Source organism: Crinia signifera, chromosome 1 (assembly GCF_055691185.1).
Source record: "Crinia signifera chromosome 1, ASM5569118v1, whole genome shotgun sequence".
NCBI lineage: Eukaryota > Metazoa > Chordata > Amphibia > Anura > Myobatrachidae > Crinia > Crinia signifera.
In genome coordinates this window covers 273,358,683-273,430,771 of record NC_139217.1, presented here as the reverse complement: position 1 = coordinate 273,430,771, position 72,089 = coordinate 273,358,683, and positions in this window count along the sequence as shown.

Here is a 72,089-nt window from a genome sequence, read left to right as displayed (position 1 = left end):
TGAGAGGTCATGCTGAGCCTGCTGTCAGCACAGCACATGCTGTAGAAGTGTGTGCTGCTGCTGCTGAGATTACAAATTTTACTGGGGCCCGGCATTCCTCTCGGCTGCCCTGTTTGTATTCAATCTCTCTGTACTGTGTGGTGGACATTAGAATGATCATTGAATTGCATTCCGTTATCAGTGCATCAGTACAAGGAGTTCTATATTGCATATCTATCATGAATGCCCGGTCAAATAACAAGTAAAGCAGCCTTTTAGAAATACTTATTATGCCAATAGCAAATTGATCTCACCTGGGTATGTCAGATTTGTGCCAGAAAGTCTTAAACCAGCAAGTGATATTTTTCATTAATGGAACTGTCTATTACCTATTTGTTGGATTTACAGCTTGGAGCAAGAACCTAAATTGAGTAAGACTTACTATTTTGCATATGTTATCATCTGGAACCTCTCAATAAAATGTATGGTTCGAGGTTTATATTTATTAAACACCTGTTTATTGTTATTATCTTTCATCTTAGAAACTGCAGATAAATTAATGGACCATATACAGTATTTACTATATGGGCTTGATGTTTTGACGCCCGAGATAGCCGGAGGTGCAGATTCCCAGCCTGAACTGACATTTTATTAAAGCAGCAATCATTTATAAGGCTAAAACATGCCTTGTAAATGATTGCTGATTTAAAAAAAATGTCCAAACTCGGTCGGGAAACCTTACCTCCCGCCAACTTATGAATAATTACATCCGGCGCTATATGCAAGGGTGTAACTACCATAGTTGCAGGGGGTGCAGCTGGTATGCGGCCCAGAGCTGAGAGGGGCCCACCTTGCCTGTCAAAGTATCATGTGCTATATACATTTTTCAGCATTAGGTGATGAATAGGGGCCCTTACAAACTTATGCTATGGGGCCCACATGTATATAGTTACGCCACTGGCTATATGTGTCTGACGCTAACCTTACTAAACTGTAGGAAGATTGGGGTAGATGTATTAACCATCATTAAGTACATATGCTGCACCTAAAGCTGGCTAACTGGGGGGGGGGGTAACATTTTATTAAAATGTACTATCAGTGCACCTAATGTGCGCTAAGGACAGTGCATCGATTAAAGCTTGGAGCAGCTGTCTCTTTCAATCCCCCCAGTCATTTATGGCTCCTTTGATGTATGACTGGCTGTCAGGCATACATGCCCGTTAGCTAGCCCTGCTGCTGACTTCAGGCTGCGCACAAGATCTTGTGATAATGGCGAGATCTTGCGCATGCCCATTACTGCCGGCCAGGGGAGAGAGGGTTATTTTTTTTAAAGTGCACATGCGCAGTGCTTCCAAGGGAGCCGACAAGGAGAGCCATGGACACAGGACATAATGGCTCTCCTTATCAACACAAGGGGGTTAATACATTAGATTGTACTAGGTGCCCACTTCTCCTCATTATGCAGGAGAAGTGGGACCTATTCTTTTTATGGTTGTAATAATACATCTGCCCCCGTGTGCTTTAATAGAAATGATATGAGCTGCTTTTTAACTGCTATTAACAAATGTTTGTAATACAAGTTGAGTATCCCTTATCCAAAATGGTCGGGACCAGATTAATTTTGGATAACGGATTATTCCGGATTTTGGAATAATTTCATATTTGAAGGAGGTATCTTTTGGTATATTGCATTTATGTTGTATAAGCACATCAAACACATGAAATACTGTACACACAAATATATTTTATTTGTGCATGAAACAAAGTTTTAAAACATGAAAGTTTGTGAACAATCCTAGACACTGAATTTTAATGCCAAGCAATAATTTCCTTGCACATATTTATTGCAGGTTATATGTTATTTCCCCAGTAGTGCAGTTACAGATGTAGCCAGTAGGTTTTTAGCAAAAAATGTAAAATAAAAGTACATTTTGGAGACTATAGCTTTCGGAATAAGTTGTATAATGGATATTTGGATAAGGGATTCTCAACCTGTAGTTCCTTTTTCCATTTGTTTATTTCTAAACATATGTTTATATGTTTCATGTTTTCGTTGTTTAATATTAAATCATTACTGATAAATATCTGTGTATCATTATAGAGATTGATGGATTTATTAATTTCTAACACAGTGATAGGGCATTTTGCACTACTTTTTTAATGATTTGGCTACAGAAGTGGTAAGGAAAGGACATTTCTTTGTCAAGGATGATAAACTGGACATGTCAGGCCAATAACTACTGTTGGCTGGTGGGAATATTAATAATTCTGTTTTAAAAAGATTGAGTTTGAGGTGCCAAGATGACATCCGAAAGGAAACGGCAGAAAGATATCCAGGAAATTGGGCTAACACAGATGGTGAGATCTAAACATGATATTGAAATCCAAAAGCGCATATTAGGTTTTAATGTGGTTTACGTTTTCATTTAGTTATGGTGCCATATTAATTTCTCAACCACCTGTAAATATATATATATATTTGGTACTTGTTTCCTAGCACGGCCACACCGATTTACATCGGGGTGGTCGTGTCGGAAAAATCGGGTCGATCGCATGCGATTTGGTCGCATGTGATGCGATCGACGCGACCGACCGATTTTGGACCCGATTTTTTTTTTTTAATGAAATGTAAATCGGGTCCCTGGGACTAGAATAGAATAGAATAGTGTGGCGAGCGCAGCGAGCCACCGAGCCCGAAGCGTGGCGAGCGCACGCGGATACCTTCACAGGTAAACGCGTCCCTTCGCGGACTTCACAGGTGTCCGCGTCGCCACGGACACCTGTGAAGCCCGCGAGGGGACGCGTATAACTGTGAAGGTATCCGCGTCCCCGCGCGGGGCTCGCTGCGCTCGCCACGCTTCGGGCTCGGTGGCTCGCTGCGCTCGCCACACTATTCTATTCTCACTCCACGCCGACGTGGATAGTAGGGGAATGAAAAGGTCGGAGGACGCGCACCGCCGCCCCTCGCGGGCTCGCTGCGCTCGCCACGCTTCGGGTTGGCGTCTATCGTGGGGTGACGACAGGGACATCTACAATGTGAAATGGGTCATATTGGCCCATTTCACATTTTTCACATTTTTTCAGGATTTCAGTGTTAAAAAATCTTTTAACATTGAAGCCTATGTAAAAATCGGGGGCATCGCGTCGGGACCTATGTTAATGGTCCCGACCGACGCGATGCCCCCGATATTTTACCTTTCCCGACACGATTTCAATGTTAAAATATTTTTTAACATTGAAGCCTATGGGGAAATCGCGGGCATCGCGTCGGTCGCGTCGGGACCATTGTTAACGGTCCCGACCGACGCGATGCCCCCGATATTTTGTCCTAGCCGGCCAAATGGACCTGATTTCAAAGGAAATCGGGTCCATCGTATGGATCGTGTACCTTAACTTAAAGGTACACGATCCATACGATTGTGGCCGTGCTAGGAAACAAGTACCATATATTTTTTACTATTATGCCATTTTATCTCCTCCACCCACTACATGCAGCATATTTCTTAATGATTTGATGCCATTTTCCCTCATGAACCATTCCCAGGTATTTTATTGAATTGCTCTTTACTGTATATCTCCTCCAAACCCTTCAAATATACAGTATACAGTATATATATATATATATATATACATATATATATATATATATATATTTTTTTTTTTTCAGAATGGGAATAAACGCTTTATTTTATTAGTAACTTGGAGATGAAAATGTAAAACAGCACCTGCAGTTAGTATATAGCCCTGACTGACAGTGCTCTTTAATATTTTCTCCTCCAAGTCACTAGCAAAGCGACATCTTACAAAAACCACTGCTTAGTAAAAGAACAACCTTCCTGTAATTTTCTCTTCTATGTCCCCCATGTTTTGCTAGAAAATTTGCTAGAATTTTCCCTTCCCCTGTTCATTTTTTTTACTAATAAGTAGCCATGAATATCTCCATGATTATTTAATAACTGTTAATAACATTAATAACTATTAATAATAAATTATATTTAATAACCCCATGAATATCTTGCATCATTTTTTAAAATAAACTTCCTTTATTATTTGATTTTATGTGATTTTGAGTAATTGTATTACAATGTATTACAAAGTTTAGGGTACGGAGAACTTTATAATACCTTTTTTTCTAAATCTATGTAATATTCTTCACAGATTTTCTCCCTGTAACAATATAATAATAGCAGCAATGTTATTTATGCTATAGGGTGTAAGTGCAACCTGTGGTACATAGGACGCACGTCTAGACCACTTAAGACTCGTATCAGCGAACACCTTAGGAACATAAGAAAAGGTGTGACGACGCATGCGCTGTCCGAGCACTTTAGGGTTAAACATAACAGTTGCCCTTCAGGAATAGTGCGTTTTTGTGGTTTAAGGCAGGTTAAGGAAAGTTGGAGGCAGCGGGGACTGGCTAAAAAATTGGCCAGAGCAGAAATGCAAACAATATATGATTTAAATACTTTGATCCCCGCTGGTCATAACTCTGATTTTGAGATGAAGTGTTTTTTGTAATTATCCGTCACCTGTCTATTGCCTAAGTGATGTTGGTAACTTTCTGCTCTTTTTGTTCATTTTATTTATAGATATATGGATATTATTGGTGAAGTCCTGCAGGCGTTCCCTAGCAACCAAACATATACAATATGCGGCCAGGAAGTGATGTTGCGTCAAGGATATCACTTCCATTACTATTGGAAGACAGCCAGGCCGGTAGTGACGTATCGACACCCCGTATCCAGTCACATCAAGGGCTGGAGACGCCGCATGTGTAAAGCTAGAAGAGACGCCGGGCCGGATATGATGTATCGGCACCCATCTCTCTGCTGCGTCAGTGGTTGGGGTTGCCGTGGATACCCTGGAAGTTGTGACTATGGCCAAACAGAAAGCCCACGCCGAAGCAGAGGACTATGGGACTGGTAGTCTTCTGCTTTGATTAGGAGTCCAGCTGCGGCACGGGAATCAGTTGGTATTTAAGGAGCCTATGTGCAACTAGTGGGACACCTTGAAAAAGTCCCCGTTAGAGGAAGAAATGCGTTGGTGATCTGCACATAAGCCACTTTGCAAGAAGGAGGAACCGGAGGAAATCCACATAGAAGTGCCCAGCAGTATTCGCACTGGTGTTGGAGTTTCATTCGATTCTGGAACTGCTTGACTGTCAGTTCATGGATATCCGGTAATTACCAGCCTCCATATGCTCAAGGATTGATTCGTTTTTAAGAACTACATGCACTTTATTCATTGTGCTTTTATACAGTTAAACACTGCATGTGTGTTTTATAAATTGTGATTAATGTGATTAAATGATGTTTTAAGACGTACTTCACTATTATATATCCTTTCTTATCCTTATATGTGACCTGTTGTATGGGAGGAATCCTGATTCCTACTGAGTTTCCAAGCGCCGTATAAGTCATATTCCATTTTTTTGTGTGTTGATATTACTGTAATGCTTCAAATGGAAAAGGTGATAATATGAAGAAAAAAAAATCATGTTTCTATTATCAGCCACTGCAGATCAGAACAAGTTATAAAAGAACATAGGAAACCTATCTTAAAAAAAAAAAAAATAGTCTGCAGTGTCAGATACATAGGGTGAGATTTAATAGGATGAGAGTTTCAGAAAGTGAGAGATTTGGGAAGAAATCTCCAGTTTTTTAAAGCAGCAATCATTTACACTGCACAATAAAACTGATTTTGCAGAGTAAGTGATTGCTGCTTTAAAAAAAACTGGAGATTTCTTCCCAAATCTCTCACTTTCTGAAACTCTCATCCTATTAAATCTCACCCATAATGTGTAGTGCATATATACAGTATGACAGGGGAATGATAACATTCACTAATCACTACCATGTTAAGTGGTGTGAAGTTATCTGAGCATACACTCATATTATATTTCAGTTGTTACAATGATTAATGCTTAAGTAAAAGAGCAGCAAATGGCTATATCTGACCGATTAGTAATAACACCCATCAGTCAAACTCTAATTGATTTTTTTCTTGTGTTCAACCAATTTTACTACAGAGCAATTTCATATTCTGTATAAGCTATATGTTCAGCAATATGCAGAACAGAAAATATATTTGTGTGAAATGCAACACAATGAATATTACAATGGCAGCAGTATCTGAAATGGTCACAAAATGCTGCATTGCAAATCCCATGGAATGAATTGTCCCTGCAGTCTCCAAGAGTTACTGCAGAATGAAAGCAATATGTGCTTGATTAAATTCCTGCAGACTTATATTTTGCCAACATACAGTACAGTAAATACAGTCAGACAGTCATAATATTATGATTCTTTTCTATATGCATCCTGCGTGTAGCATCTTTAGACATTAATAATTAATGTATTTTTAACTTTGTGCTTGTCAGTTTATTTATACTAGCACATTTTACATATTTAGAATATTTTAGAGTGAATATTCTATTCGTTTAGCAGTAGAGTTTTGGGTTAATGTTTTCATGAATAAAGCTTGTATGATTTCTGTAAAGGATTTATATTTACTTTCACAAAAAAAAAAAAAAATACTAGTACTAATTATGATACTCAAAAACACGAGAGATTTTTTTTAACAATGTAACTTACTTTAGTACTCATTATTAGAATCATATTTAAATAAAAATAATAGGGTTACTCTGCCTAGATCATTTTGCTGTGTGATGCTCCAGCATAGAAAATGTGCAAAATACAGTATGCCCTTTCACTCCTTGATTCGTTTTTTTTTTATCCCAATACACAAAAGTGCTTAATTAATTAATTGAATCCTGTGGTCCGCAAACCTTTTTGCCCTGGGACCACATCAGACAATAAAAATAGTTACAGGACCCCAGCAAGCAGGGCCGGTGTAAGGCTTCACAGCACCCTAGGCAAAACTTCAGCTTACTGCACCCCCCTCTCCCCCATACTGCCACCAACACCCACTTTTCAACCCCCTTAAGGCATACTTGACAAACATTCTGGAATAGCAGGGAGACTCTCAAAAAATTGAGTGGTCCTCCCAGCCCCACCTCGGGAAGGTGGGCAAGTCCCCTGCTTTCCCTTGAGGCCCCCCTTTGCCACCCACAACAGAGCACAAGGGTGAGGAGCAGCAAAGGGAAGTATGCCTCAAGGGAAAGTATGGAGGTGAGGTCTTACAAGTTCTGCAGCTGCCACCTGCATTAAGTACAACAAGAATCCTCATAGACATCCTTAATTTTGATAGGCAGACTTGGTGGTGCCCCCCTGAGCCTGGCGCCCTAGCTAGCTGCCTAAAGCTGCCTAATGGTAGAGCCGGCCCTGCCAGCAAGTTACTGCAGAAGGTCATCACATTACATGTGTAACATCATGGCTGACCATTGAAAGCTGACTGTAGATATTTTGTCAGATTTTAAAGTAGGATGATTTTTAGGTAGGGAGAAAACAGTTACATAGCTTAAGCCTGGACTTAGCCTGGAACAACTGTGATGTAACGCCTGTCTTCTTTTTATTCATCTCATTACAGGTATTTCAACTTTACATGCCATAGCCAGTATTGAGTCAGCATCACTCTGCCTTGTATACTGCATTATCATAGGTATTTAAACTTTAGGTATATAGAAGGAGGTTGGCATTCTCTGTATGGAATACGTATGTAGCTGCTGGTCTCCCAAGGAAGGGGGAGGCCGCCCTCTTCGAAGGGGTACAGTGGAGAGAATATAATAAGGAGACCTGCGCTATGGACTGAGTGTGTTTTGATAGCATTCGCTTCATGTATCAGCTAAATCGGTAATCGCCTATGAGTGTGATGCAGAGGATGAGAGTAAAGCACAAATTTATTGATAATCTACACTGACACACACCCTCCCGAACCCAACCTATCTATTTCTGTCATATACTTATTAAGCATTATCAATAAATTTGTGCTTTACTCTAATCTTCTGCATCACTCTCATTGACGATTACCGATTTAGCTTATACATACATCAAGCGAATGCTATCAAAACACACTCAGTCCATAGCGCAGGTCTCCTTATTATATTCTCTCCACTGTATTTAAAATTTACATGCCATAGCCAGTATTGAGTCAGCATCACTCTGCCTTGCATACTGCATTATCATAGGTATTTAATCTGTACATGCCATTGCCAGTATTGAGTCAGCATCACTCTGCCTTGCATACTGCATTATCATAGGTATTTTATCTGTACATGCCATTGCCAGTATTGAGTCAGCATCACTCTGCCTTGCATACTGCATTATCATAGGTAATTGTGCAATTGTATTAAGAATTAAAGTGAGTTAGAATGTATTAGTGGCTGGAATGGTATGTAGTCTCATCATTTGTTTATCTTAGTTTTATTGCTAGTGGGAGAGGGGCACTGGCTGGGTGGGGTCTCAATCAATTAACTTAGAAACAGCTTTTAGTATTTATTGAGGATACCAGGCTGACAATAGCCTGGCTGACGATTGAAAGCTTATTATAGATATTTTGGCAGATTTTAAAGTAGGAAGATTTTTAAGTAGGGAGAACTGGACTTAATTAAACTGGACAGAAACTGCCAACCAACTTGGTATCTTGGTATCAAAGTGAAACAGAAGGACAGAAAACAACAGCAACTCAGAAAACCAAGGGCCTGCTTTGAGTGAGCTCACTTCATTTTCACAACATACTACTCCTGGCTGCTTAATCTGGCTATTCATCCATAATAATACCATTTCTATAACTGCTAAAACTTTGAATATCACTCTTTATGCTTGTATTTGCACTGTCTTTTTTTTAAAATGCACAGCTGTACCTCTAGAAACTTCACCTCTCCTGCTCTTCCATTGATAGTAGGTGTCCCCCAACATTTTATTCTTGGCCCTCTTCTTCTCTATCTCTATACCTCTCTGGGTGAGCTTGTTTGCCCACTCGACTTCCATTATCACCGCTATGCTGATAATACTGAAATCTACCTCTACTTTCCTGATCTCCCTCCCTCTATCCTCACTCATATCTCCAACTGTCTCTCTGCTGTCTACTCTTGGATGACCCAATGCTTTTTTAGACTTAAAATATCAAAGACTAAGCTGACCTCTTCCCACCCTTCTGCATAAAACTTGCCCATCTCTCATCCTAACCTTCTGTTTATGCTCACCTCTTTCCCTTCTGTGTCCCCCTGACTGTCTAACCCTCCCCTTTAGAATGTAAGCTTTCACGAGCAGGGCCCTCTCTCCTCATGTGCCTTTCTTAAAATAATCAATCCTCTGCCACCCTGATAATTGCTTCATTGTCCTGTCCCCTGATGCAACTATACATATTAACCATGTACTTGTCCTAAACTGTCTTGTGCTGTAATTTGTTATGTGATTTTGATCATAACTATGCTCTGTAAAGCGCTGCAGAATATGTATGCGCTACATAAAAACCTGCTAATAAATAAATATGTAGTCAGCAGAGAGTACATGCATGGCAGCATTGTGGAGGCACTAAGTGATGTGAGGAGTCTGAAATAACAGACAATTCAACAGATTTTTCAGACTCCTTGAATCACTGAATGAGATTAGAAATGTCATCAGCCTGATGGTCAGCAACATGGAGTCGCAACCCCATGCTGAGAAGGTCAGGACCCACTTTGGGGTCAGGACCCACAATTTGAGAACCGCTGATTTAATCCAATACTATTTTGCAACAATTTTACAATTTGAGTTTTAAAATTGTTTTAAATAGATTGATTTATCAGTGTGTATAAATGTGTGCTCTTTGTGAAATAGAAAGAAGTGATAAGTATTTATTAATGCACCTTCCAATATGGTAATAAAATCATCAGTTTGTTAACCAATTAATGCCATTTAATGTGTAAATAATTGCCAATTTCAGATGATTTTAACATCCAACATTACTCAGATAAGATGCCCTGCTGCCAGTTCAGAAAGTAGGGGTTCTATGTTAATATTTCATGTTTTATTATTTCTTTATTTATTAACAGTTTCTTATATAGCGCACACATATTCCACAGTGCTTTACAGAGTATAGTTGAACATTCACATCAGTCACTGCCCCAGTAGAGCTTACAATCTATATTCCCTACCACATGTACACACACACACACACACACACACACACACACACAGACAGACATTTTAGGGTTAATTTGTTGGGGCCAATTAGCCTACCAGTATATTTTTGGATTGTGGGAGGAAACCGGAGTACCCGGAGTAAACCCACGCATTACGGGGAGACTATACAAACTCCGCACAGTTAGAGCTATGGTGGGAATCGAACCCATGACCTCAGCACTGTGAGGCAGTAATGCTAACCATTACACCATCCGTACTGCCCGATATATAACATTCTACTCTCCTGGAATGTCATTTTCATTGGCTCTTACATTTTGGGATGTTTGTCTGCATTCCAGAAGAGTAGATAGTCTCCTAGACCTGGACCACATAAGTTGCTTGAAGTTGTGCTTTGCACTGAATTGCAAATAGATATCTATTGCCTAAGAGCAGTCATTATAACCATTATCTACTAAGAATCGCTTGGTAACCCCTTGGTATTTTTTGTGGTAACTACTGTAGTCTGATTTCATATGTGAAGGTGACATATTTTACCCAATGGTGGACTTATTGGCAGCTTAGAGCGCACCATTATTATTATGTTTTTTTTTCCTGGTAAATATAGAACCTGGGCACTGCCATGTCCCTTTAGCACACTTTGCTGATTTATGATGATGTAGAGCTTCTACACAAGGCACATGATGGGATACGCAAAATATTTAATAATTTGTGCACTAAAGGGAATTCCAAATAAACTATATATAGTTAAATCAATTTAGGTAAACTATGTTAATTACATGAACTTTCAGAATTTGGGTATTGTATAAGGAAAAACTAGTAACCCTTTCACACTGCAGCTCTTAAACAGTAAATTGCCTTGTTTTTGGCCTCTTTAAACAGGTAGATCTGCAGTGTGAAAGTTCCAGGGTGCTTTAACCGTTTAACAAATACAGATATTTGTTAAATGGTGTTAGGAACAGGGAGATCTCGCCTACCCTAACTCCGTTGTCACCCCTTGGAATTGGCGGATGCGTGCTAAGCTAACCTTCACCAAAAATAGCCGCGTTCGTGGGAGCCCGTTAGTCAGGCTCCCACCCCGATGCCACCTGGTCTTACTGGAGACAACGCAGCCGCCAAGGCCGGAGGTAAACAAGGGGAAATCTACCTAAAAAAACCAAGGAGGCGAGAACCACCCTGCCCCACAGAGGGGGATGTCAGTGGATAGCGGACTGGGCTGGGACCCGCGGTGCTAATGCTGTGGACAGCAGGCCAGACAAAGTACCGTGGCCAAATTGACTGGTATCACAATACACAAGGTGTACCCAGGTGCTGAGCACACGGTATGCTGACACAATCCAAGATGTTGACGGGTGTAACAATACACAATATGTTGACACAATAAGAACTGCTGACGGGTGTAACAATACACAGTATGCTGACACAATATAAACTGCTGACGGGTGTAACAATACACAATATGCTGACACAATATAAACTGCTGACGGGTGTAACAATACACAATATGCTGACACAATATAAACTGCTGACGGGTGTAACAATACACAAGATGTTGACACAATCAGAACTGCTGACGGGTGTAACAATACACAATATGCTGACACAATATAACTGACAGTAAGGGAGGAAAGGAGTGAGAGTCTCCAAACTTATCTGACACCAAGATATCAGCAAGCAGACGCAGGCAAGGTTTCTGGAGGCAGCCAGGAACAGGGACTGGAAACCAGGAACCACGGGTGAGCAGGAGCCTGGAACCGGAAACACTCAGGACGCCAAATCAGGAGCTATAGCCGGCGTCTGAGTGTCCCAGTGTCCAAGTTTAAATAGCGCGCCAAGCGCTACCCTGACGCTGCGTGCGGCGTCATGCACACCCCTTCCTCCCTGCGGCCGCCAGGCGTCCTCCGTCGCCTTGGCAACCGCTGCGGCAGGGGGGGAAGGGGTTGTACGCCGGCAACCTGACTGTCTGCCGGAAGCTCCCGGCTGATGACGCGACGGCGTCGAGGTAACCCGGCAACCGCCGGAAGAACAGAGGAGACTGCCGGGCGAGCGGAGGCGCTGCCCGTGCAGCTCCTAACAAATGGTTAAAAAGCAGTGACCTACCTGTTTCAGAGCCGATTTTTGGGCAGTGTGAACGGCTCTATTTCTATGGCTTGAAACGTGTCCCTTGGGGGTTAAACGGGTTAAATGTGTGATTGGTATTAAATGCTTTTTAATGTGCAATGTGAAAGGTCTTAAGGCTCAGACCTCTTTTAAAGTCCCGTTGAAGAATACCGGGTCTTTACCCATTTCTGCAGTGTGAAAGCAGCATAGGTAGGATTTTTGTTTAAGTATCTGATTGGAAGAGGTTTAAAACTGCCTAGATATGGTTGATACAACTTTTCCGAAACATTGTCTAAATTGATGAAAACTCAATTAAATACCAGTTTTCAGTTAATAAACTCTGTGGGCATTTTAGGCATCTTAGAGCTATGATATACTGATGTGCCTCAAATTGGTAATGAAAACCAATTCTAATCAAAGAACACAATTCTTTAATATAAAAAACATCATACTAAACACATTTACTTATTTAAGCATCAAAAACACATCAAATCACATGCTAGGGAGCGGATTCGGGCTCTGGGGGGGGGGCCAGACATTTGGCAGGGTGATCCGTGACATTTACCTGATCGCTAGGCTGTGAATACATGCAGCCTAGCGAACATGTTTGAATCACCCTAAGTCCATTAGGTTTCACTTTGCTTAGCCATCCTTATCTTAAGGATTAAATATTTATAAAAAATGCATATAACAGCCATTTGACACAATTTAAGTACCACCTGTTTTTATTATGACTACTGATATAATGCTATATTATTTTCCTATAGTCATTTGGCTTTTTGGTACATGAAGATTTCCTCATTTACTCATTTTCGATGGCAAGATTTTTTGCAAGTATACAGTTTTTGAAAGTTTTATTATTATTATTATTATTATTATTATTATTATTATTATTATTATCCTTTATTTATATGTCATGAAAATGGATCTACAGTACCCAATTATAACAGAGGACAAGTACAGGGTACATAAACATAGCTGTATCAGCAGACAACACTGGAATAAATATCAGTGTAGAAAACCACATGATTTGGTGCCATAAAAAATGGTTTAAGTCAGTGAATGAAAGCACATGAGGAAAGGGGGCCCTGCTTATGAAAGCTTACATTTTAAAGTTGAGGGGCGGACAGACAGGGATGACACAGATGGGGTAGATATTGAGCATGGAACAGAGGGTTGAGTTGAAATGGGAATAAGGCGATTCATGGCAATTCATAGGAGCACGTAATCCTGCAATAAGCCACCTTTTGCTACAGTATCTTTTTTTTATGTCTGCAAAAATGTCCAATCGCTGGTAAATTAGTAATTACATTCCTGCCTTACTGTAATAAGCTTTTCGTAATATGTTGAAAATATATTAGGAAATCACTATCTAAACTCTGTCTTACCCAGATCAGATTAAACTGGCACATTTCAGTATATCATATACAGGATATGCACATTTTATGCAGTCCTACTAGTTTTTCAAGCAGTAAGGAGTTTCTTTATAATTAAATTGAATAATATCCAGAGTTAACATTTTTGGGGGGTAATGATGTATTTATGAGTGTGTTTTCAAATAAAACTGGGAAAATTATAGCATTTTCAAGATTTGCCTATATACCTATCAATAAACTGAAGGTAATAATGTAGATTTATATAGCTGTAGTAACATACAGTTATAAACATTTACGATAGCACAGATATACATAGATGTATTTCAAGCTGACTTTTTATTTTTAACTATGTATAAAGAGACATGTTCAGTTACGTTTGCAGCTTTAATTACTGGAAAGTGTTTATGAACATTTTTGTTCAATTAGGTAAAAAAAATATATTTATGTAGCATATCGGTATAATGCAGTTTCTGATGTCTGGAATTCTGTTACAGGAATTGTCAAATTGAAAAAATAATGTTTTTTTAAATGTTTTGTTTATTGATATAGTTAATGAGTAAAAATATGCGTAGCATTAAACATTGCATATAAAGTAGAATACAAGATCAACAACAAAAGAAACAAAGAATAATTTGACATAATTGTGAAATTCTTCACTTTACTTTACTGTATACAGACAATACACATACTGTATGCATATCCAATGGGACCCGATTTGAGCCTTTCCCCGGGATTGAGTATACAATTTTAATATAGCGTCGCATCGCATGCCATTATAATGGCTTTCGATGCGATGCAGCGCGATCATGCCCAATTTGGGCTTAGTCCCATGTTAAATGCCCCCCCAGACCTGATTTTTAATTGTATACTCACCCTGATGTGTAATGACTATGTTAAATGCCCCCCCATTGTTAACGCCACCCCACTATCAACGCCAACCCGAAGCGTGGCGAGCGCAGCGAGCCCGCGGTACGCATCCTCCGACCTTTTCATACCTCCACTATCCACGTCGGCGTGGAAATGATTTTATATAGTGTGGCGAGCGCAGCGAGCCACTGAGCCCGAAGCGTGGTGAGCGGACGCGTAATACATGTAACATAATACGCGTCCCCTCACGGGGCTTGCTGTGCTCGCCACGCTTCACTCACCACGCTTCGGGCTCGGTGGCTCGCTGCGCTCGCCACACTATATAACATCGACTCCCCGGCAACGTGGATAGTGGGGGTATGAAAAGGTTGTAGGATGCGTACCGCTGTTAGCTAGGTGTCACGGTGCCCGGAGCAACGGTATGTTTCACCCCCCCCCCCCTGCCGATTTGTAGTAGGCGGGGCTCTTGCACAGGAAAAAGGGGATGCAGCCTATCTTTATACCACACACTGTAATGCCCATTGCACATTTTAGCGAACATTGTGATACCCATTACACATAAGGCCACACATGATGCCCATTACATACTATATAACAAACCGTAATGCCCATTATATACTATATAACAAACCGTAATGCCGTAATACCTGCCAATGAGCACGCAACCCCTGGCAATGAGCACGTAACCCCGGAAAAGAGCAAATAATCCCTGCAAAAGAGCACATGACGCCAGGAAACAAACACGCAACCCCTGTGGCAATGATAAAGTAATTAAAAAAAATAATAACAATGTTTTGGGGGGAGGGCTCACCGAAAACTTTTTTGGAAGAAGGGCATAACATTTCTAGTTATTTGTACACACATATATGCTTGAAGAAAGAAGAAAATAGATGTGCGCCCTATATTCTTTTTTTTACCTCAGAAATATAAACAATTTTAAAAACTGGTTTTATTCAAAGATATTAGTACATAGATTCTCAATTCAGATGATAATACAAGATTAGATCCACTACAAGATCCCACACCAAATGATGTTTACATTGAGGATTTCACAGATGCGACCCTATGCGTTTCGTCCGTTAGGACTTCCTCAGGGGTAATCTGGATCATAAATAGTACAAATGGTCTTAGAAATCACAGACAAAATTCATTAAAACCAATGTAATATAAAAGGCTGAAGGCATCAGACTCTGTATGTATGAAAACACCCTTATTGAATAAGGGGTTCCAGGGTAACCAGGGGACACTCCAAATTTTGAATACAGGGGGTATTACACGTTTTGGTGGTATCAATTTAAAACAGCCGATTTTTTTAGAATAGTGTCACTTCCAAATGGATATTTCAATTGTTCAGGAATATTGTGTATCCAGATGGAAGCAGAAAACCGTAATGCCCATTATATACTATATAACAAACCGTAATGCCGTAATACCTGCCAATGAGCACGTAACCCCTGGCAATGAGCACGTAACCCCAGAAAATAACAAATAATCCCTGCAAAAGAGCACATAACGCCAGGCAACAAACACGCAACCCCTGTGGCAATGATATAGTAAGTAAAAAAATGTATAACAATGTTTTGGGGGAGGGGGGGGTCACCAAAAAGTTTTTGTGAAGGAGGGCACAACATTTCTAGTTATTTGTACACACATATATGCTTCCAGTTATATGTACACTTTACCCTGTGAAAAAGCACATCCTCATCCTGATGCTGCTGCTGCTTAGATAAACACAGGAGAGGTAGGAGGAGAGAGAGAACTGCAGAGCCGTCTCCCTCCAGAACAGCATTAACGTTGTAACTGCACTGTAGTCTGCAGGTATGTCACCAGCACAGTTCCACTGTTAAAGATAAGCTGTGTGACTCGAGACTTCCTACATGGGCAAAGCATGGCCTTATGGGATTTGTAGGTTAATCGTTAACTGCTCAAAGTCTCAGCAGTAACATATAAACTACCATTCCCTTGATGTCACTGTTCCTGCTTCTTGGTTCTGCCGGGTGCCTTTGACAGCTGAATCCTGGCACCTCCACATTGTAAGTGCTGCAGCCAGGCGGGGATGGAGCGGGTGAGACGGCAGGACACTTTGCAGTGGCTCTGGTGCCCTTTGATCCTACCGGAGCTCGTGCTCTGCCGTCTCCGCCCTCCCTACACCCCTGTATGGGAAACCAATCAGATTCTTTATACTATCTTCTAGAAGGTGCTATATAAATGAGATGTAGATTCTGATTGGTTGCCCATAGCAAAATCCCAACTTCAAAAGAATCCCTAAGGGTCAACCTATCAAAAAAGTATAGTGTGTACATAAAATCTGTGCGGACCATATGTTACATCTACATTTTGCATAGATAGATAGTAACATGTTTAGAATTATGTTATTGAATATACTGCTATAACATTGTATTCAGGTGCTTTTAAGAGAGGTCCATGTGCAGAACACGCAGATCTCCGGAAATATGGTCCAATAGTAACGTATGTAAAAGTCTGTATTAAACTTTCTTGACAAAAAAGAATGGCACGACGATTATTTTTTAATAACGGCAGATGTGTCAACATTGTATACAATAATTGACCATCAACAAGGTATTGAGGCAGCAAAGAAAGCCTTGCAAAAAATGAACCTTGAGCCTAACCTCCAAGAGTTTCTAAGTAAGGGCATTGAATTCATACTTTACAATAATTATTTTTGGTTTAAAGAGGAGTTCTACATACAGAAGAGGGCACCAGGTTTGCCCCAAGCTACGGGAACATCTTTATGGGTGTGTGGGAATCCGATTACATCTGGTCCCACCACCCATATGTGGCAAACCTGGTGACATGGCGGCATTATATAGATCATGGGTCTTCAACCTGTGGCCCTCCAGATGTTGTGAAACTACATGTTCCAACATGCATTGCCACATTTTTTCCTATAAGTGCATGCCAAAAAACCTCAGGCCATGCTGGGACATGTAGTTCCACAACATTTGGAGGGCCACAGGTTGAAGACCTGTGATATAGATGATATCCTCTTCCTTTGGAGAAGGGACAAAACATCTCTGGACTAATTTTGTGAATACCTCAATACAAATGATTGGGGCATTAAACTCTCCTTTGATATTAGCAAAAGCAATGTGAATTTTTTAAATCTGGTAATATACATTGAGAACAATATGATAAAGTCAAGGAATTACATTTAAGATCATACATAAACAAAGAAAGTTGCCATCAACAAAAATGGTTAGATACAGTTCCTGTGAATCAATTTAGCAGGGTACGTAGAAACTGTATGGATCCCAAGACATACCTAGAGCAGGCTGAAGAAATGAAAGAAAGTTTTATCAATAGCGGCTATGATCAGAAAAATCTAGAAAAACTATTATGAATGTGGAAAATCTTAAAAGAGAAGAACTATTGGTTCTTAATATAAATATAATAATAAAAAATATCAAAATTACCGTTTTAAATGGTCCTTCACAACATACTTCACAGCACAACACCATGAAGTAGAGAGATTTTTTTTTTAAAACACTGGGGTCACCTCAAAAAAGATCCTATAATAGGAGACAAAATTCCCAAAGAACCTCATTTCATTTTCATTCGTAATACATTTGGTATGAAACTTGAGAATCTTAACATCAATGGAAAGACGTTTAAGATTAAAGATTTCTTGACATGTCACTCATTAAATGTCATTTATGCAGTTGAATGCATGTGTTCAAAATTTTATATTGGGAGGATCACCCGTCCATTTAAGGTCAGACTAAGAAATATACGTAAAGGACTAGAAAAACATGCACTTTCAGCCCATTTCAAATCTTGCCACCATTGTGATATAAGGGGTATCAATTTTTTTTATGTATTACAGAAAGTGGCACCTAGCCTAAGAGGAGGAGATTTTATAAAATAAATTGGCCAAGTGTGAGATGTCCTTAATTTTTAACTATAAAACTCTCATACCGAATGGGCTTAATAAGGACTTTGAGACAAAATGGTTCCTAAAAAGGTTTTTATAAGTTTTTTATATGTCTCTTATGTTTCTTTAAATCATGTCTTTTAAAACTTGTATTTTTAAACTCATATTTTTAAATAGTATTTCATTCAAAATTTTCATATAATATACTGATATATACTGTATATATATTCTCTATTTCCGAGAAAATTTCCTATTTTATCATACTTCTAAAAATCCTGAGCGTCATATAACGATACATCTGTACAAATCTGTCTTCCATCTGATGAACTGAATGGAACACAAATGTCATTGATGTCTTCCAGTCTAACAACAGGAAGAAAGTAGTGTGACACGCAAACGGAGGAACATAAATGGAACGCAAACGTCATATCCATCCCGTCTTCCGGCTGGATACTGGAAGTTTGGGTTTATTCAGATGTAAACGTGGACTTTTTAATTCAATACAGCTGACGCTGGGACACACGAAAATTCAGAGGTGGACTCAAACTCCCACTATGCTTTTTTACCCTGACAAAGGTGATAGGTTTTAGTTGCTAGATTGTCTATGTTTGGAAATAGGTTTTGCTTATCTCTCCCGGAAGGGAGTATTTATACCAGTACTGTATCACTGGTAGCACATGCCTTGATAAAGATACTCAGTATCGAAACCGGTCGGCTTGTGGACACATAAGGAGGACTCCAAGGGACCCCGCTATGATGACCAGCAGCCAGGGACGCCTGTTAAACATCTTATGCAATATTTGTCTGCACTCTTTTGTAGACAAATACTCATGGTGAGAGTCCATTGGTTTTATCCTCCGGTGTCATTTTGCTTCTTTTTGTTTTATTAAAACGTATTGCACCATAAATTGTCTCTCTTATCCGTTTGAGCACATCATTTTGCGGGACAAATAAGAGGAGAGAAATCCATTGGTGGAAATTATATCCCCCCAATCAAGCGTTTGTGTCTACATTGAATAAATCATGCAGGTGACCCTAAAGGATTAAGCTTACTCGGCCTTGAATATATACCAGACCTCTCGCAGGGGGTGACAGGTTTAAAACTGTGCAAACAAGAGGTCTTCTGGATGTTCCAGATGCATACTTTTCACCCAGAGGGCCTCAACGAAGCAGTCAAATTGAACTCTGTAATATAAACACAATAACCTACCAAATCACAGTCTTCTTATCTCTTTCTACATAAAATTATATAAAATAATAATTAAAAAAAATTCCTTTTCCTTCTTTCTCTTTTCTTTTGTTCTTTTTTAATAGATAATTAGATAATGGGTTCCTAGTAATGAATAATGATTCAGAGAGCTATATTGCATCAAATTCCAGTAAACACACAAAATTAGAAACATTGTGAAAACTCACGATGAATATCTAAACTATATCTATATCAAGTATCAATTATAATTCGATTTTTTATGTATCCTATAGTCTATCTGACATACAGTAGCTGTTAGAATACCTAAAATGCCTATAAACTATGGTAATCAAATATATACCTCAAATATTTATATATACATCACTGTTTATTTATTTTTCGGAAATTTATAACTATGATGAAATACTTCATTTCCTCTATGCCATTTATTATTTATTCGCACTTTAATACACATTTAGGGGTACTTGTGTATTATCACGGCGCCCATCGCATCGCAGACCATAAGGAATGCGATGGTATGTGATGTCCCGCGATGTTCCCCAATGTCATACAATGTTAAAATTGTATGGCATTGTATATGGCATACAATGCCATACAATGCGATGTGATTATAAATTGTATAAGCACCCTAATGGGTGCTTAAAATGTTAAATGCACCCCCACGCCACCCCCAGTATAAACGTGAACCGAAGCGTGGCGAGCGCAACGAGCCCCCGCGGGGCGGCTGTATGCGTCCGACCTTTTCATACCCCCACTATCCACGTCGGCGTGGAGTTGATCTTATATAGTGTGGCGAGTGCAGTGAGCCACCGAGCCCGAAGCGTGGCGAGGGGACGCGCATTACTTCACAGGTATACGCGTCCGCTCGCCATGCTTCGGGCTCAGTGGCTGGCTGTGCTCGCCACACTATATAAAATCAACTCCACGCCGACGTGGATAGTGGGGGTATGAAAAGGTCGGAGGACGCGTACCGCCGCCCCTCGCCGGCTCGCTGCGCTCGCCACGCTTCGGGTTCATGTTCATACTGGGGAGTGGCGTGGGGGTGCATTTAACATTGTAAGCACCCATTATGGTGCTTATACAATTTAACATTGTATAGGGGGCTTACATCGCATTGCAGTGCATCGGGTGCATGGCATGCGATGGCATGCGATGCGATTAAAAATCGTGCAACTTAATATCGGGGGTGCTATCGGGGGTGCTCGCGGGCTCGCTGAGCTCGCCATGCTTGGGGTTCACGTTCATACTGGGGGGTGGCGTGGGGGTGCATTTAACATTGTAAGCACCCATTATGGTGCTTATACAATTTAACATCGTATAGGGGGCTTACATCGCAGTGCATCGGGTGTATGGCATGCGATGGCATGCGATGCGATTAAAAATCGTGTAACTTAATATCGGGGGTGCTGGGATAATACACAAGTATCTATTTAGGAATAGTAATAATGAAACCTATATTCTTAATCTATTATATTACATTGACCAATGTCTGCTCTGTATAAGTACACTTGCTCCATATATTGTTAACTTCCGTCCTAGTGAACCGCATATGCGTTCCAGACTTAAATATATCCCCGTTGGTGGGATAGGCATATAATACTAATAGGAAGCATTCGTTTCCCTACAGCGGGGGAACCCGGAAATAGTTACACACTTATAATACCTCTTAATTCCCGCATCCATGCCTATTCAAATACATAATTATTACCAAAGTCAGTTTCCTCCTTATACAATAAGCGCTTGTCAAAGATTAGCGATATTTACAATCACGTCTAATACCCGACATTGCCATCAGGAATTAGCGCCATGCAGCTCATATGCGCTCCACCTGAAACCGGAAGTACGCTGCCGGAAGTCAGATGATGCCGGCTGCTGAATGCTAAGTTAATTGGTATTTTTTACTTGTTTTTAACACTCGTTTTCCACTGTTAGCATATGCTAAAAATAAAGGTTTGTCTCCTCATAAAACAGTATTTGTACTGCGAATATTGTTTACTGCATAGATAATTGAATGTGTACAGGTGTGCAATATCTCTAATTACTAAGGGTACTTATACCCATACCACATGCCAAACAAGACTACCTTGAAAAAGCTGCTGATAGCAGCAAAACGCGTCGGTCTAGGCACAATTCCCTCTTATCCTCAGCTATTCCAGACATCACCTGCATATCACCCAGAGTGCATTTCATCACAGATGGGACGTTTACAGCATTTCCCCCGCCCCAAATCTCCATCCAGGCACGGCACAATATATTGGAGGAAAGCCACCTCTTTTTAAAACCTGCCTTAGAGACCAAGTGGACCCCACATCGCTTCAGATATTCCAGCAGTTGGGAGGTACGCCATCCCAACCACTCACTTGGAGGAAGCATTTTAAAGGGATACCACAAAATCCATCCAGAAATGAACTCTTTTGAGCCCAAAAAAGGGCTGTGCACTCTTAAAGGTGACTTTAGCAATATTTCTAATTCATCTGGACGCAGCATTTTTAAATTGGTAATATTATTATTACTTTTAAATTATTTTATTGTGTCTTATGTATTAATAAATGTACACTATCCTTAAAAATAATCTTTTTTCTGGCATCAATTCAACGCAACCTACACATGCATACACACAGTATACATACATACATAGATACATACATACATACATACATATACATGCATACACACACAGCATACAAGAATACAAGCACAGCATACACATAAGGTGTGCCCAAATAAAGAAGGAGACTACAGTTGTATTTTAATTAAAGGATACTTATTTACAGTCATTAAAATTGTAACATTACAACTACACACAATCACCATTGACATTGATGCACTGATCCCAGTGCATAGGAAAGGAGTAGATGGCTTCAGTCTTGGTTTGCTGAGGGATCCAGTTTTTCATGGTGTCCTGCACTTCATTTGTGAAAGGTGACCTGTTGACCTTTCAGTGTTTTTTTTTTTTACAGGGCCGAAGATATGGGAGTCACCTGGGGAGATATGGAGGATGTTTCAAGACTTCCTATCAAAATTTTGCCAGCAGGTGGAGGGTCTTATTGGCCACATGTTGCCAAGCTGTGTTTGGGAGCAGCTATATCCCTTTCAAGAGCTTGCCTCTGCACTTGTTTTTTTGATGGCTTGTTTAGCGTCAGCAAACATACAAATAGCATGCATACACATAGCACACACACACACACACACACACACACACACACAGTATACAACACATGCAGTATACCTACAAACATACATATAGAACACACAGACACACCCAACACACACCCCCTCAATCCCCTCACAGAGAACACATGAGGAGCAGAAGAGGAGATCAGTCACTGCCGAGGAGAGCTGCACATGCTCAGTAGCCCCCTCCATGTGTACCTGGTGCCAAGAGCTCTGCTGTTTGAGCTCTCTGAAGGAGTGCTGCACCTATGAGCAGTGGCCCTGTCCAGTGCAGAGACAGAGACAAGGTTGTCTCCATATCATGAGTAGGGATGCCAATCCTGGGGATACGGGATTGGCATCCCTAGTTAGCAGTTGTGGCCCTGTCCCCCACTCCCACACTGGCTGACCCGCACATTTACGTACATTGGCGGGCAGGCAGCCAGGATTGGGACATAGAGCAGTGGGTGTGGGGGTGCACGGTGCCTCCGGGCACGTGACACTGGCAGCAGCAGAAGAAGGGGTGGGTGGCAATGCCGGATGGCAGCAGAGTGGGCAGGCTCAGGATGGTAGCAGCAGCAGAGTGGATGATGTAGCCTGATCAGCGTGACTCTGCCTGGCATTAGACTGTGCATGCGCAGTCTAATACCAAAATCCTGGGATTGGATACTCCAATCCCATGATCGAAATCTCAGAATTTTTGGGGCTAAATACCGGGATCCCGCCAATGTCGATGCCTGGATTGGCCACCATACTCTGCAGCAATTCATAACTATATGAGCTAATAACATACAAATGTCTGTCCTCTGACAGCAGGCATGGGAGCCCTAAGACTAGGTGGTAATTCCTCATTGCACAGAGAAATTGTATTGCTACAATGCTCTGCAAAATAAAATATATTATTGCAGTCACAGCATTCACCAAATCCGAAATAAGTGTACCTAAACGCCATGATAAGTGCAATAAAAAAGCCAACTCTTGCCTAGAAAATACAACTAAATTTGCAAATGCAGCCATCTTTCCCCAAAACCTTTGTACCTTAAAAGAAATCTAAATGCATTTGCACAAATAAGGACCAAAGTGGGTCAGAGTTACTGACTTTATGTTGCTCCCCCCTGGGAAAAGCCGGAAAAATAGATGCAGCTACCACTCTGGAGGGCCAGACTTGTTGGGTTTATAAACTAAGATGGGAGTTCTATTGAAGATGGGATGTTGCATAGCAACCAATCAAAATTTACTCATTTTTTATTAAGCACCTTTTAGAAGATAATAGATAGAATCTGATTGGTTGCCATAGCAATATCCCATATTCAATAGAACTTCCATCTTAGTAAATAAACCCCTTTTCCTCAATAGGAATGACACCTGTCATGGCAAAATGCAGTCTCATTCTGTTAGAAGTTGTTCGGATGCAGGAGTCTTGGAACTTTCCAAAAATCTCCTGCACCTTCCAGTGCATTGTTAAGTTGGTGAAAGCTGTTATCTTTACTGAAAAATGGCCACTTTGCACTTTGTATGTGACATTGCAATGAAAAAATGTTTTGACTTTACCAAGATTTTGTAGAACTTGAAGTAAATATAATAAATCTCATTCACTTCAGTGTGTGAATTACATGGCAACCCGGAGTGTACTGTAATAATGCCTTATTAAACATGACAAGAATTGCCTTTCATCTTTTTTATATTACATTACATTAATTCTTTATATTAATTCAGATTAATTAAACTTTTGGCATTATAAGCCCACAAAGCAAGATTAATATTTTAATGAACAACTTGAAATAATAGCTATTGTATGAGGTCACAATTTAATACACCAAATCATAGTTTGCAATGTAAGCCTCTCAAGTAGAAACTAATTTGATACTTCATTTAAATTGTCTGGCAACAAAGTATTTTAAAAGCAAGTCAGCAGGATGTTAGTAATAGTTTTTCGGTACAGCATTTAAAATGTAAATCAATAAAAAAAAGACTTCAATGCATTTAAATTGAAAAGTGAACGGCATGATGGCTATATATTTCAATTTTCGAACTAGGTTAAAAAAATAATTTATTATGTTTTTATTTTTTTAATCTAGCTTTGCAACTTCAGTACAGCTACTTTTAAGCTATTTTTTACAGTAGTTGATATTATTTATATATTACATTATAAATAATAAATAATTTTGATAACACTGCTACGGTAAAAGCCATTCTGTAATGTTTCCTATAGTTTTTTGACTCAACATTTTTGTAATATTTCAAAGGAATCTGTTTGTCACAATTAAAGTAGTCAACTCACAAAGTGAGTCACCAAATGCCTCCCCTTCTCAGAAGGGAGAAAAGGCTAGTTTGGAGGGTCCTTTTGGGGTACCAGCCAGTATGGCAGAGATTTAGACTGCCATCTTGGAGTTTTAGAAAAAAGAAAACAATGAACATGCATGATATTGGCTGGTGATTCAAACTATACTATACAGTGTCCCTGCACCCTCCAAATGCCCATCCTTGCTACACCACCATCTTTTCCCTATACAGTATATGAAGAATCTACTCAAAGTCTGCAGCAAATATAATACATAAAATATATTGCATTACTCCTGCAACTATCCCACATAATTATCCTAATTATGCTTCATTTTGTGCACTTTGCATACAGTGGGCTAATTACTTAATGACCAGTGATCTGTCCCTACAATGCCATCCTTCAGTTTATTCTTTAGCAGTCAATAAAGATATAAAAGGGTGTGATGTAAATACAGTATGAACTCAAGACAAATATATTGCAATAACGAAGCAACACTAAGGAGTTTATTCTGGTTGACTCACAAGTATGCAAAATTTGCAGCCTTGCTAGTCCTCCAGACACCACCTGCTGCCTACATGGCTACCCACCCCCTTGCACGCAACGATCTCCAGCAGGCATGTGAATGGATGATTTGCATAATCATCCATTTTCAGCTTTACGTGCGGGGAAAAAATCATTGGATGGTTGCCGAAAATTGAATTACTTTGGAAGGGCTTGCAGATCTTAGACACCTCTGTAGTGTCTCTGATCTGCGGGTGCCCTGTGAGGGACATGAAGGGGGTCAGCTGACATCCGCACCTGCATCATTTTGGAATTACCATGAGAACACCCAGCATTTTCATGGGAACGCCCATGAAACGCTGGGTGTTCCCATGGGTGAATCCCCCGGCCCATCGCCCAAAGTCCCACTGTTGTGTTTGAGCGCCCAGTGAATAATCTATTCATCATGGCCGCTCGCACACAGTGGCTGCACATGCACATAAAGAACTATGCGCATGCTCAGTTGCAAAAAATCAGTCCCCCATACGAACACACAGGGGACCGATTAAACCTGAATAAGGTCCTAAATGTGGAGGTGGGGCAGGGCGGGACTAAGCGTGTGGTGCAGAGATGAAACTACCATTGGTGCAGCTGGTGCATTGCACCGAGGCCCCCCTAGACTAAGAGGCACACTGCTGCCATCCACTGCTGTGTGGCATATTGTGAACTTGGTTTGGAGTGGAGGGAGAGGCAAATTATATTTTTGCACCTGGGCCCACCACTCACTTGTTTCACCACTGGGTGAGTGGGGTCGGACTAAGCAGCAGGGACAAAGCAGGACAGGACACCTGCACAGAGTGGGGCAGGTTTGGACAGAGAGGGTGGGGGGTAGGCCAGCTGATAGCGAAGGAGGTGGGGTGGAAATATAGTAGCAAAGTTATGTATTAGCAATAAAATCTATAGTATAAATAGAAACCATACAGATGACATTATAACTTAATTACATATGCCCTCTTTTCAAATAGCTTTGAGAAGGATTATGGAAAGGGTTTTGTTTTTAAAAGTGTCATAATTATGCAGTGCAAAAAATACCTGTGCTCTGGAATGGGTAAGAAATGTTTTCCAAATGTTTCCATTTTTCTTGAAGAATCAGTGTATCAAACTGAACTACAGTATCTATACCACAAAAGTCAACAATGAAACCTGCCATTAAATCTTCCCTACGGTCTTACAATGTGTGACATCACTGTAAACCATAATGTAATCTCTTTTTAAGACAAATGCTATTTGCGATTCATGTTTAGAAATTGGATTTCACTTCATTGGCCAGATCATTTCTACTCAAGTGTCACATTGCCTCAACAAGAGATTTGTTACAGCAGCATACTGTGTTCAGCTTATCATAGCAATATACTTCAGAGCACTGAATTGCAAAATATATCTACTGTTTTCAATTCCATTTGATGAAATGGCTAAACATTTATTCATTTAAACAAAGACGAAAACTGATCTGCTGCAAAATGGATAACAGTAATTGATTCTGGGAAACAGTAATCATTTTCTCAATATTTCATATTGTGTACTTACAAAAGTGTAACTATGCTCAGATCCTGCATTAATAGTACAGCATTTTCCCGGCTTGTCATCAATATGCATGCTAGATTCTACATTTATGCTTTAGTAATGGCTTTTAGGTAAACAATGGCTGTTAAATAAAAACCATTTTGGAAGATTAAAGAAGATAAAATACTAAGGTGCTGTGTTGAATTTATAATGTGAATGCGAAATACAATGCAACACTACCAGCTGCGGATTATGCTTCAGCCTTGTATGAATTCAGTCTGTATTTTTGCAGTAGCTTTTAAAAGAAGGTATTGAAAGCAGAGGTACTGTATACTGCAGAAGTTGATCATTTATTATTTTTTTAAAGAATTGAATTTTTCATTTGAAGCCCAATTGCACCTGCTGTTTTCAGATATGTGTGAATTTGTTTTTGATGTATAGTATTGTCATATTTCTATTTTTGTTGTGCATGTGCTGCATTCATGTGGAAAAGGACTGTACACTGGGTCATTCCTCATTAACAAAAGATCAGTATGTGCAGTACATTTGCATTTAGTAGAAATGTGCCTATTCGTATGTTTTTATATATTTATACCTACAAGCCCACCTTCAGGGCCTGGCTGGCAACTTTCAGCCTGGGGGGCAAATACAAGCAAGTGGCTCTGCTTTTTCTATCAGCGCATGAAATGGAAAATGAGATTCACAATGTTGGTTGCTTTGACAGGATTACGCTTAGAATGCTGCCTCTGTCACAAACAGGTGTGGTACGGGGTCCGACAGTCGGGATCCCGACAGTCATTAGCCCGATGTCGGGATCTCGACTGGCTGGGGCCCAAAAGCATGGCGAGCGCAACTAAGCCACTTGCGGGCTCGCTGCGCTCGCTACGCTGGTGATGATGGCTTTTCTCCGCCACAGGTGTATCTGTGGTTTCTTTAGAAGGTGCTATTGTTCCAATAAATTAATTCTTATTTATATACAGAGCTCCCTAGTGCTATTTTCCTTTTTTTAAGTATGCAACACAGATCTATTTTTCCACTCTCTTACCCACACACATAGGGGGTTATTCTGATTTAATTGGTCCCCTGCGCATTCACACGGGGGACCTATTTTTTGCATATGTGCGGTGAGAGCGGGCATGGCGAACTGCATAGCCCATGGGAACGCCCAGCATTTCATGGAAGACCTGTCTGAGTCCGGCCAATCAGGATCCCGACATCGGGATAATTACTGCCGGGATCCAAACTGTCGGACCCCTATGCCACACCCGGAACAGGGACAGAGGAAGTCACTGAAGTGAGGCTGGACCCCGACCCATCATAACATAGGTCCAAAAACTACCTAGTAGCTAACATGTTAAAATCCAAATTCTAGAAGTAAACTAATGTTGATATAGCATTGAAGGCAGGGCCGTTTCTAGAGGCGGACAAGCCGTGCAGCAGCCCGGGGCGCTGCACGGCTTGTCCGCCTCTGTTAAACAGCCAGGGCGCCCGGCAATGTTCCCTGTAAGGTGTGCGCACAAACATTTTAATAGTGCGCACTACTGTCCGCCGCCCGCCGCTCACTCCCCTGTCAGTGCAGTGGAGCCTGGAGCCGGGAGCCAGCCAGCGCCGTGTGCTCTGCCTCTGGGTATAAAGTAAACTATAAAGTGCTGCGCCGGCGTCTGACGTCAGACGGAGACGCTGGCGCCGCACAGCGCGCAGAGAAAGAGCTACTCAGGACGGAGCCTGCCCGCATGCCTGCCCACCTTCCTAAACCCGTGTCCACTTACATAACATAAGGCACAGACAGAGCCCTACCACCCCAGACGGTATGTCTAGAAATAAACTCGCCCCCTGAAAATGTTGCACACTGACCCTATATATATATATATATATATATATATATATATATATATATACACACACACACACACACACACACATGTGTATATATATATATATATATATATATATACACATATGTGTGTGTGTGCATATATATATATATATATATATATATATATGTAGCACAGGTGTAGAGCCAGAAACAGATCCACAAGGAGCACTCACCAATAAGATCAATTGCAGTTTAATGGTACTTGTTTAGGATACAAAACATCTTACTTTTGTATTGGAGTCGACGTTTCGGCCACTAGAGGGCCTTTGTCAAGACAGATCACCTGGCACATCCGTACAGCACAAGCACTTCAAGTACTGGTGAGTGCTCCTTGTGGATCTGTTTCTGGCTCTACACCTGTGCTATATTAGGAACATCATTGGATGTTTACTTAAGTGGAGCACCCCGAAAGTTGACAAGGGCTGGCCGTGAGTGCGGATTCTCCAATATATATATATATATATGTATGTATATAAACATATGTGTTTATATATATGTCACTGTAAGGGCATATATTTCTGTCACTGTGGGGGCATATATTTCTGTCACTGTGGGGGCATATCTGGCACATCTGGCACTGTGGGGGCATATATTTGTGGCACTGTGGGGGCATATATTTGTTGCACTGTGGGGGTGTATGTGTGGCACTGTGGGAGCATATGTGTGGCGCTGTGGGGGCATATATTTGTGGCACTGTGGGGGCATATATGTGTGGCGCTGTGGGGGCATATCTGGCACTGTGGGGGCATATTAGTAAACGGCATCAGTTGTGCGGCAGCGGCACATGGGGCATAATGTGTAATGGGCATTACGGTGTGGGGAGTATTGTATAATTGCCATCACAGTGTGGGGTCTAATGGGCATCACGGTGTGTGGCGTAATGTGTAATTGTCATCATGGTCTGCGACATAATGTTTAATTGTCATCACGGTGTGCGGCGTAATATGTAATTGCCATCACAGTGTACGGCGTAATGTGTAATTGGCATCACGGATAAATAGTGTATAATGATTTCAGTAGCCTGTCATTGTTTGGCCTTGATCTGTGAGGCGTACTAGGTCATTGTGTGGCCTTCAGCCCGCCAACTTAAGTGCGGGAGGACAATAACAATTCCTGCGGTAACCAATGTCTGGTCATGCAGGTTGCAAAAGTGTGATGTAAGGTAATTGTTTGGTACTTATGTAATATCTGGGCTCCCGTTTTTCTTATGAGACCGCGTCCCCTCGCTGCACTCGCCACGCTTCGGGCACGGTGGCTCGTTGCGCTCGCCACACTATATAAAATCAACTCCATGCGTAGTTGTATAGTAGGGGTATGAAAAAATGGGGTGCATTTAACATGGTAGCACAGATAATACATAAGTACCTATTGTTTTCCTGCTAGACCACGCCCTTATATTAAACCACACCCCTTTTAAAATAACGCCACACCCCCTATTTCGGCGCGCGCCTCCAGTGCGCGCAATTTCTATGTTACCATGTTATGTATGGGGGGGGGCGCATTTTTAAGTCTTCACCCTGGGAGCTAAATTGTCTAGAAATGGCCCTGATTGAAGGGAGTAGGATAAGAAAACATTTCTATTTTCAAAGATAAGTAATATACAGCCTCTCTCCATGTAAGGGATAGAGTCAATTTGCTTTCGAATGACCTGGTGAAACAAAGAGGGGCTATAAGATTTTCTTTCTGTACTAACAAAGTTGACTGATTACAGGCTGCCAGAGTGCTCACATGTCATTAGTCACTGGCTGATGCAATATGATAACAGCTGTCAGAAGAGAGTGATCCCAAATGTCTGCAAGATTTGTTCCTAACAATGTTTAACATGCTAAAAGCAAAACAAGTTCGAGTTAGGCTCATTGTTATGTAACATGCCAAACCACTTTCTATAATCAAATCCACTCACACAAATTGTTAAGTCACATATGACCATTTTGACTACATACGACCATTTTGAGGGTCAAATTAGAAGATAGAAGGACACATCTATCATAAACATTCTTTATGTGTTTAAAGCCCAGCTAAGAAAATAATTCAATTTATATTTACTTACCATGTGTGATATATTTTGCCATAGGTTTTAAGAGGCCATTTTTTATGAGCAAAAATTGTTGAATTAGCTTAAACTTGGTTCATTTCATTTCCCCTAAGACATTTCTATTGATACCAATGGAAGTCTCATACAAAACAGTATCAACAGTAAAGCCTAATAATAATATGTACAGACTAGATTTTGGGTAGTCACAACTGAAGTTGGAAATGTTGAAGAGCCTATTAAGAGAAGTGGAGGAAATGCCACCAATGCCATACAGGCATGCAGAACCCATACACTAAAAGCCCCAATGTCTCCCTAAATATATAAAAGTACATACATTGCATACATGTGTAAAACAGAAGTGCATTTTAATGCTAATGATTTATGGCCAACATATGGCCAGCTGGTGTCTGTCTGGTGATCATCATTCTGTCATGATGCTGGGCCAATTTTTATGTGGAGGCCTGGAGCTGCAGCTCCATCCAACCCATTGTTAATCTGTTCCTGGTCTAAAGCTAGAGTTAAGCTTACTGTAGTCCACTGAGATCAAGGTCATAGCTAAGTTACCATCGGTGCAGGGAGTGCAGCTGCCTTGGGGTACCAAGCTAATAGGGAGCCTCCTTCCCTGGCATAGTTATATGCATTATATAAATTTTTACCACTGAGAGGTAAATACAGTATGAGTCCAAGCAAATACAATGGAGGGAAGTATCACGTTACATGTTACAGTATCATGTAACAAAATATGAACTGGATAACTGTATTGTGGCACAACATGAACTGTGGACACTGTATATCATCATAACATTAACCAGTACACTACTGTGGTTCATAAAATGAACTAGGGCACTATTAAAGGGTTTAAATTACCAACAGCTAAAAAGAGGTGTCTTTCTAGATGCATTTGATCAAGGTCCATTAAAAATGTTGTATGGGACCCACCGAGTTCTTCATACAGCTCTGACTGAAAGCTACAGATGTAGCCGGTGTCATCCAGCTGGGGTCTGGTGGTCAGATCACCAACTGCCAGCCCCCGCCAGCCGGAATGGGATGCGCGCGCACAAGATGCTCGTGTGTCCCCTTCTGATGGAGCCCTCTGCCTCCACGCCGCTCTCTATCACTGCACACAGCCCCCCGCAGCAACCCCAACCCTACCCATCTCCCTGAAGTGGAGATGGGCAGGGATTACGTTCCCTACCACCGAAAAACTGGGACGCGCAATAAAATACCAATCAGTTCCACTAGGGACTGATTAGGCAGTACTTTAAATCTTTTTGCTTTATTTTACCACATCCTTTGATAACTCTCCTCCAAAGTTTTTTACGGCAAAAGAAAAAATTCTGTAACAGAAAATTGAAATCATTTTGCCTTCCCCATGCACTATGGATACCACACAAAAATATATATATTTTTTCCATTTGAACCTTGAGAATATACTATTTATATTTTTTTAATATGTATCCTTCATTTTTCAATTAAATTAATAATTTAAAACATTCACCTTCCCTTACCTTTAAACTGAACTGTATTTAACCCCGGAATAATATTATGTTAACAGATTGCTACAAAAATGCACATCATGGACAGTTAGAGAAAAAGCCAGTATGATTAGAGTTTGCTGGATACTCAACTGTAGCACAATTTCAGGACATGACATTTTTTCAAAATTGTTTTTTTCCCCATTTGCTACTTTAAGTACAGTACCATTTGTCGAAAAAAATCACATTTTTGAAATATGATATGAAATTACACCTTCCTCTTTCACATCATCTGACACTTAAAAATACATCTGTCATTTCATATGAAATTGATCAAATTATTGTTAAAAATCATATTTTTTACCAGTCTGTCTCATAATATATTCAATACAAGTAACAAGAACTAATATTTAAAAGTATAGTTCTTAAAAGAGAAAGTTGGTAACTATACCAACTGAGATATAAAATGATGGATATTATTATCTGTTTCAGTATTTCATTCCTAGATTGCTTGGCTACTTGAGAATCATTCTATTAATGCATTCATTGCCAGATAGATCTCTCTTGAATATATAATGCACTCTTCATTGTTATGACATGTTGCAGACCATATCAAAAGAGTATGTAGTGAAATTGATAAAATGTACTTGGGGATAACAGGACACCAGAGATTATACAGGAACATAGTGTACTTTGAACGAATAGAAATTTATATTAAAAGTAAAAAATAATAATAATAAAGAAGTATGCATTGCTGGTCTCAGCATTGCAACATTTTCAATTATGTTAATAATGAAGTGATTTACAGAGAGCTTTCAACTTCTTTTTTTAAACTCAATTTTATATGATTCAGGGATAAATTATTCTCATTAAAGTATCTATAGTTTATAGAAAATATTACACTTCTGTAAAACTTTCTGCTAAAATAATAGCAACATAAAGAAAATGCAGAGGTCAGATTCAGGGATAAATTATTCTCATTAAAGTATTTATAGTTTATAGAAAATATTACACTTCTGTAAAACTTTCTGCTAAAATAATAGCAACATAAAGAAAATGCAGAGGTCAGTAATAGAATTAAGTACAGTTGAAGGAATTGAAGGTAAAACTCGAACAGATACAATCTTTGCATTGTACTATACCTTCAGCATTTAGGCCCTTATTCTGGTTCAGTGGCAAAGGCAAATTCCTTCTCAAATGGACAAAACCATGTGCACTGCAGTGGGGGGAGGGGGGGGGGGGGCAGATATAACATGTGCAGAGAGATTTCGATTTGGGTGGGTTATTTTGTTTCTGTGCAGGGAAAATACTTTCTGTTTTATTTTTACACTGCAATATACTATAGATCTCACTTTGAATGAAACCCCACCCAACCAAATCTAATACTCTCTGCACAAGTTACATTTGCCCCACCTACAGTGCACATGGTTTTGTCCATTTGAGAAGGAATTTGCCTTTGCATTCTACTGTACTTTGAACGGATTCAAGTCCCGCAAATTGCTGAAAATCACAGATCACAATTTTTAGCAATCTGTGCATGCATTGCAACTGCAGTTTAAGTAGCGATGGGAGGGTGGAGATGGGCGTGAGCGGAGACGCTGTGCTTTCTGGGCGTGGTCTGGACAATGCAGGCAATTCCGGACTGTTTTATGAGTAGGCCCGCTGCTGCTACCTGACGTCACATGCAGACGTTGCAACCTTAAACATGGCTTCACAGCTAGGGGCAGTTGGTGATATGCAAGCATCATTTTGCAAGAACATTATGAGGTGGGACCCAGCAGCCTTGTACTATGCTGGGAGGCCCCCCGAAGCCTGCTACCAAGGATTCTAGAAACAAATACTATAGTATAATAATTTTTCTTCAATTGAAGGCAGTCATACTAAAAAGTAAATGTATCAATGGGACTAATTCCTCATGGAATGCTAATTAATGAGAAAAACAAATTGACTTATTATCAAATGACATGCTTAAATGCACTGTGCATGCACGAGGGGCTAGATCAACAAAAAAAGGTGTATATGGATCATAAACACAAGCCACACAGTTTGACTGACAGGAACTCAGCATTTGGGAATGAAAACCTGCCTTTTTCTGGGTGTGTCAGAAAAACAAATGTGTGCTCAGGTGTTTTATTGATGCTTAATACATCTGGCCCTCAGACTGCAAAGTCTCTACGACGTTTTGGGAATTTGCAAGTAGATAGCGCTTAGCAATACATTCACATTTCACTTGCAATCTTGCACAGGGCATTTTCTCTTTCTGTCTGGGCCGCAGCTATTTACCCGCAGTGAACTGCAATTTCAAAGATTAACGATCCTTGCTGAATTAGGCCCAATATCCATTAAAAATTACACAATGTCTTCATATAACACTTTATTTCAATCGTTATTGTATAATACTGTAACACACTCGCCAACTCTCCAAGACATTAAATTGATCAAAAGTTATGACAAGGCAGGAATGAGATTGTTGTACCATGTCATGAATGAAAACTGTACAGCTATATTACCGTACCAACTGTTATGCGAAAAATATGTCGATGTATCGATACCTAGGTTTGTATACTTTCAATTGAGGAGCTATGTTCAGAGTACTGTGGCTAAAATACCAGCAGCGGAAGCTGGGAAAAATTTAGATAACCTGATAAAGAGCACGGGCAATGGAATGATTAAAACCTCATCGATATACCGACATATTAAGAAACAAATATCTGTAAAGGGAGTGAACATGGGGTTCATAAAGTGGTCATATGACCTCCCAGGTACAACACCGCAAACAATTTTAAAGGCCTTTGTACGATTGAACAAAACTTTAATATCCGCAACATATGCGGAGATGCAGTACAAATTGCTGCATCGGGCATATTACACACCGAAAAGGAGGTGGCAGATCACCCCAGAATGGGCCTTATGGGATATATACACCCAGACAAGGGTAAGGAGTCTATCTCAGGGACAAAAAATATTTCTGGCAAAAATATTTGCCGCAGTAAGGAAGACAATTCTATCCCAGTGGGTGTCAAACAATACCCTAAAAATAACCTTATTAGAATCCAGCATCTCACATCTGTTTCAGATGGATTGGCTCGAAATGTCGTTAAATAAAGAAAAGAAGGTAAAGAGTTTTTTCTCCATCTGGCAACCATATGTTAAAACCCTTACCCCGGTAACAAAAGAATCCCTAAGACAAGCAATAAAATTAACAGAGTGGTATAACTCAGAGACGGAACGTCTAGGAAAACCTCCATTTAAAAAAAAAAAAAAAGAAATGGAAAAGATGAGTGAGCCTATAAGCAAAACAATAATAGAGACATAAACGAATAGTTATGGTACTTTCTAGAATTTTAGTGGATGAAATACTTAATAAATTATGGACAATGGACAAAGCCTGTAAGAAATATGTAAACGTTTGTGATATACTGATATACGGCAATAATGTACACTAGCTATGTTTCAATACTTTCTGAACTGTGATACAACTATGTGATATGTTTTATACTTATATGAAAGAAAATTAATAAAGTATATAAAAAAAAAATTACACAATAAGACCAATTTATGGAATACAATAAGTCACATATGTATGGCATTTAAAAAATAATAATAATAATAATCTTAGCATTGTGCTCATGGATGTAATAATAAAATAATTACTCATTCTTAATGTGTCTACTGTACAGTTTGTTACAGAAGTTGCATTAGCTTGTGATACTGTATTAGCTTGTGCAACTGTTCTTCCTATCTGTTAGAAACAGTGGTTCTCCAACCCGGTCCTCAGGATACCACACAGTTCACGTTTTCTAGGTCACCTGACAGGTGCATGCATTACTGACAAATTTAAAAAGATACACAGGTGGAGCTAATTATTTCACTTTATTCTGTAAGGAGACCTGCAAAACATGCTCTGCGTGGGATCCTGAGGACCAACTTTGAGAATCTGTATTTTAGAATAATACTGTACTTTAGAAAAACATGGCATCATGACCCCCTAAATCTGCCCCTGACCTGTACACAATATGTTGTTGGTTCGTGTGTGGAACTGGTAGTAACCATAAAATCCTACAAGTATAAGGATAACATATTAGCAGACAGTGAACTAAATATACTATATCCAACACAAACAGACCCACAAAAGGGTTGGTAGCTAATATTGCCAACACACTTGATTAGTTCCAGTACTGTACTATGGTCTGAGATTTATAGACATAGGAATCTCTGCATATATTGGATGTGAATGTTTTTTTTCTGTTATTGAATAACGAATATTGGCAAACTGATGAGCTATCTTTGTATATATGTCTATTTATTATATTTTTTGTACTTTTATTCTGTTTGAATAAGATGAGGGATGTCCCATACAAAGGGGGATATACTCCATGTGTACAGACTGTTATATTGTACTGGATCACTATACACTTACCCGTAATTTACTATTTACTAATACAATATGTTATCCCTGATACTGTACCTTGTGAGTGACTGATACTATCATATCTCCCCAAATATAAGCAATTATTCTTAAGCTTCTGACTATCTGTTAATATTCCCTTAAGGATTAGGAACAATAATAAAATGTATCATTCACTCTTAATAAGACATATACTACTGCGATTTCTCACAGCAGTGTTTGGCCATCCAATACCCCTTGAGCCGTCCAGGGTCCTTGTATCGCATGCAACTCCATTCTGTGCCACAGGGGAAGGGGAGGTCGATGTATGGCCGACCTCTGACTCTGGCCGAATGTGGATCGGACCCGATGGGATGTCAAACATCTGATTTGGATTGATTTCTCATCCCAATATCAGAATCGGTTGAAATCGACAGACAAGTGTAAGGGGCCTTTATTGAAGTTTAAAAGTGTATTTTTCTCTTATACTGAAGTATATATAATTGTTTACTATGTTGTCTATGCATTAAATGTATCTAAAGCCTATCAATAACTTAAGAAAGCTAGAACACACATGCAGGTCTGTATTATCCATAAGGCTGACTAGGCTGAAGCTTAAGTGAATAATGATATGGTGGTGTACCTTCTACTTCACAAATGTCAGCTGTAGTCAGTGACAGACTGGGCTGCTGAATCGGCCTTGGATTTTGTTCACATGCGCTGCCTCTTCTGGCTTGCTGGAGAGAGGGGAATAGCGGTGTGTGATGCCCCTCTCTTTCCTGGACCAAAGTGGCGCACAGAGAGAGCTGCCGGATCCACTGCCAGTGGTTCTCTCTGTGCACCGATCGTGAGGCAGAGCCTCCACCTTGCAAGTGTAATACCTCTATAGAATTTTTTTTTTTTTTTTAAATGCCATAGATACTCCAGGAGTTATAAAGTATGCCCTCTGCCTTCTAGCTGTATTGTACATGACACTGGGTTTAACTTTTGGTGACCTTGTCAGCTTTCTGTGTAAACAACATGATGTCACCTTCTAGGGTGAAACACCTCTGGCCAGCAACAGCTGGATAGCGGGAAAATCAGCTGCCTGCTGATTGGGTACCCATGCAGTGGGGTAAAATTCCCTGTGGGAGTGGGTTGCTGGGGGCCCAAGACCCAATTAGGTTTTAGCTGCCTCAAAGGAGAGCAGGGGAATAGGTGACCCTGGGGAGGTTAATAGTGGCTGCTCAGACTGCAGAGGGAGAGTTCACCTGGAGGGATCTAAAAGACTGCTGACCCATAGATGAGGATCGTGAGCTGGGGAGTTGCAGGACCTGCGGCTCCCCAGAGGGGCTGCCCAAGAAGTGCCTGGAGTGCAGGGAGAGAGCCTGACCGGAGGAAGGAGGATATGTCCAGAGAACTGGAATAGCCTTGCTGGTGTCTGTGCCTCAATTACACTTGCCTATCTGTCATGGTGTGTTTGTGGAAATGGAAGATATGACAGAAAACGAAGAAGCTTTGTGTCATGTGGTCCATAATCACACCTCAATACCTGAGTACTACACAAGTAGAAATCGGCCCACTTGGCCATTGACCCCTCTGGCATTTGCCAGAAGTACCAGATGGCCAGTCCAGCCCTGGCTGTAGGGTAGGGTTTCCATTGTAATTTTTATATTGCTCGGCTTGGCTTATTGTGCTCTTTGAAGCATATGGAATTTATTATTGTCTGGCATGCTCATTGGCAATGGGGGTACTCCCTTCTCTCCAGTGTTACTAATTTCCTTTATTATTGAGATTGATGTTCACACTAAACGATTTTTGCTAGTTTGTAAAATCTGCTGAAAGAGAAGTTCCTTAATATGCAGACTCCATTATTATTGTTCCCCTGGAAGGCTTCATGACCTATTTCAATGTGGTCACCATATAGGTCTCTACGAGCATGTGCAGGGGGCCATCGTTTCTTAAATATGCATAATGACATTGTGGGAGGCTGAAGTCTTGTACTTAGCTGCTATGGGAAACCTGATTTTTACCTGCTGCACCACGTCCCATTTACATCTTACACTCACCAGCTGGGGAACTGCATGACACCCAAAACCAGCTCCTCTCTATTACCAGTACATGTAACAGTGAGTAATGCTGTACCTGCTATTTATCCATAAACCAAGACCACTGGTTAAGTAACTGGGCTGTTGATTCATCCGCTGGTGTGTGCTTGTATAACTCTGCATATATTAACACCTGCACCTACATTACACAGAATATGAGTGACACAAAGTTGTTGTTGTTAATACTACTGCTTTTACCAATTATTACCTTTCTCTTTTTTAGTATTTACAATTATTTTTTTGTATACTTTAAATTGTCAATGTATCCTAACAAAAAGATGTATCCTAATCCTGAGCCTTCAACTACAGTAGGTACAATTACTGCCAAGTATTTATAATATACAGTATTGCTGCACCAAACTTTATTCCATGTATTGTATTATGCTGTAGCACAGTTATCTTTAATGGATTGGTTTTATATTGAGTTTTCTCTATTATATTGCTAGCTAAATTGATTTTTAAGAATCATTGCTGTCATGATTGCTTCACCCCAATGTGTTATTTACATATTTGCATCAAAGAGAATTTTTCACCTTTATTCATAAAGAGTATAATTATTTCTCTTTTCTATAACATGCTGTTCAGTTTTGTATGGTCAGGGCAGCCGAGAAGGGGGGGTGGGGGTGGGTACTAATTACCCGGGCCCAGGTCTGGTCAGACCCCTCGATTCCCCCTCCGTCCCTCCCAGGTAGCAACAACAGTACACTCCTACATCATGTGCACCGACAGTGTGAGAGCTCATGCTGAGCCTGCTGTCAGCACAGCACATGCTGTAGGTGTGTGCTGAGCAGAGTTTAGAGTTTTTAGAGTATTCTTTCACCCTCCTCTAAACATTATGGGGGTGTGGCCTAAGTGTGGGAGGTGGCCACACCTCCCACACTTAGGCTACCCCCCCCAACATTTTACCAGGGCCCGACATTCCTCTCAGCTGCCCTGTGTATGGTACTGTTGTCTGGAACACAACTCCATTCGTTTTTAAGTTGCCTTGTGTACTACATCAAGCAAAAGCTCTTTATCCACTAAACCGATGATTTTTCCCCACAAAAAAATGTTTAGAAATTGTCAGCCCATTAAAAAATATATTGCCACCTGTAATTGGAAGTAGATCCTCCAGTGGTCTTAAAACCTAATAGTACCTACTAAACCCTCTTTAAAGCAAAAAAAAAAAAAAAAAAATCTTGTTTCACAATTCCCCCTCCCTGTAAAAAGCACATTTTGCACCCTCCATTTTTTATACCTGCTCCCTCCAGCATCATGAACTTTATATACCCTTATCCCTTACTGAATTGTTATTGATCCGCCTTGGGAGGCCCATGGCCCCACCTTCATATGTATACACACATCCCCTCCCCATATGCAGAGCACAACGGAGTTAGAGTCTGAGGAGACTGATGATCAGTCCCAACTGCTGCAGCTGTTGTCTGCTCATGCAGAGATGGACTAAACTGTACTGGAAGAGGAACTAAGCTTCCCGCCCACAGTGTGATCCTCATAGCATGCGCTCTAGAAAGTAGAGATGTGCACCGGCCACTTTTCGGGTTTTGGGTTTTGGGTTCTGATTACCTTGAGGTTTTGGGTTCTAATGGGTTTTGGCAAAACACCTCCTAAGTGTTTTGTGTTTGGATTTTTGGGGTTTTGGGTTCTGATTTTTTGTTAAAAAAGCATAAAAACTGCTAAAATCGCAGAATTTTGGTTTTTATTTTTTGCTCCTACGCTATATTAACCTCAATAACATTCATTTACACTCATTTCCAGTCTATTCTGAACAGCTCACACCTTACAATATTGTTTTTAGGGCAAAAGGTTGCACCGAGGTAGCTGGATAACTATGATAAGCCACACAAGTGTGCGGCACAAACACTAGACTGATATGGCACACTTAGCATCCCCTCTAGGCTGATACTGCACACCTAGAATTACCCCTGGACTGATATGGCACAGGTAGCATCACCCCTGGACTGATACGGCACATTTAGCATCACCCCTGGACTGATATGGCACACTTGACAGCACCCCATGAATTGGCAGACTTGGCTTACCCCAGGAATTATACGGCACAGATTGTGGCACCCCTGACCTGATACAGCACACATGGAATTATACAGCACAGATGGCGGAACTCCTGGACTGATACAGCACACATGGCGGCAGACATAGTATTATACGGCAGACATGGCAACATTCCTGCAGTGAAAAAAAGAAAAACTTTTATTCTTTTAATTAAAAAAAAGAGCACCACACCTGGAATAATATGGCAGACTTGAATTATACGGCATTCTTGGCTCACCCTTGGACTGATACAGCACATTTAACAGCCCTTGCAGTAAAAATAAAAAAATAAAAAACACCTTTTTATTATTTTCATTGAAAAAAAAGGCAGCTCCCCTGGTTTGATACAGGACACATGGGAGCACCCCTGGACTGATACGGAACACATGGGGGCACCCATATAATTATACGGCACACATGGGCGCACCCCTGGACTGATACGGGACACTGGGCACCCCTGGAATTATACGGCACAAATGCAGGCACCCCTGGACTGATACAGGACACTGGGCAGCACAGCTGGACTGATACGGCACACTTAACACCCCTTGCAGGTTAAGAAAAAAAAAAAACCTTTTTTTCCAGGTCGGCGGCAGAGCAGCTTGTAGCCCCCCGTGGAGCAGGTCAGTTGTGGCCGCTGGTAGCACCCCCTCCCCTACACTACAGCAGTGGTAGTAGTAATGTACATGTCCCAGCATGGGTTCCCCGATTCAGCTCCTGTGCAGAGCCTGTAAGATCAGACCTGGCCTGAGTGGGAAAGGAAACTGCTTAAAAGAATTATAGCAGCCAGAAAATTGTATGCTGTAGACTGTTATGTCACAGCTACACTTAAGCACTTGTCCCAGCTCTGTACATAAGGTTCTTGATGATATAGTCATATTAACCTGCATCCTGCAATATTGTTTAAAATATATCATAGTGTGCACGCACCTTGAGTATGCAGGAGATTGGTGAAACGGCTACTGTAACTCATTTATCAGGCAATGGAGGAGGAACTTCTAGAATGCAGCTTCTGCCCTTGTTCTCCTGAGGTGCTGGGTATGGGGTATGGGGGGGGGAGTTAAGCTAAAAATTTGCCTAGGGCGCTGAGAGCCCTTGCACCGGCCCTGCTTCCACTTGCAGAATAAAGATGGCGGCGGAGCCGGATCTTAGAGATCCGAATCCGACGCAGGGTGATGACGTTTCACCCTCGTTTTGGACCCGGGAAGATGGCGGCGACCATCGAACTCCCTTGATCCGGCTTCGGATCAGGTAAGTTCGTGTGGGTTCGGATCTCTAGGATCCGAACCCGCTCATCTCTACTAGAAAGCAGGCTGCACAGCATTCTGGGGAGCAATTCAGGAATGATGTTTATGACCACTGTGTCACACTGAAGATTCAGGGAGCCGGTGGAGATTTTCTGGCACTCAAAGTGTTAATGAACTTGTTTTCAGACCGATATTTTAGTATCTACATTGACATTCAGTATCATAGGCCGCAGACCTGTCCACACATGAAATCTGGTGTTTTATTATAAATTGTTCCTTTTCATTATTAAAAAGTTATAAACCAAGCAATTCTTAGTACATTATTTACAATCTATAGAAAACCTTTTTCTTTACATATTTCATGTATCATTATTTTCTTTTTTTAGAGCTATCAGGAAGTGCCTTAGGTGACAAGGATACAATATGTTCATACTATCCACCTTTGTAAACACACTTTACTCTTTGGGCAAGGAGGGGGTCCCAATTAAATTCCTTATAAGTGCTTCTGGCTTTTTTGAGTGCTGTATACTGCTTCATGCTGTGTTAGTACATCTAATGTTTGTTGGAATACAGTGATTTCTTTTGTGTCTTAACAATATGTAACTATCTTCACTTTATAAAGTTGGTTACTTTTGAGAGATAGATATATATGTTTGAGTAATTGAAATAGACATGTTTATAGTATAAGTTTGAGATGCTTATTTTATTTAGGCCTTCTTAGAAGATTTCTAAGTTTGCTAAAAGCATTACATAGTCTTTTCATTGTTATTGGCTATTTTATTTTTATACTATTTCTTTATTTTGGTATGTATTCAATTGATGCCGGATGCATTCCAAAATTCTTTTGCTTGAATGGATCCGCCATCCATTCTTCAATGCAGCAGCAACTGATTGATGCTCATCTGGCTGGCGCGGGGACAAGGTGAGCGCAGCGGCGGGAGGCAGTGGAAGCTGGGACGGAGCCTGGATAGGGCCGGGTGAGCTGTGGGTACGGGAGTCAGTGGGTTTGTACAAGAGGAAGCTGGAGGGTGCAGGCATCTTTTCGACAAGACGGCAGTTTTGACATGCATTGAATATACCCCTTTGAGTCTAAACTCTATAGTGTAGTAATAATTAAGCCATAGAAGTTTTATTTAAAATTAATCAGTATTTCTCTCTAAAACAGGTATTTTGTAGTGGGTTCATTAGGTTACCCTCATTAGGGGAGCCCTAACTGGTTTTTGGTGGCAATTATGCATGTACATTTTAAGATATACAGTAGATTCAAGTTTAAAAATAAAGATGGATTATTTTGGTTTTGCAGTCTTGCTGACAAGGTATGCAAGTGGTTGAGTCTGAAATCATCCTTAGGTTTGTGTGAAGATGTCCAAGATTGAGATAGAACTATCTCTGTCACTCCACAGTATTGTTTGTCTGTTTAACTTGTCCCCAGTTTGAGTTTATTTTATGATTAATTTAATGTTACTACATAGAAGGTTTTGTTCTCTCATATATGAAAACCTCTACAGTATGATGATTGTTGGACCTGCATGATGACTTAGATGCAGAGTCAGATTTAGACCTCATGGGGCCCTAGGGAAAATACTGGTTTGGGGCCTACCTTGCTAAAAAAATCCATGGTACTATGTTTTTGCTGCTGATTGGAAGAGGCATTGATAGAGTACCTTGGCATGTGTATAGTCTACCAATAAATGCTCAGCTGCGTGACCATTGGCATTGCGTACAACTCAGAATCAGGCTCTACAGTAGGTATTTTGGAAGTAGGCTTAATACCTTTGTCACATTTAAACTGACTGAGCACATACAGTGGATGAAACCATTTTGTTTGTCCAAATAGTTTTTATCCTATCAAAGAACATCAAATGAATTTTGGGAGTGTGGGCAAGTCTGTAATGAAATCATGCGGTAGTTGTGCAATGCTCATCTTGGAACATTTTGGACAGCCTGGATATCTTTATGGGGCCCGATGGTACCTGCTGGGCCTTAGGCAGGCGACTAGGTTGCCCAGAATATCCGTCTCTGCCTGGGAGTTCTGCTGATCGATACATATATACAAGGAGTTTTCAGCAGTGCAGCTGGCAGAACAAAGACTTCTTTACCTGATTACTAAAGGCTTAGAGGTCTGAACGGGGGAACAAAAAACAAGTCATTTATATGTAAGTAATTTGGGAGTCCCTGCGTTGTAGCTGCCTGTGAGATCTGGGAGATTAGGATACAGTATGGCCCTTATTCTGATTGAGTCGGATGGCTCCGAATGCGGATGGACAGCTGATGGTTGGTGTTTACGCATGTGCAGAGGTGTATCTGCGCATGTGCGAACGCCTCACACGTACGAACATGGCATGAGGTCCGTGCAGAAAATGATCATATGGAAACATCCAAGCAGGGGGTGGAAAGGGAGCGTTAAGGGCTGTTTGGGCTCATTACCATATGCGTATGCCCCGCGTTTCATGGGCGTTCCCATGAAACCGCTGGGCATACTATGGTAATGCGGCTGTGATGCACGTGTGGGGGGCAGACAGCTGACATAGCTGGATGTCTGCTGCCCGCCCATATCCCTGCTTTAATCCGGAAAAATGTCAGAGTGGTCTGGAACACTCGGTGCTGCCTGACCGCTCGGTCCATCATTCGATGGTCGCCGACCATCGGAGGATGGGGGAGGTTCCCACAGGTGTTCACATGAAACATCCACTCGCGGTCCGTACGCTCTTACCACATTCGGATGTTTTGAGCGATCCGTACGATAGGCGGGGCTAAGAACACTAGATTCCTGTCCGAAATACGCATCCGTCTAATTCAACTATAATAAGGGCCATAGTGCAGTATGGTATGTGCAACACAGGCTTCATTAAAGAAGTTCTTTATAAGCCACTTTTTTAAGTATTACAAGGAGGTATTGGGTCAAACATAAGTAGCTAATCTCCAACCCTTTTTTCCCTCTATTTGATTAATTGAGGATCCTAGCATTGTGATCTGTTCCATCTCTCTAAGGGGCCAAATTCATCCCCTCCCTGATTTTCAGGGTTTGCACATGCGCAAACCCCAGGACGACTTTGGCGAGTTTCACACTTGCCTGGCCGTTCACTTCAGGAAGGGCGAGCAGGGGGTAAGCGCAGGGGTACACCCAGCGTTTCATGGGCTTGCCCACAAAAATTATAGGTGCACCTATGAAAACGCTGGGCGTACCCCTGCAAATGCAGACGGGTCGATGCTTGCTCAAGGCTGACAGCTGACTTTAGATGCTCTGAGCACCTGCCTAACAAAATAAAAGTCTTGACTGACTTTCATTAGCGACCAGAAGAGAAATCATTCGATGATGGCAGGTTGCGATTACCTGTTTGCTAGGCTGTGAGTATACGCAGCCTGGCAAACAGGTCTGAATAACGCCCTATATTCGTATTCAGTGTTGGTGTGGTGTACACCTACAGTTTATCAGGCAGCAGGATCTTAGTAGAGCAGGTGGCTGAAGTATTTTTTTATTAATTGAATCGGAATGGGATCATTCGTCAGACTGCATTTAGGTCTACAGTCATTAGGTCGACCCCAATTAAAAAAGTGCATCCATAAATCTAAACATCCCAATTTGCATCCAGGAAGCAAAATAGGATGAGGCATGTTCTAAAATGTGATTCAATTGGGATGCGGTCATCTATTAGAATGAACTTAGGTCTACAGTCATTAGGTCGACCCCACTAGGTCGACTGGCAGGAAGGTCGACCTGACTTAAGGTCGACATGGGCCAAGGTCGACATGACTTAAGGTCGAATTTGCATAAAGGTCGACATGAGGAAGGTCGACTGGTCATAAGGTTGACATGGGTTTTTCACTGTTTTTTTTTATCCGAATGTCGACACAGTCGACATGGACACAGTTGGCAATAAGAATCCGACCCTCGCATCGCTCGCTTCGCTCGCAATGCTTCGGGCACGGTGCCTCGCTGCGCTTGGCACACTATTTTATTCTCCCACCACGCCCTAGTGGATGGTAGGGCATGAAATACCGCCTGTCGGCACATGTCGGCTCAAAAAACAGTGAAAAACCCATGTCGACCTTATGACCAGTCGACCTTCCTCATGACGACCTTTATGCAAATTCGACCTTAAGTCATGTCGACCTTGGCCCATGTCGACCTTAAGTCAGGTCGACCTTCCTGCCAGTCGACCTAGTGGGGTCGACCTAATGACTGTAGACCTAAGTTCATTCTAATAGATGACCGCATCCCAATTGAATCACATCTTAGAACATGCCTCATCCTATTTTGCTTCCTGGATGCAAATTGGGATGTTTAGATTTATGGATGCACTTTTTTAATTGGTAAAATAATATAAAGAAAATGGCAACACAGTAATATAAGAGTAATTGCTATGAACAATATACATGTATTGTGAAGTATGGAGAACCTGGTAAATTTGCAAATAATGGCCAATTTATAATTTATACATATTTGAAACCAAATCCCAATATAGAGCAATCATTATACTTGTCTGGAAAATTCAAAAACTGCACAGAATTCATAAATCATTTTGAGGACTAAAATATATTTTCGAGCTCCAGGATGTCTGAATGCTGGAAAAGAATGGCTATGGAATAAGTGGTTACCCTGCATAGAGAATGAGCTTTGCAATAAATCTTATGCAGCACTCTCTCTCTTTCATGACATATGTACAGCAGAATAACACTATAAATATCTCATTAACTGTTAGAGCAATGCAAAAAAAAAAAAAAAGATTCATGACAATAAGAGCAGAACAATTATAATTACTTGGAGTCACCTCAGTGAAGTGATGATCTAAAAAAGTATAATTGAATGAGGTTTATGTGTGTCTATGGATATTCCATAGTATCTCTTAAACGCTTTAACTAATCATCTTCATACTATATATACTACCTTATCATCTTAAGGGACGATCTAAGTTTGAAGATGGGTGTAATCGGACGCCCCCTTAAGGGGGCTGTCATTAGGGTCCATGCTATTTCTGTTGTTTTCATGTATTGTGATATGTCGATGGAAAGTTTACGACTTTTTGAATACAACACAATAAACAGACTCCCTTAAGTGGACCCTTAAAGGCCATCAAGGGTCCATTAAGTAAAAACATTTTCACTATACAAAACTTATGACCAACTGAAATGAATCAGCAACTCATCGCAGAGTGGGCTGTGAATCGAACACTGTAGATAGCTTTGTGAAATCCATGTGAGATCGAGCCCTAGTCAGTTCTTTTTCCTCTTTCTTGTTTTCGTATTCATTAAGGTTTTTTGGGATCTACTGTACCTGCTGCAGCAGCTCCTGCCCTGCTGTAGTTGGGTATGGTAGGTGGATAGTTGGAGACTTGCTCTGGCAGCTGCAGCAGATTATGCCCTGCTGTGGTTGGAAGGGAAGGTGAATAGTTGGAGACTTGCTGTGCCTGGTGCAGCAGCTTCCTCTCTGCTGTGGTTAACTAGAATAGGTGGATAGTTGGATATACTTACTTCTCATTGAAATCAGAAGATGTCCAGCAGTGCCATCAGCTGAGAAATGGCAGAACCCAGTGAAACCCAGGAAAACCCATCTACTGGTCAAAGAAGTCTGGCAGAAGTGGTCTTCATGGAAGAATTGCAGCCAAAGAGCCACACAGATATAGCCATGCTCATCTAGCATGCATGGGGAAAGATGCACACCAGCCATCACACTCTTGCATTAAAGTTGCATCTGCAGATAATTTAAAAGCTGTAGCCGGTGCCTGGTACAATGTAGCATATCCGAGTCTCAGGTGCGACCATACTGCAGCACCAATGAGTGTGGCTATATCTGTAACTTTGATGTGGACACAAGGCCAACTGACTTAACTGTGTTCAAAACCATAGAAAATCTTTGACTGCATTGGGGATTGGGGAAGTTGGGGATTTGTTAAGGCAATAATAGTGTCCTCAATGCTGAGAAATTCAGGCAGGTACTTATCCACAATGCAATAAGACTGGAGAAGCACTTAATGGGCTCAAAATTTAATCTGCAGCAGGACAACCCCAAACATATAGCCAATGTCATTAAGAACTATCTTAAACATAAAGAAAAACAAGGAGTCCTGGAAGTGATTATATGGCCCCCACAGAGCCCTGATCTGAACAGTATCTATTCTGTCTGGGATTACATGAAGCAACAGAAGGGTTGGAGCACGCCTACATCCACAGAAGATACATGATTAGTTCTCCAAGATGTTTGTAACAACCTCTCTAAAAGACTTGAGGCTGTTTTGAAGGAACCAATTACACCAAATATTGATTTGATTTAGATTTATCTTCCGTTCATTCTCTTTGAATTTTGTTCATCGATAAAGATAAAATATAACACTTCTATTTTTGACAGCATTTGTACTTTATGGAATTTTTTCTTCACATGTGCCTAACACTGCTCCCAATGGCCAGGCACTCCTCCATATTGTGGGTTTGATGTAACTTACCTGGATGTTCACTACAGTGGAATCAAAATCCCCAATGTACTGTACATGTAGCAATAAGAAGTGTTAATCCAGGACTTGTGATGCAAAAACAGACTTTATGCAGTCAACGCCGTTTCATTACAAAGGCCCGTCTTCAGGACACAAAAAAAGTCCATATAATATATAAAGAATCCAATAAGGAGACAGTGCATTGCAAATAACAACAACTGACACAGTGCTCGATAGGAAACGTTTCAGCACTTTAACCACTTGAGTGGTATGCCTGGAAATTTTCCGGGCTCAACTGCCCTGCCGCAACGGGCTGTCCTGGAAAATTTCCAGGCATACCACTAAGATGAAGGTTTGCGCTAGTGGTATCTGCAGCTGTTCACCACTGGCGCATCACGTGTCTTGGAACCCCCCCCAGTTGTCACTCTGCTCTCCCATCACTCCCCCTCAATTGTACACCAGAGCTCCCCTGCCAACATTAGTACTAATAAGCAGGCTCAGAGTGGTTCGGGGGAACTCAGTATTTTGGGCACCCAAGACCTCCCAAGATGCCAGAATATCCGAATATCCCCAAGCCTGCCACCTGTTATGATCTGCGGCTGGGGCAGCGGCAGGGTCCAGGAGCTACGATCGCCGGAGCAGACATGAGGGGGAAGGGAGCGACAGGATGGGGGATGGCCCACAGCTCTGTCCTGGTAGGTTTGTCATGCCCCAGAAAAATCCACCACTCAAGGGGTTAATGTGTGCTGTGTATGTGTGTGTGTGTGTGTGTGTGTGTGTGTGTGTGGCGTCGGCTAGTGGTCTTTATTAAGTTTCAATCAAACCATGCAACTTTATTATTTCCTTCATCAAGCAACTGAAGAAGTCTAATATAAGAATGTAATATTCATTATTTAAATCACTGTCTGCATGTGAGTGTTGAACGGTCAGGGGTTGTTGATTGCTACAGTACAGTTGTGGTCATAGGTGTGCGCACATAGAGTGTTAAGGGTGCACAGGCACCCCCTAATGCTGTGCCCACCCTTATACACCTCACTGCTGCTAGCAACCAGCAATACCTTTTACCATAGACTTTTGCTTTTTAGAACTGTATTCTATTAAAAGAAGAGCCCATCATTTAATTATGTGTGTTTTGCATTGTTAATTGTACTAGACCATTGTCATATCACTACATACCTGTGTCGTCCATATATGTTTTTGACTTTATTTGCATGAACTGTTACAGAGAGTAATAAGAAGATTAAAAACTGACTGAAATAGGCCGGAGATTATGTTGTGGCTGAGAGACTTTTATATTGTAGTGAGTGCCAATAGATGATGGTAGACACGCCTGATTGGTGGTGTTAGACGCACCCAATGGGTGTTGTTAGACATGCACAATAGGTGGTGCACCCCCTAATAAAATGTGCTGCGCACGCCTATGGTTGTGGTAAAGGCATAGTAATAAAAATAATATGAATTTATGCAGTAAAACTAATGAACTAAAGAACTAAATTGTAGTTATTCACTGTTCCTACATATATCGGATGTCTCAAGGGGGACTGATTTTGGACATATTTCTTTTATAAAATGATAATAACGGGTCTTGTTTCATGAGAAATTTATCTTAAATATAAAAAAGAATTACACAGAAATCATTTATGACGTTCTACAAGACATACAAAACATCAAATAAAGAATAAGAAAAGTGATAGTATTGTACATTTTTCTAAAAAACAAATCCTAATTCAAATAGCTGTTTCTCTCATTTCAAAGGAAATATTTAGAGTCTGATCTTCTAGTATCATAGTGTAACATTGATTGTGAAGAAAAAGATAATCTGTTTATATTCCTTAAAATGTATTGATCATTTTATCAAAAGAAGGCAATTTCATGTTTCCATCAATTACAGTATGCCATTTATTACTATAATCCTGAAAAAGAATGCATGGTGTCGGTTTTATCCTTTGTGTAAACTGTTATCTGTAATGTAGTATCATTTAAGATGTATTATCATTAGCAAATCCACAAGATTCGACTTTTTATTTATTCAGCACATTTTAGAAGATAATAGATAGAATATGAACTCTCATCTTAGTGAATTTACACCTTGGTGTTAATTCTATAGATTTTGTTTAAATTATTGTATAGTTTTGTGAGTAACCAGATTATACCACTAGAAATGATTAGAACGCAAGCTCTCAAAAGCAGGGCCCTCTCTCATCATGTGCTTTTCTTGGACTATATATATATATATATATATATATATATAGAACGAAATAAACAGGCTGGCACTCGTGGGTCTTCGTAGATAACAGTGTATTCACAGCATGAAAATACCAACGTTTCGGGGCTATGCCCCTTTGTCAAGGTGTGTGATAACAAATAAACTGTGTGACCTTACCTTAAATAAGAAGTGATGTGATAGGGGCGGCGTGAGATGCTGGACTCCGTCTGCCGTGGCGCTGGGAGTGAAGGGCGGAAGTGACGCGTTATGCGCACTTCCGATTGCGTCTGCTGAAGGGGGCTTGAAACGCAAGCTGCCTGGTTGTCAGGGTGACCAATGTCAACTCACCTGCTGTCCGCCGGCATCGTCGGTCCCAGCGGCTCACGCTGCCTGTGTGCCAAAATAGTATAAGTGAGAAACACATACTCCAAAGTACAGTGAATAATCCATATTGCATGCACATAAAAGAAGTGTGGCATGGACTGTGAGGACGAAAGTCCTTGTTCTGTGCCTGAGTGGAGTGCGTATTAATCGGAAAAACTTAAAATGAATCTGCAACCTGATAAATTGTTTCCACACTATATATATATATATATATATATATATATATATATATATATATAGGTAATGAGGAGATTCGCTGGAGCTATTGTGGTAACAACCCCAGAAGAATACAGGCGGCACCCAAGGGTCAATAGAAGGTATCCAAAATCCAATTTTATGACATCAGTGATAAAGTACAGACGGCGTCATGTTGACGTTTCAAAGCCGACCAGGCTTTTTCATCAGGACGTGTGCGTCTCAGTGGTGCATGTCCTGATGAAAAAGCCTGGTCGGCTTTGAAACGTCGACATGACGCCGTCTGTACTTTATCACTGATGTCATAAAATTGGATTTTGGATACCTTCTATTGACCCTTGAGTGCCGCCTGTATTCGTCTGGGGTTGTTACCACAATAGCTCCAGCGAATCTCTTCATTACCTACCCATGTAAGGAGGGCACCTAGGACTCTTACCCTGTTGATGAGAGTGCCGGACAACACCCGCAGCTATATATATATATATATATATATATATATATATATATATATATATATATATATATATATATATATATGTATATTCACAAGAGACCGGCAACATCCACATTACAAAAAGTGGTGTACTGCGCTGGATGCCCTCACTAACAATGGATATAGCAGCAGGGGAGGTGTGGCACTCACATCAAAACATCACTCAGCAGCAGTCAAGGTTAAGGCGACGTTTCAATGCCTTGTGTTGGCATTTTCTTCAGGCTCAAAGAGAATGGCAATAAAAGGCATTGAAACGTTGCCTTAATCTTGACTGTTGCTGTGTGATTTTGCCTAGTGGGGGCAATAAAAGGCATTGAAACGTTGCCTTAATCTTGACTGTTGCTGTGTGATTTTGCCTGGTGGGGTTTTGCCTAGTGGACCCAGGTCCGTTTTGGTGTAAAAGAGGCTAACCCAGGGTGAAACACTGGTAGGACCTGGGTAGTGGGCGGTGTAAATGATCCCAACCTGGTTTGGTAGTGCTGAAAGGATATGAGTGGACAGCGCACACAGCCTCCAGGCACCCCTGCTACCTGGTGCTCTACAGGTGGACCTGCCATGGCCCTATCCCACACTAGGAAGCAGCGCTGACAGGCAGTACCGGGAGCAGGAGCAGGAGCTTAAAGGAGGTGACTCCCACTCCAGTGGCTACATTTTTATTAGAGGAATGTATACCCTACGGAAATCCTAATTGGATGCAGTATCATTTATGTTCTTTTTTGAAGGGGGGGGGGGGAGCTGGGGGGAGCATATGGCAGATGCTATGTGTGCTTGAGCACTGAATAAAGGTTTTAGAAAAAATATTTTACAAAATAAACAAACCATCATTTTTTAATGCTAACTTGTCATGTCTTTTAAATGTATTTTTATTTTAAATTAGGCTGTGCATAGATCATTGCCATTGAATTTGTGCCCTACCTTCCATAAAGGGATAATGATCCCACAAGGAAGGGGTGTGGTTACACAATAGTAACTCCAATTGACAACACACAATAGCACAATCATATGCAAATTACACCGCATGCAGTGCCCATGATTCATATTATATCACAGTAATGCACCCTATACACATAGGGGAAAATTTACTAAAGAAAATTTGTAAAAAAAATAGGTGTATTTGTATCCAGAAATACACTTATTTTTGACATATACTATCCCGAAAATACGGCAATTTGTATTCGTATTGATGTGCTATCAATACAAATATGACTTGCCGTATTTTCGGGATAGTAAGGGGGAAATTTACTAATATGAAAAACCTAGTTTTTCGTATTAGTATTTTCCCTACGACTGCATACGACTGTTTCAGTCGTATGCAAAGTCGTGTTCCGGAGGGGGATTTACAAAGCAGTCATATACGACTGCTTTGTAACCCTCCGATGTCGTAGGAATTCGTATTAGCAGCCGTATATACGGCTGCTAATACGAATTATTTGTAGGCAGTCTGCACGGATCAGTCAGATCCGTGCAGGCTTCAGTGTTAAAAAAAAATTAAATAAATAAATAAATAAAAAAAAAAACGGCGTGGGGTCCCCCCCACAGCCGAAACCAGCACCAGGCTGACAGAGCCTGGAGCCGGTAATTAAAAATCAGGGAACCCGACAAATAGGGGTTCCCTGATTTTTAACAACCAGCCCCAGGCTCCTGCTCTGGGGCTGGTTCCCAAAATACGGGGGACAAAATGACTAGGGGTCCCCCGTATTTTAAGAACCAGCCCCAGGCAAAACCAGCCAGCAGGGTAATGCCACAGCCGGGGGGAGACTTTTTATGCAAGTCCCCCCGGCCAAAGCATTAACCCTACCGACCAGTCAGCCTGGCCAGGGGCCCTGGGGGAGTGGGGACCCCCCCAATAAAGGGGTCCCCCCCCTCCAGGACTTACCTGACCAGGCTGAAGCCTGGTGCTGTCCTCGATGCCCCTGGGCGGTGGGCATCGAGCTGATAGCGGTGTAAAAAATAGAACAAACGATTGTTTTTTACTGTGGCACTACAAGTGCCAGCAAGCCTCCCCAGCAAGCTGGGACTTGGAGAACCACAAGTCCCAGCCTGCTGGGCATTAAAGGGCCCGCTGGGTCTTGTAGTGCCACAGTAAAAAAAAATAGTTAAATAAAACACACTGACACCAATTTTAAATAAAAGTTTAATACACACATTACACACATACTGATACTTACCTATCTTGATCCCGTTGGTAGGTCGCTGGCTCCGGTGTCGGCGGCTCCATGTCAGCAGCTCCGTGTCGGCTTGCTGGGGAGGCTTGCTGGCACTTGTAGTGCCACAGTAAAAAACAATCGTTTGTTCTATTTTTTACACCGCTATCAGCTCGATGCCCACCGCCCAGGGGCATCGAGGACAGCACCAGGCTTCAGCCTGGTCAGGTAAGTCCTGGAGGGGGGGGACCCCTTTATTGGGGGGGTCCCCACTCCCCCAGGGCCCCTGGCCAGGCTGACTGGTCGGTAGGGTTAATGCTTTGGCCGGGGGGACTTGCATAAAAAGTCTCCCCCCGGCTGTGGCATTACCCTGCTGGCTGGTTTTGCCTGGGGCTGGTTCTTAAAATACGGGGGACCCCTAGTCATTTTGTCCCCCGTATACCATGTGCACTGCGGGTGGGGCAGATATAACATGTGCAGAGAGAATTAGATTTTGGTTTGTTTTTGTGCAGGGAAAATACTGGCTGCATTATTTTACACTGCAATATAGATCTCACTTTGAAGTAAAACCCCACCCAAATCTAATTCTATCTGCACAAGTTACATCTGCCCCACCTGCAGTGCACATGGTTTTGTCCATCTAAGAAGTTTTGTCCATCTCCAGACCCCTCTTAACCTATCTTCAGCAAACAAAGAGCCTGCTCCTCTTAGTGGCTCTTCTTTACTTCAGTGGCAGTGATTTCAAGACATCACATATGCCATGCCAGAAGAAGAATAAGAACCACTGTTTAGGGCTGTGGTACAGGTGGAACTCAGTTCCCCCTACCGTTAGAGGTGGTGGAACTCAATTCCACCCCGTTCTCCTCTCACTTTAACCCCTGATTGTAAATAGAGCAGACCCGGATCCAACCCAGTTTGAAGCGCTGTGTAAATTTGGTAAGATGCCAGATCCAACCCCGGAAACTCCCATATTTGTAGACCAGGGTCCGACTAGGGATTTTGGTGTAAAAGAGGTATTAGTGTCCAGTCCTCTGATGTAACCATATTTGTTTACATGAACTTGTCCTATATTGACTTGTACTGCAATTCGTTATTTTCTTGTTTTCATTTTGCTTATTTATGTATTCTGTTAGGTGCTGCGGAACCCTTGTGGCGTCATATAAATAAATAATAATAATGAAGTAAAATTAAGTAAACAAGTGCTATAATAAGGGGGAGCAGTAGCCTGGGTCGTATACTCTAAAGGCCCCCATACACTATGCGATTTTCGGCCGATTTCATCCGATTTCGGCCCTTTGGGCCGATAAATCGGATGAAATCGGCCGAAAATCGCATGTGTTTGACATCTGATCTGATCTGATGCGCGGTCCCGTGCGCATCAGATCGGATCAGGGCGTCGGACCTGCTGAAGATAAGATATATCGGAATCTGGGCACATCTTGGGTGCTTTTTAGCACCCACGATGTTTCAAATCCGATATATCTCCGGGTACCTCCCTCGGGCGCTGTGGACCTCCTCCAGCCCCCAGTGTAGAAGCAGCAGCAGCTGTAACATGTCACAGGAAGTGACAGGCACCACGGTAAAGAAGAGGTCAGAGGGCGGCAGGGAGAATCTTCCGTGCTGCTGCTAGATGTCAACTCAGCACACGCAGCAGAGCCCTCAGCCTGGACTTCCCCCCCCCTGCTCTGCTGATATTTGCCAGCACTCCCCCCTCTCCTCTGCTGCTGGATGAAGGCTCGGTTAGCAGAGCCCGGACTCCCACTAGAGTGTGAGGGTCTAGTGATGAGCAGGTTAGACGTTTTTGTTTTTTTATCTGTGACTCATTTACTTTTTTGCTCTGTGTATATATATATATATATATATATAGGGAGCCAGGGCAGTATGCACACTAAACTGCAAACAACTAGTACCATGCTGTAGCCACATAAATGTAGATAGGTAAAAAATTAGAAGCCAGCACAGTGAATGAAAATGTCCAAAAACGTTTTTATATGTCAAAAAGTGAAGAAATCAATTCCATCAGGAAAAGACAAGTGGACACACCAATGCAAAAAATGACATAGTCCAAATACATGGTAGTTACCACATCCATAACAGAGGCATGGTGGTCCACTGCAAGGGTCACTGATGCCCGACGGCCGTTTCGATGCTGTATCACCGTCCTCAGGAGCATAAGTGACCCTCCAGCAAGACCGGATATATATAGTGCATTAAATGAAGTAAACATATTCACCTGTGCGCCCATAATCTCATTCAGACACCTGTTAAGCTTAGTAACACGTAGCCAGCGTGTGATCAACCACTACGTATCCAGGAAGTGATGCGGCGTCGCTTCCGGCCAGAGCTAGTCGCGGCGCCGTCACCAAGGGAACACAGTAGTGGAGTGCGTACGCGTCACAGACACCACGCCCGGAGGGCTGAAAACCCACCCCGGCGTCTGTATCCATGGTAACGCAACTCAATACAACTAAATACCACGCTCCGTCACTCAGGCTCTGGCGGCGTCATAGGTTATAAGCCAAAGACACCGAGCAGAGTCGGGGGAAGCGTAAGATCAAGTGTGGGATCAAAAACGAAAACCAGATATATAATCCAGCTGTCGCTCTGTCCGTCACTACGATCAGAAAAAGATAAAGGCTATATAAAAAGTCAGGCTGTCTGGAGACAGGCAAGCAGGAGTATAATGTCATAAAACATCACAACAAACAAAAGAAAAAAAAAAAAAAAAAAAAGAAAAAAATGCAAAGTATATACCAGTATAGGAGACAAATAACAGAACTGCGCAGTAGATAATGGTATGAACAACAATACAATATTATCTCATAAGAAGCAATGTAGAGACTGTTCTTCATTAAGTCCTCTGGGGGACACGCAGTCAAGTAAATTAATCCAATAGCATTCCTTCCTTAACCCCTTCCCGACATTTGACGTACATTTACGTCATGGCCGGGATGTACTTCCCGACACATGGCATAAATGTACGTCATGACTTTAAACTGTCACTGCGTCTCGAGACGCAGTGACAGAGGGACGATGTCTGCTGTCCCTGACAGCAGACATGTCCCTGCATGCCCAGGGGGGGCTGCGATGTCGCCCCCCCGTCGGCGATCGCTGTGATTGGCTGTTCAGTGTGAACAGCCATTCACAGCGTTTTCCTGTGTTACCAGCGAATCAGACGCTCGGTAACACAGGTGTCAATCACCGCCGGGCGTCAGGGGGCATGAGGGGGTCATCGGTGACGATGACACCTCACCCCACCCTCACCCCACCTGCCCCCAAGGCTGTGATTGGTCCGTGGGACCCACGGACCAATCACAGCCAAGGCGCGACATTTAAACTAACGGTGACTGCGCTGCAGACGCCATTCCGGTCTGGAATAGCGTGCAGAGCGGTCACCGTGCCTATCTGCCGTGATACTGACCTGATCCTTGCTAATACTTACCTGATCCTTGCAAATACCTTACCTGATTACCTGATCACTGCTTGTAGCGTGCTGGACGCTTCCTGGATCTGACTTCTTGGGACTTCCTGCTGCTGCTGCAGTGTGATAGAGAGATAGAGAGATAGAGAGAGAGAGATAGAGAGAGATAGAGAGATAGTGACAGAGAGAGCTATATTTTGTGTCTGCTACCCCCCCTTTTTGGGGGTGCAGGTTTTTTTTATATATAAATAACTGTCAGTGCTGCTGCTGCAGTGTCATAGAGTGATAGATAGTGATAGATAGTGATAGATAGTGATAGATAGTGAGAGATAGAGAGATTTGTGTCTGCTACCCCCCCTTTTTGGGGGTGCAGGTTTTTTTTTTATATATATAACTGTCAGTGCTGCTGCTGCAGTGTCATAGAGTGATAGATAGTGATAGATAGTGATAGATAGTGAGAGATAGAGAGATAGAGAGAGATAGTGACAGAGAGTGATAGAGAGTGTATATTTTGTGTCTGCTACCCCCCCTTTTTGGGAGTGCAGGTTTTTTTTATACATATAACTGTCAGTGCTGCTGCTGCAGTGTCCTAGAGTGATAGATAGTGATAGATAGTGATAGATAGTGATAGATAGTGATAGATAGTGAGAGATAGAGAGAGATAGAGAGAGATAGTGACAGAGAGTGATAGAGAGTGTATATTTTGTGTCTGCTACCCCCCATTTTGTGCTGATCAGTATATCTGTGCTGATCAGCAACTTTTTGGGGGCGCAGGGTTTTTTTTTTTAATATATATACCTGTCAGTTGCTGCCAGTTGCACTGTCAGTTGCACCAAAGGTTGTGCACCTGCTGCCCCTCACTGGTAATCAGTGTTGCATCACTGATCACCTTTTTTTTTTTTGAGGCTGCTGTGGGTCTTTTTTTAATTTTTTTTTTTACACACACTGTGATTTTGTGGGTGTCCTGTGGCCACTGTGCGCTGATCAGTGACGTACATCACTGATCAGCTTTTTCGGCACAGGGTTCATCTATTTTTTTTTTTTTTGATCAAATTCCTGTTGCCTTTGAGCGCTGTTCAGTGACGGACGTTACTGACCAACATCTGTGCTCAATTTTTGGCGCAGGAGCTTTTTTTTTTTTTTTTTAACCCCTTCAATTTTTTTTTTTTAATTGGGTTCAAATTCCTGTATAAAGTATTTTTTTTTTTCTGCACTACATACACACTACACACTACATACCCCCCGGGTTGAAATAAAGTTTGTACCCCCCCCTACACTATACACGTGTTGAAACATTTCACTACCAGTAACACAAAAATAAAAATGGCATCCCAAATGTCATCCCAAATGTCATCCCAAATGTCATCCCAGTCATCCAGAAGAATGTATTCAGCGGAGGAGGCATATGCCATGCTTGCCTCTGATTCTGACACAGCCAGTGAGGCAAGCGGGGAATTTGAAGGATTCATCTTAAGCTCCTCTTCCTCCTCTAGTGATGAGGGACCCCCTCAAAGACGCCCCCGTAGAGCAGCTGAGACCCCCCCCCCAATAATTGATCTCGTATGGACCCCACCACCAGACAATTTTGAGCCCCAGGTTCCTGAGTTTTTGGCCATGCCAGGAATCCAATTTGATTCCACAGGTCTCAGAGAAATTGACTTTTTCAAATTATTTTTCTCTGATGATTTTATAAATTTTATTGTGGACCAAACTAATTTATATGCCCAGCAGTTTATTGCTCAAAACCCCACGTCATCATTTGCTAGGTGGACCCCTGTAGATGCAGTAGAGATGATGACGTTTTGGGGTCTGGTGTTTCATATGGGCATAGTAAAAAAGCCAGAAATTAGGCAATATTGGAGTACAGATGTTCTGTACAGCACCCCATTTTACCGTATGGCCATGCCCCGGGCTCGATTTGAGACGATCCTTAAATTTTTGCATTACAACGATAATGCACAGTGCCCACCCAGAGATGATCCCACCTTTGACCGGCTATTCAAAGTCAGGCCGGTCATTGATCATTTCAGTGCCAAATTTGAAGAGATGTACATCCCAGATAAATTCATTTGCATAGACGAGTCCCTTATACATTTTAAAGGAAGGGTTAAATTCCGCCAGTACCTTCCCAGTAAGAGGGCAAGGTATGGCATAAAAATGTATAAGCTGTGTGAAAGCACCTCAGGGTACACCCACAGGTTTAGGGTATATGAAGGGAAGGATTCAAGAATTGAACCGCCAGAATGCCCCCCCTCCCTCGTAGGTGTTAGTGGAAAAATTGTCTGGGATTTAGTGCACCCCTTCCTGGATAAAGGTTATCACCTCTATGTGGATAACTTTTACACCAGCATCCCCCTGTTTAAGGCCCTTGGTTCAAGAGGTACAGCAGCTTGCGGTACTGTGCGCAAGAACCAAAGAGGCCTCCCAAAAACGCACATTGCCCAAGTAATGAGAAGGGGTGAAAGCAGGGGAATATGCACCGAAAATATGTTGTTGGTCAAATATAAGGACAAGAGGGATGTCCTTATACTGACAACAATTCACGGAGACAGAACCACCTCCGTCCCTGTACGAGGTACCAGTACCCACACCTCCAAACCTAATTGTATCCTGGATTACAATAGGTACATGGGCGGAGTGGATCTTTCAGATCAGGTACTGAAGCCGTACAGTGCCCTGCGGAAAACAAAAATCTGGTACAAGAAGCTGGCCGTGTATATTATCCAGATGGCACTGTATAACGCTTACGTGCTATTCCGTTCTACCGGCCAGAGGGGGACATTTATGCACTTTCAAGAGGAAGTCATAAAGGGCCTAGTATTTGGGAACCAGCAGGCAGAGGGCCCCAGTACTTCTAGTACTGGCCCCCGTATTGTACCAGGGCAGCATTTTCCTGATGAAATCCCCTCCACTGGAAAAAAGGGCAGGACACAAAAAAGGTGCAAAGTTTGCTATAAAAAGGGAATAAGAAAGCAAACTATTTTCCAGTGTGACACTTGCCCCGACAAACCCGGCCTATGTATAAAGGAGTGTTTTAAAATATACCACACATCTATGGATTTTTAGGTTCATCATTTCACCGTGCTTCGGGGGTCTTGCTAATGCCACATAGCACCCACCATTCATTCCACCAGAATCTGAGCCGCAAAATCCAAAAATCACTCCTTCCCTTCTGAGTCCTGCCATGCACCCAACTGGTATTTTTTGGTCACATGTGAGGCATTGCCGTACTCGGGAGAAATTGGGGCACATATTTTGGGGTGCTTTTTCTCCTTCATACCTTCTGAAAATGAAAAATTTTGAGCCAGAACTGCATTTTTGTGTAAAAAAATGTAATTTTTCATTTTCACTGCCCAGTTGTATCAAAATTGGTGAAACCCCTGGGGGTTTGAAATGTACACTATACCCCTAGATGAATTCCCTGAGGGGTGTAGTTTGCAAAATGGGGTCACTTGTGGGGGGGTTCCACTGTATTGGTGCTTTGGGGGTCTTGCTAATGCGACATAGCACCCACCAACATTCCACCAGAATTTGTGCTGCAAAATCCAAATATCACTCCTTCCCTTCTGAGTCCTGCCACTTTTTGGTCACACATGAGGCATTGCCGTACTCGGGAGAAATTGGGGCACAGATTTTGGGGTGCTTTTTCTCCTTCATACCTTCTGAAAATGAAAAATTTTGTGCCAGAACTGCATTTTTGTGTAAAAAAATGTAATTTTTCATTTTCACTCACCAGTTGTATCAAAATTGGTGAAACCCCTGGGGGTTTGAAATGTACACTATACCCCTAGATGAATTCCCTGAGGGGTGTAGTTTGCAAAATGGGGTCACTTGTGGGGGGGTTCCACTGTATTGGTGCTTTGGGGGTCTTGCTAATGCGACATAGCACCCACCAACATTCCACCAGAATTTGTGCTGCAAAATCCAAATATCACTCCTTCCCTTCTGAGTCCTGACACTTTTTGGTCAAACATGAGGCATTGCCGTACTCGGGAGAAATTGGGGCACAGATTTTGGGGTGCTTTTTCTCCTTCATACCTTCTGAAAATGAAAAATTTTGAGCCAGAACTGCATTTTTGTGTAAAAAAATGTAATTTTTCATTTTCACTGCCCAGTTGTATCAAAATTGGTGAAACCCCTGGGGGTTTGAAATGTACACTATACCCCTAGATGAATTCCCTGAGGGGTGTAGTTTGCAAAATGGGGTCACTTGTGGGGGGGTTCCACTGTATTGGTGCTTTGGGGGTCTTGCTAATGCGACATAGCACCCACCAACATTCCACCAGAATTTGTGCTGCAAAATCCAAATATCACTCCTTCCCTTCTGAGTCCTGCCACTTTTTGGTCACACATGAGGCATTGCCGTACTCGGGAGAAATTGGGGCACAGATTTTGGGGTGCTTTTTCTCCTTCATACCTTCTGAAAATGAAAAATTTTGTGCCAGATCTGCATTTTTGTGTAAAAAAATGTAATTTTTCATTTTCACTCACCAGTTGTATCAAAATTGGTGAAACCCCTGGGGGTTTGAAATGTACACTATACCCCTAGATGAATTCCCTGAGGGGTGTAGTTTGCAAAATGGGGTCACTTGTGGGGGGGTTCCACTGTATTGGTGCTTTGGGGGTCTTGCTAATGCGACATAGCACCCACCAACATTCCACCAGAATTTGTGCTGCAAAATCCAAATATCACTCCTTCCCTTCTGAGTCCTGACACTTTTTGGTCAAACATGAGGCATTGCCGTACTCGGGAGAAATTGGGGCACAGATTTTGGGGTGCTTTTTCTCCTTCATACCTTCTGAAAATGAAAAATTTTGAGCCAGAACTGCATTTTTGTGTAAAAAAATTTAATTTTTCATTTTCACTGCCCAGTTGTATCAAAATTGGTGAAACCCCTGGGGGTTTGAAATGTACACTATACCCCTAGATGAATTCCCTGAGGGGTGTAGTTTGCAAAATGGGGTCACTTGTGGGGGGGTTCCACTGTATTGGTGCTTTGGGGGTCTTGCTAATGCGACATTCCACCACCAAAAATCACTCCTTCCCTTCTGAGTCCTGCCATGCACCCAACTGGTATTTTTTGGTCACATATGAGGCATTGCCATACTCGGGAGAAATTGGGGCACAGATTTTGGGGTGCTTTTTCTCCTTCATACCTTCTGAAAATGAAAAATTTTGAGCCAGAACTGCATTTTTGTGTAAAAAAATGTAATTTTTCATTTTCACTGCCCAGTTGTATCAAAATTGGTGAAACCCCTGGGGGTTTGAAATGTACACTATACCCCTAGATGAATTCCCTGAGGGGTGTAGTTTGCAAAATGGGGTCACTTGTGGGGGGGTTCCACTGTATTGGTGCTTTGGGGGTCTTGCTAATGCGACATAGCACCCACCAACATTCCACCAGAATTTGTGCTGCAAAATCCAAATATCACTCCTTCCCTTCTGAGTCCTGCCACTTTTTGGTCACACATGAGGCATTGCCGTACTCGGGAGAAATTGGGGCACAGATTTTGGGGTGCTTTTTCTCCTTCATACCTTCTGAAAATGAAAAATTTTGTGCCAGAACTGCATTTTTGTGTAAAAAAATGTAATTTTTCATTTTCACTCACCAGTTGTATCAAAATTGGTGAAACCCCTGGGGGTTTGAAATGTACACTATACCCCTAGATGAATTCCCTGAGGGGTGTAGTTTGCAAAATGGGGTCACTTGTGGGGGGGTTCCACTGTATTGGTGCTTTGGGGGTCTTGCTAATGCGACATAGCACCCACCAACATTCCACCAGAATTTGTGCTGCAAAATCCAAATATCACTCCTTCCCTTCTGAGTCCTGACACTTTTTGGTCAAACATGAGGCATTGCCGTACTCGGGAGAAATTGGGGCACAGATTTTGGGGTGCTTTTTCTCCTTCATACCTTCTGAAAATGAAAAATTTTGAGCCAGAACTGCATTTTTGTGTAAAAAAATGTAATTTTTCATTTTCACTGCCCAGTTGTATCAAAATTGGTGAAACCCCTGGGGGTTTGAAATGTACACTATACCCCTAGATGAATTCCCTGAGGGGTGTAGTTTGCAAAATGGGGTCACTTGTGGGGGGGTTCCACTGTATTGGTGCTTTGGGGGTCTTGCTAATGCGACATAGCACCCACCAACATTCCACCAGAATTTGTGCTGCAAAATCCAAATATCACTCCTTCCCTTCTGAGTCCTGCCACTTTTTGGTCACACATGAGGCATTGCCGTACTCGGGAGAAATTGGGGCACAGATTTTGGGGTGCTTTTTCTCCTTCATACCTTCTGAAAATGAAAAATTTTGTGCCAGATCTGCATTTTTGTGTAAAAAAATGTAATTTTTCATTTTCACTCACCAGTTGTATCAAAATTGGTGAAACCCCTGGGGGTTTGAAATGTACACTATACCCCTAGATGAATTCCCTGAGGGGTGTAGTTTGCAAAATGGGGTCACTTGTGGGGGGGTTCCACTGTATTGGTGCTTTGGGGGTCTTGCTAATGCGACATAGCACCCACCAACATTCCACCAGAATTTGTGCTGCAAAATCCAAATATCACTCCTTCCCTTCTGAGTCCTGACACTTTTTGGTCAAACATGAGGCATTGCCGTACTCGGGAGAAATTGGGGCACAGATTTTGGGGTGCTTTTTCTCCTTCATACCTTCTGAAAATGAAAAATTTTGAGCCAGAACTGCATTTTTGTGTAAAAAAATGTAATTTTTCATTTTCACTGCCCAGTTGTATCAAAATTGGTGAAACCCCTGGGGGTTTGAAATGTTCACTATACCCCTAGATGAATTCCCTGAGGGGTGTAGTTTGCAAAATGGGGTCACTTGTGGGGGGGTTCCACTGTATTGGTGCTTTGGGGGTCTTGCTAATGCGACATAGCACCCACCAACATTCCACCACCAAAAATCACTCCTTCCCTTCTGAGTCCTGCCATGCACCCAACTGGTATTTTTTGGTCACATATGAGGCATTGCCATACTCGGGAGAAATTGGGGCACAGATTTTGGGGTGCTTTTTCTCCTTCATACCTTCTGAAAATGAAAAATTTTGAGCCAGAACTGCATTTTTGTGTAAAAAAATGTAATTTTTCATTTTCACTGCCCAGTTGTATCAAAATTGGTGAAACCCCTGGGGGTTTGAAATGTACACTATACCCCTAGATGAATTCCCTGAGGGGTGTAGTTTGCAAAATGGGGTCACTTGTGGGGGGGTTCCACTGTATTGGTGCTTGGGGGGTCTTGCTAATGCAACATAGCACCCACCAACATTCCACCAGAATCTGAGCTGCAAAATCCAAAAATCACTCCTTCCTTTCTGAGTCCTGCCATGCACCCAAATGGTATTTTTTGGTCACATGTGAGGCATTGCCGTACTCGGGAGAAATTGGGGCACAGATTTTGGGGTGCTTTGTCTCCTTCATTCCTTGTGAAAATGAAAAATTTTGAGCCAGAACTGCATTTTTTGTGTAAAAAATGTAATTTTGCATTTGCACAGCCCAGTTTTATCAAAATTGGTGAAACCCCTGGGGGTTTGAAATGTACACTATACCCCTAGATGAATTCCCTGAGGGGTGTAGTTTGCAAAATGGGGTCACTTGTGGGGGGGTTCCACTGTATTGGTGCTTTGGGGGTCTTGCTAATGCGACATAGCACCCACCAACATTCCACCAGAATTTGTGCTGCAAAATCCAAATATCACTCCTTCCCTTCTGAGTCCTGCCACTTTTTGGTCACACATGAGGCATTGCCGTACTCGGGAGAAATTGGGGCACAGATTTTGGGGTGCTTTTTCTCCTTCATACCTTCTGAAAATGAAAAATTTTGTGCCAGAACTGCATTTTTGTGTAAAAAAATGTAATTTTTCATTTTCACTCACCAGTTGTATCAAAATTGGTGAAACCCCTGGGGGTTTGAAATGTACACTATACCCCTAGATGAATTCCCTGAGGGGTGTAGTTTGCAAAATGGGGTCACTTGTGGGGGGGTTCCACTGTATTGGTGCTTTGGGGGTCTTGCTAATGCGACATAGCACCCACCAACATTCCACCAGAATTTGTGCTGCAAAATCCAAATATCACTCCTTCCCTTCTGAGTCCTGACACTTTTTGGTCAAACATGAGGCATTGCCGTACTCGGGAGAAATTGGGGCACAGATTTTGGGGTGCTTTTTCTCCTTCATACCTTCTGAAAATGAAAAATTTTGAGCCAGAACTGCATTTTTGTGTAAAAAAATGTAATTTTTCATTTTCACTGCCCAGTTGTATCAAAATTGGTGAAACCCCTGGGGGTTTGAAATGTACACTATACCCCTAGATGAATTCAATGAGGGGTGTAGTTTGCAAAATGGGGTCACTTGTGGGGGGGTTCCACTGTATTGGTGCTTTGGGGGTCTTGCTAATGCGACATAGCACCCACCAACATTCCACCACCAAAAATCACTCCTTCCCTTCTGAGTCCTGCCATGCACCCAACTGGTATTTTTTGGTCACATATGAGGCATTGCCATACTCGGGAGAAATTGGGGCACAGATTTTGGGGTGCTTTTTCTCCTTCATACCTTCTGAAAATGAAAAATTTTGAGCCAGAACTGCATTTTTGTGTAAAAAAATGTAATTTTTCATTTTCACTGCCCAGTTGTATCAAAATTGGTGAAACCCCTGGGGGTTTGAAATGTACACTATACCCCTAGATGAATTCCCTGAGGGGTGTAGTTTGCAAAATGGGGTCACTTGTGGGGGGGTTCCACTGTATTGGTGCTTGGGGGGTCTTGATAATGCAACATAGCACCCACCAACATTCCACCAGAATCTGAGCTGCAAAATCCAAAAATCACTCCTTCCTTTCTGAGTCCTGCCATGCACCCAAATGGTATTTTTTGGTCACATGTGAGGCATTGCCGTACTCGGGAGAAATTGGGGCACAGATTTTGGGGTGCTTTGTCTCCTTCATTCCTTGTGAAAATGAAAAATTTTGAGCCAGAACTGCATTTTTGTGTAAAAAATGTAATTTTGCATTTGAACAGCCCAGTTTTATCAAAATTGGTGAAACCCCTGGGGGTTTGAAATGTACACTATACCCCTAGATGAATTCCCTGAGGGGTGTAGTTTGCAAAATGGGGTCACTTGTGGGGGGGTTCCACTGTATTGGTGCTTTGGGGGTCTTGCTAATGCGACATAGCACCCACCAACATTCCACCAGAATTTGTGCTGCAAAATCCAAATATCACTCCTTCCCTTCTGAGTCCTGACACTTTTTGGTCAAACATGAGGCATTGCCGTACTCGGGAGAAATTGGGGCACAGATTTCGGGGTGCTTTTTCTCCTTCATACCTTCTGAAAATGAAAAATTTTGAGCCAGAACTGCATTTTTGTGTAAAAAAATGTAATTTTTCATTTTCACTGCCCAGTTGTATCAAAATTGGTGAAACCCCTGGGGGTTTGAAATGTACACTATACCCCTAGATGAATTCCCTGAGGGGTGTAGTTTGCAAAATGGGGTCACTTGTGGGGGGGTTCCACTGTATTGGTGCTTTGGGGGTCTTGCTAATGCGACATAGCACCCACCAACATTCCACCACCAAAAATCACTCCTTCCCTTCTGAGTCCTGCCATGCACCCAACTGGTATTTTTTGGTCACATGTGAGGCATTGCCATACTCGGGAGAAATTGGGGCACAGATTTTGGGGTGCTTTTTCTCCTTCATACCTTCTGAAAATGAAAAATTTTGAGCCAGAACTGCATTTTTGTGTAAAAAAATGTAATTTTTCATTTTCACTGCCCAGTTGTATCAAAATTGGTGAAACCCCTGGGGGTTTGAAATGTACACTATACCCCTAGATGAATTCCCTGAGGGGTGTAGTTTGCAAAATGGGGTCACTTGTGGGGGGGTACCACTGTATTGGTGCTTGGGGGGTCTTGCTAATGCAACATAGCACCCACCAACATTCCACCAGAATCTGAGCTGCAAAATCCAAAAATCACTCCTTCCTTTCTGAGTCCTGCCATGCACCCAAATGGTATTTTTTGGTCACATGTGAGGCATTGCCGTACTCGGGAGAAATTGGGGCACAGATTTTGGGGTGCTTTGTCTCCTTCATTCCTTGTGAAAATGAAAAATTTGGAGCCAGAACTGCATTTTTGTGTAAAAAATGTAATTTTGCATTTGCACAGCCCAGTTGTATCAAAATTGGTGAAACCCCTGGGGGTTTGAAATGTACACTATACCCCTAGATGAATTCCCTGAGGGGTGTAGTTTGCAAAATGGGGTCACTTGTGGGGGGGGTTCCACTGTATTGGTGCTTGGGGGGTCTTGCTAATGCAACATAGCACCCACCAAAATTCCACCAGAATCTGAGCTGCAAAATCCAAAAATCACTCCTTCCCTTCTGAGTCCTGCCATGCGCCCAAATGGTATTTTTTGGTCACATGTGAGGCATTGCCGTACTCGGGAGAAATTGGGGCACAGATTTTGGGGTGCTTTGTCTCCTTCATTCCTTGTGAAAATGAAAAATTTTGAGCCAGAACTGCATTTTTGTGTAAAAAATTTAATTTTGCATTTGCACAGCCCAGTTGTATCAAAATTGGTGAAACCCCTGGGGGTTTGAAATGTACACTATACCCCTAGATGAATTCCCTGAGGGGTGTAGTTTGCAAAATGGGGTCACTTGTGGGGGGGTTCCACTGTATTGGTGCTTGGGGGGTCTTGCTAATGCGACATAGCACCCACCAAAATTCCACCAGAATCTGAGCTGCAAAATCCAAAAATCACTCCTTCCCTTCTGAGTCCTGCCATGCGCCCAAATGGTATTTTTTGGTCACATGTGAGGCATTGCCGTACTCGGGAGAAATTGGGGCACAGATTTTGGGGTGCTTTTTCTCCTTCATACCTTCTGAAAATGAAAAATTTTGAGCCAGAACTGCATTTTTGTGTAAAAAAATGTAATTTTACATTTTCACTTCCCAGTTGTATCAAAATTGGTGAAACCCCTGGGGGTTTGAAATGTACACTATACCCCTAGATGAATTCCCTGAGGGGTGTAGTTTGCAAAATGGGGTCACTTGTGGGGGGGTTCCACTGTATTGGTGCTTGGGGGGTCTTGCTAATGCAACATAGCACCCACCAACATTCCACCAGAATCTGAGCTGCAAAATCCAAAAATCACTCCTTCCTTTCTGAGTCCTGCCATGCACCCAAATGGTATTTTTTGGTCACATGTGAGGCATTGCCGTACTCAGGAGAAATTGGGGCACAGATTTTGGGGTGCTTTTTCTCCTTCATACCTTCTGAAAATGAAAAATTTTGAGCCAGAACTGCATTTTTGTGTAAAAAAATGTAATTTTTCATTTTCACTGCCCAGTTGTATCAAAATTGGTGAAACCCCTGGGGGTTTGAAATGTACACTATACCCCTAGATGAATTCCCTGAGGGGTGTAGTTTGCAAAATGGGGTCACTTGTGGGGGGGTACCACTGTATTGGTGCTTGGGGGGTCTTGCTAATGCAACATAGCACCCACCAACATTCCACCAGAATCTGAGCTGCAAAATCCAAAAATCACTCCTTCCTTTCTGAGTCCTGCCATGCACCCAAATGGTATTTTTTGGTCACATGTGAGGCATTGCCGTACTCGGGAGAAATTGGGGCACAGATTTTGGGGTGCTTTGTCTCCTTCATTCCTTGTGAAAATGAAAAATTTGGAGCCAGAACTGCATTTTTGTGTAAAAAATGTAATTTTGCATTTGCACAGCCCAGTTGTATCAAAATTGGTGAAACCCCTGGGGGTTTGAAATGTACACTATACCCCTAGATGAATTCCCTGAGGGGTGTAGTTTGCAAAATGGGGTCACTTGTGGGGGGGTTTCACTGTATTGGTGCTTGGGGGGTCTTGCTAATGCGACATAGCACCCACCAAAATTCCACCAGAATCTGAGCTGCAAAATCCAAAAATCACTCCTTCCCTTCTGAGTCCTGCCATGCGCCCAAATGGTATTTTTTGGTCACATGTGAGGCATTGCCGTACTCGGGAGAAATTTGGGCACAGATTTTGGGGTGCTTTGTCTCCTTCATTCCTTGTGAAAATGAAAAATTTTGAGCCAGAACTGCATTTTTGTGTAAAAAATTTAATTTTGCATTTGCACAGCCCAGTTGTATCAAAATTGGTGAAACCCCTGGGGGTTTGAAATGTACACTATACCCCTAGATGAATTCCCTGAGGGGTGTAGTTTGCAAAATGGGGTCACTTGTGGGGGGGTTCCACTGTATTGGTGCTTGGGGGGTCTTGCTAATGCGACATAGCACCCACCAAAATTCCACCAGAATCTGAGCTGCAAAATCCAAAAATCACTCCTTCCCTTCTGAGTCCTGCCATGCGCCCAAATGGTATTTTTTGGTCACATGTGAGGCATTGCCGTACTCGGGAGAAATTGGGGCACAGATTTTGGGGTGCTTTTTCTCCTTCATACCTTCTGAAAATGAAAAATTTTGAGCCAGAACTGCATTTTTGTGTAAAAAAATGTAATTTTTCATTTTCACTGCCCAGTTGTATCAAAATTGGTGAAACCCCTGGGGGTTTGAAATGTACACTATACCCCTAGATGAATTCCCTGAGGGGTGTAGTTTGCAAAATGGGGTCACTTGTGGGGGGGTTCCACTGTATTGGTGCTTGGGGGGTCTTGCTAATGCAACATAGCACCCACCAACATTCCACCAGAATCTGAGCTGCAAAATCCAAAAATCACTCCTTCCTTTCTGAGTCCTGCCATGCACCCAAATGGTATTTTTTGGTCACATGTGAGGCATTGCCGTACTCGGGAGAAATTGGGGCACAGATTTTGGGGTGCTTTGTCTCCTTCATTCCTTGTGAAAATGAAAAATTTTGAGCCAGAACTGCATTTTTGTGTAAAAAATGTAATTTTGCATTTGCACAGCCCAGTTTTATCAAAATTGGTGAAACCCCTGGGGGTTTGAAATGTACACTATACCCCTAGATGAATTACCTGAGGGGTGTAGTTTGCAAAATGGGGTCACTTGTGGGGGGGTTCCACTGTATTGGTGCTTTGGGGGTCTTGCTAATGCGACATAGCACCCACCAACATTCCACCAGAATTTGTGCTGCAAAATCCAAATATCACTCCTTCCCTTCTGAGTCCTGACACTTTTTGGTCAAACATGAGGCATTGCCGTACTCGGGAGAAATTGGGGCACAGATTTTGGGGTGCTTTTTCTCCTTCATACCTTCTGAAAATGAAAAATTTTGAGCCAGAACTGCATTTTTGTGTAAAAAAATGTAATTTTTCATTTTCACTGCCCAGTTGTATCAAAATTGGTGAAACCCCTGGGGGTTTGAAATGTACACTATACCCCTAGATGAATTCCCTGAGGGGTGTAGTTTGCAAAATGGGGTCACTTGTGGGGGGGGTTCCACTGTATTGGTGCTTTGGGGGTCTTGCTAATGCGACATAGCACCCACCAACATTCCACCACCAAAAATCACTCCTTCCCTTCTGAGTCCTGCCATGCACCCAACTGGTATTTTTTGGTCACATATGAGGCATTGCCATACTCGGGAGAAATTGGGGCACAGATTTTGGGGTGCTTTTTCTCCTTCATACCTTCTGAAAATGAAAAATTTTGAGCCAGAACTGCATTTTTGTGTAAAAAAATGTAATTTTTCATTTTCACTGCCCAGTTGTATCAAAATTGGTGAAACCCCTGGGGGTTTTAAATGTACACTATACCCCTAGATGAATTCCCTGAGGGGTGTAGTTTGCAAAATGGGGTCACTTGTGGGGGGGTACCACTGTATTGGTGCTTGGGGGGTCTTGCTAATGCAACATAGCACCCACCAACATTCCACCAGAATCTGAGCTGCAAAATCCAAAAATCACTCCTTCCTTTCTGAGTCCTGCCATGCACCCAAATGGTATTTTTTGGTCACATGTGAGGCATTGCCGTACTCGGGAGAAATTGGGGCACAGATTTTGGGGTGCTTTGTCTCCTTCATTCCTTGTGAAAATGAAAAATTTGGAGCCAGAACTGCATTTTTGTGTAAAAAATGTAATTTTGCATTTGCACAGCCCAGTTGTATCAAAATTGGTGAAACCCCTGGGGGTTTGAAATGTACACTATACCCCTAGATGAATTCCCTGAGGGGTGTAGTTTGCAAAATGGGGTCACTTGTGGGGGGGTTCCACTGTATTGGTGCTTGGGGGGTCTTGCTAATGCGACATAGCACCCACCAAAATTCCACCAGAATCTGAGCTGCAAAATCCAAAAATCACTCCTTCCCTTCTGAGTCCTGCCATGCGCCCAAATGGTATTTTTTGGTCACATGTGAGGCATTGCCGTACTCGGGAAATTGGGGCACAGATTTTGGGGTGCTTTGTCTCCTTCATTCCTTGTGAAAATAAAAAATTTTGAGCCAGAACTGCATTTTTGTGTAAAAAATTTAATTTTGCATTTGCACAGCCCAGTTGTATCAAAATTGGTGAAACCCCTGGGGGTTTGAAATGTACACTATACCCCTAGATGAATTCCCTGAGGGGTGTAGTTTGCAAAATGGGGTCACTTGTGGGGGGGTTCCACTGTATTGGTGCTTGGGGGGTCTTGCTAATGCGACATAGCACCCACCAAAATTCCACCAGAATCTGAGCTGCAAAATCCAAAAATCACTCCTTCCCTTCTGAGTCCTGCCATGCGCCCAAATGGTATTTTTTGGT